This window comes from Antechinus flavipes, chromosome 2 (assembly GCF_016432865.1).
Source record: "Antechinus flavipes isolate AdamAnt ecotype Samford, QLD, Australia chromosome 2, AdamAnt_v2, whole genome shotgun sequence".
In the NCBI taxonomy this organism is placed as follows: Eukaryota; Metazoa; Chordata; class Mammalia; order Dasyuromorphia; family Dasyuridae; genus Antechinus; species Antechinus flavipes.
The window spans coordinates 274,361,338-274,433,426 of record NC_067399.1 but is presented as its reverse complement, the minus strand read 5'-3'; the positions used below and the strand labels follow the sequence as shown (position 1 = coordinate 274,433,426).

The 72,089-nt window shown below is 34.8% G+C and overlaps 2 long non-coding RNA genes across 2 annotated transcripts; one reads left to right on the top strand and one right to left on the bottom strand.

Moving 5' to 3' along the window:
• Positions 1-21,244: 21,244 nt before the first annotated feature.
• Positions 21,245-66,610, top strand: LOC127549267 (uncharacterized). Its single transcript, XR_007950546.1, has 2 exons — positions 21,245-21,287; positions 66,428-66,610. It is a non-coding gene; the product is annotated as an uncharacterized LOC127549267 (long non-coding RNA).
• Positions 29,990-47,849, bottom strand: LOC127549266 (uncharacterized). Its single transcript, XR_007950545.1, has 3 exons — positions 47,755-47,849; positions 33,461-33,523; positions 29,990-31,052 (listed from the first exon to the last, which is right to left on the bottom strand). It is a non-coding gene; the product is annotated as an uncharacterized LOC127549266 (long non-coding RNA).
• Positions 66,611-72,089: the final 5,479 nt, after the last annotated feature.

The following is a 72,089-nucleotide window of genomic DNA, read 5'->3' as shown; positions in this document are numbered from 1 at the left end:
TTATTTCTTAGTTTTTTTACTTGGTCTTTTAGTGGCTAATATCAGTGCAGACAGTGTTAAGGATGTCAACATTAACTTTCTACCTTCTCTAGGTAGCAAAAAAAAAAAAAAAAAATCTGTGTCCTGCAGATTGTAGGAATTGAAGCCAGAAAGCAGTTATGTTCTGAGCTTTTTCCAATTCACTCCTCTTAGTTCAGAAACTAATGGCATGGCATAGGTATGAAAAAAGAGAAAAGATCCACATAGCTAGGATGACTGAATTTTTGTGCTACAAGTTAAAATTATGCCAGCAAATATTTCAAACTTCTAATAAAATTTACCAAAAACGTGAAATCTCATGTTCCTCTTCCTCCCTAAATGTACATATCTTTAAAAAGCTAAGGAGAGAATCTATGCTGAAACAGAACCATGTGTTATAACTCTAGGACTCAAAGTTTAATGTTGGTTTTGTTTCCAACATACTGATGCAACGCTGCAAAACACTCAGATTCTCTGAATTTATGTTCTAACATATAAAAGATGAGTCACATTAACCTTCACTGGAGTTTAGAATGGCAGATTTGGAGTCAAAAGACCTGGACTCAGATGCTATCTCCAACATTTATTATTATGTGTGATGCTAAGCAAGCCACTTAAGTTTTTTAGGCTTTAGTTTCCTCAAAATGAAGGTTTTGTAGGTACATAGCCTCTGAGGGCTCTTTAAGATACAATCCTTTGATTACATTGGCCTCTGAAGCCCCTTCTAGTTCTATGTTTAATAAGCTTTTAATTCAGCAAATATTTGCAAATTTCAGCAAAACTATTTGCCAAAAAAAAAAAAAAGTCTATGCCACAATTTTATTATCTGGTGGGAGTGTCAGTATGTTTTAATGGGGAAAAGGAAATGAAATAATACATGTTAACAAATGATGATAATACAAAATAAAAATTTGTAAATGTACAGGAAATGTCCAAGAGAAGCTTCAAAGTTCAAGAATAATAGGATTACTTCCAGCTGAGAGTGATTAGAAAGATTTCATACAAAATGTGTGACCTGAATTGAGAAGAAAGGAAAGGAGAGAGGTTAATCAATGAAAATTAGGAGAAAGTTATAAGAAATAGCAGGCATAAACGTAAAGAGGTAGAAGAGAGAATGATGACACGAAGGGAAAATGTGTAGGCCAGTTTGACTATTATACAGAGCAAAGTTTCTTAAAGCTTTTTCCACTCACAATTCCTTTTTCCCCAGGAAATTTTTATAGGACTCTATTTCAAATCTGAGCCAAGGTTTCTGGCACTGTTCACTCATAAGCAGTGCAAAGTGCAGAACCAAGGCTGCAGTGAAATCACATGATGCAATATAGCAAAGTGCTGCCAGAAACATCTCAGATTCATTACAATTAATTTTTGGTCCTTGCATTCAGAAACCTTTTACTATTATCAAATTTTTCGCAAGCTCCATTTACTGACCATAGTTTAAGATGCTTTAGTATAAAGAAACAAATATAGTGGAGAAAGAATTGTAGAAAACTTTGAAGGTCAAGCTAAGGAGACTACATTTTCATATGATGGATAATAAGGAGCCACTATAGGTTTCTAAGCAGAGAGTGATACAGTCAAACTGTGTATTATGAAAAAGACTATTTTATCAACAGTGTGAGCAAAAGATTAAAGACAAGCCACAAGAAGACTTCCCAGAACTCTTTTGCAAATAGTCCAGAAGAGAGGTGATAGATAAGTACCTGATAGTAATAAAGAGCACCTTGAAGAAAGGAGATACAATCCAGTGATGAGAATGGAAGTCTAAGTGCAAAAGGTTGAAATATGAGTAGATATATGAGATGTGGCAACACATGCAAATCTAGCTGTTCTAGAAGCTGAAAGGACTCTGAAAGGAAAGAAAAAAAGGTACTTTAAAAATATAATAGATTCAAATAAAGCTTTTTTTTTTAAAGAATTAAATACAACAGAGTTCAGCCCTAACATAAGTTTAACATCAGGAAGCCAGCTGGAAGAATGAGCAAAGAAAAAGAGAACTCCACTTCAATGAGTTATTATGGTGGTAGGAACAACTAAGACTCAAAAGCAAGAGATAAATATGACTCCAAAACATCTACAAGCACTGCCTTAAAGAAAAACATAACTTGAGCAAAAATTTCACTAGATTTCCTAAAAGAGATGAAGCAAAAGTTTAAAAAAAAAAAAGTTTAATAAGTTTCCATAAGTGAAGTGAGAATTTTTGAGGAAAAAAAGGCATGAAATCTACAGAAGAAAAAAAATGAAAAGGGAATTAACATCTTGGTACAAGAGATTCAAAATCTTGTCCAAGCAACAAATTCACTGAAAATTAGATTGGACCAAATATAAGTCAATGATTTCAGGAGACAAAAATTAAAATCAAGTTTTTAAAAAAGAGGAAAAAAAAAACAGAAGAAAATGTGACATGTGTCATAACAAAAGCAACTGACCTAGAAGAGAAAATTATCTCACATATAATTACACTGAAGAGATATCAATACAAATGAGGACATGGTAGAGGGATGTGGCTGAACCTCAATCTTGTGACCTGGTCAAAAGAAGTCCCAATTTACACATATAATCAAACACAAACATACACAGAGAATTGGTACAAAAATCCATTTCACTCAATAGGATGATGGGGAAAAAAAAAGAATGGAGGTGGGAAGGGGAATTATAAGTAAAGCAGATTATGAGAAGGAGTAGTCCTAAGCAAACTAATTCCAAGGATGTACAAAAAAAATACAGCCCTTTTTGAGGGGGCAAAGAACATAAATCTGGGAAAGTGCATATGAATTGGGAGATGAATAAGTTAGAGTAAATAAATATGATATAATACTTTTGTACTGAATCTTATTGGCAAATGACCAGATTCCACCTTGGAAGATTTCTCTTCCAAGGGAAAGGATTTATTTTAATGCAGAATGAGACAAAAATTTTTTTTGAAAGGGAATTTGCTTTTATTGATGATGTAATGAGCCCTTGCTGGATGATAAACATAGTGATATACTGCCTATCTGTAGACTTAGGGAAGGCAACTTAGGAGTCACTTTGTCTTATTAACCCTGAGGGAGTCAAATGCAGTTAAACAAATGTCACAAATACATAAATACACATAAGGAATAACAGGGAAAAACAGATGTTTTAGAATGGGAGAAGAGGGAAGTCAAGAAGGCCAGATAAGTTATTATAATAGTCAAGGTGATTACATAGCTAATATTAGCTTGGGTAGATCTGAATGTAGGTTTTCCTGACTTGAAGGCTAGCATTCTTTCTACCAAACCATGCTGCCTCTTATCTATTCTTCATATTGGGAATATAATTATAATAATAATACCAAGAATTATTTTTGTCTTAATCTTGGATACTATTGTTAGCTTGTACTACCTCTCTTAAGAATAAAGAATTAGTGACTCATGGAGAAAAAACAACATGGTGAAAGCTAATAAAGACCTATGGAAGGTAGCAGCAGTGAGAATTTAGAGAAGAGAATGGATATGAGAGATAATGCAGAGGGAGAAAGATGTAATAACAAAATAGACATATGATATGAGATAACAAAAGTCAAAGATAACATTAAAGATTTTTAACATACTGGATAAATGATGACACCTCTGACAAAAATCATGGTGTCAGAAATAAAGGCTTTTTCTTTTAAGAAAAGATATTAAATTCAGTTTGGGGTATTTGAACTTGAAGTGCCTAGAGGGCCCAGTGAATAGAGGAGGAAGAGCATCAATTCTGAAGTCAGGAAGACCTATAGCTGGGACTACAGTGAGGAAGACAAATCCAACCTTACTTATTAGCTGTGTGACCCTGGGTAAGTCACTTAACCCTGTTTTCCTCAGTTTTTTAATATATAAAAAGAACTGAAGAAAATGGTAAATCTCTCCAGTATCTTTACCAAGAAAATTCCAAATGGGATCACAAAGAGTAGGACATGACTAAACCAACTGAAAAATTTTAAGCTTTAAGGTACTATTGAACAAAAAAGGTAAAAATGTGCTGTTTGTACCAAGTTAGAGATGTAGGACTGAAATTCATAAAAAGTGGCAAGGCTGGAGATACAGATTTCAGAATCACCTAAATAAAAGTGATAGTTTTAAGTCATGGGAGTTGATGAAATTGCTAAAGCAAAGAGTACTGACTGAGAAAAGGGCTTAAGACAGAGCTATTGGGAACACCCACTTTATGAGGTCAAGAAGAGGACAAGTGAAAGATGGACCCAGGCAAAATGCCCAACATATATTGGAGAACTGTGGCTGTGGTTGTCTGGGTGACCATGGGTATTTTCTTCTCGTGTGTACTGCATGTGTTTCAGTGGTATGTTGACCTTCTGGGAAGACAGCCAGAAGAGCTAACTGCCATGTGTGTTTCCCACTCCCTATGATGACACATGAACTGTAGCTATATCTTTTAGATTGGCAGTGAAGTAAAAAAAATCAAACAAACAAAAAGAATGAATCGTTGATGAGTCTATAATTCACTGTCCAGGGCCTGGATATGAATCTGATTAAACCTTCTGAGTTTCCTCCTCTTTCCTAAGGGCATGCCTTGAAGAGCTTCAAACATAAAAATTGAGTTTTCTGTTATACTGTATTGACTTGATTTAAAAAGTCCTATTAAAAAAGGCATCATTATACTATAAAAATTTATTAAATAAAGGCCTCTATTTACACATATATAAAAAACACAAAATTTTATCATTTGTATCAATATATTAGGATCATGAATTTAAATTAAGTCATTGTGCCACTCATGACAATCCAGAACAAGATGCCTCTTTGGTTTTCTAAGTCTAATCTTTTTTTAAGTCAGTCCCCTACTTTAGTAATACCTTTCCTTGCCCCCACTTATGCCAGAGACATTCCCTTCTAGACACTTCTAGTTTCCCACCCTTCAGGTGAGATCTCAGCAGTGATCACTCTCCGACCTCAATTGCCCTAATGTATATAGTGATGGTGGAATCAGAAGACCTACTCTGCAGAGGGGACTCAACAACAAACGAATGGCATGTGGCATACCAGGAACATGGAGAAGCCCCCACTGGAATCACCCCAGCTTTCTCCTTCACCATGCACAACTTGACAACTAAGGCAGCTGAGCAACAACTTTCTTGTCTTGCTTTGGAGCTACCAGGTACTGCATTGGTAGGTGGTAGGAGTTACCTTTGAGTCAGCAAGTCTCCCTCATTGCTCCCAACCTTGGTAAAATCACACTAAACCTAAGTAAACCTCTCTTATATGAGGTCAAACACCAAAATAAGGCATGCTGCTCTCATCAATAAATGTGAAACTTCCTAAACCATCTTTTCTTTCTTTTTAAAATTAAGCATTTAATCATTTCATTAATAAATTACAAATCCAATGCCCAATTTTGATGTAGAAATAACTCTGGGTTCTTGAAGACTATTCTAATTGAATTTAAAAGCTAAGAGGTCCTACCAAGGAAAGACTGTGACTTAAGATTGTTGAACTGCATATATCACATTAAGAATAGCCTATTAAAATTAAGGGAGATATATTGGTAGAAATTTGACCATGAAGTTATTTTTCAGTCATAGCAAATGACAAATTATGTACTGAGCCATAAAGGTATGAAGGCCAGAATGAAAAGGAGTGTCCAGATCTTGAAAAAACTGAAATATAATATGAATGGGAAATGAACAGCTAATTAAAAGGGTGATTCTGAAGAGTAAGATTTTGCACTGATTGGAAGAGTGTAAAGATGGCTAGGAAAAGGAAAGTAAATTACATGCCTTTAGCTAAGGATAGGCATCCAAAAAAAATGATAAATAGAAACAATGGCAAAAAACTATGTGGAAACTATGTGGAAATTGAAATGATCAGGCTGAATTATATATATAAGTACAGCTAACAGATACTGATGTAGTGAGAATATAAGGATAAGAAAGAAGAGACTAGACAAAATGCTGAAATGGTCTTCAAAGATGTTTCAAATATATTAATACTTTAAGGACATCTTTTTTGACAATGAGAATTTGTTTCTTACTACTGAGTTTATATTTGAGTCTCATACATTCTTATTTAGTTATAATTTATAAAGTATTTAATTTTCTTAATAAACATAACAATTAATATATTTATTCAAAATGGATTTGTGAAACTTCTAGCCAAGATAGTTGCTGGATCAGAGACACAGCTCCCATATACATACTCCAAAAAAACCTAATTATAGTACAGAATGAGTAATGATGAGAAATCCAGTAAAAAGCTACATAGTTACTTCATAACAGAACTGCAAAAAAAAAAAAAAGTCAGAAACCTATAAAGAAGAGGAAAGAGCTCGCCAAAAAAATTCAAAATCAGCATGAATAAACAAAAGAGCAGATTCCCAGGATGACTAGAAATTGTTACAGACACCAGTAAGGTTCTATATTATCCAAAGGCAGCAAGAGTGGACATATCCCATGAGAAAGCCTCAGGACAATCATAAGATTGGACCTTAAAAATGACTGAAAGTAGCAAGTGACCAATCTGAGCAAGGCAACCCTCAAAACAAGACAGCATAATTCCAGGAATCCAGATCTGAAGTATGCTGAGATTCCATAAAGAACTCTGAAGACCCAGCATTCTGAACCTCAAAAATGCAAGGGAGTCTAAACTCTAACCAGGGCTTTTAGCATAGACCCTTTTAGCATAGACCCACTCTGGGATGTGAGCATCAATGTAATTACCCAGATGACCTAGGGTAGGATTCTATCCAGAACTGAAGCAGGAGTACAATGACTACATAAATACCTGGAAGAAATGAAACAAGACATGAAAAACAAAAGTTCTGAAAAAATAAGTAGAAGGAGAATAGTTTTGAATTGAAAGTGGCAAATCCTACTCAAACAGAAAACTTCCTAAACAGAATAGATAAAATATAAATCAACGATTCCAAGAGGCAGCAAAAATTATTAGGATAAAACTGAATTTTTTTTTAAAAGAAGAGGAAAATTTAGAATATCTGCTAATCAAAAACAAGTCAAGGAAAATTATCTAAGAATTATTGGATTCCCTAAACACCATGATCAGTAATTTCTTTCTGAATACTTAGACACTATATTTTAAGAAACCATAAATAAAAATGGCACTCAACTATTAGAAACAGGTCAGTAAAACAGAGAGGAAAAAATCAGCAATCACTTCCTGAAAGAATTCCCAAAAGGAAAAATCCTAGGAATGTCTTAGCCAGACATCCAAAATCCAAGAAAATACTGCAAGTGGCCAAAAAAGAAAGAGCTCAAGTACTAAAAAACCAGAATCAGGATCACACAAGAACTGACACTATCTCTCCAAACAGAAATCTTGGTATAAAATAATCCAAAAGGCATAATAAATCTTTGTAAAGCTTAGTATAACCCTAGGAAAAATGTAAAAATGCACAACTTTTAATGGAACAGATAATTTTCAAGCTTTTCTGATAAAACCAGAAGTAGGAACTATGAAAAGCAAATACAAGAGATAATTTACCTAAAAAGGTAAATTAATTTGAGCCATTGGAAGGGATTAAAGGATGATGATATGTTAATATTCTAAAAGATAAGAGGAAAAAAACAAGTGTCCCTGCAGAAACTTAATGTCTTTACAATAAGAAAATATGGAAACGAACTAATATTGTTGAGGATTTTAACAAAATCAAAGAACAGGAAACTAAAGGAGTGCCCTTTGATTGGGGAGAAGTTTGAACAACTTATGGAACATGAATGTAATGATATTACTGTTAGGAAAGATGATTAAAAATAATTTCAGAGAATCCTAGAAAGGCTTAAGTGAAGAGATTTATAATGAAGTGAGCAAAACCAGGAAAAAAATTTTAAAATAACAAAATATTGCCAAGAAAATAAGTTGGAATGATGTAAGAACTATAATCAAAGCAATAACCAAACCTATCTCCAGAAGATCAATTATGGTGTACATTGCCTATATCCTAACACAGAAGTAATGATTTCTAAGTACAGAAAAGAGCTAAATTTTCTGGACATGGCCACTGGGATGTCTATTCTATTTGTTGCCAAAGGGATTTCCCCCCATTAGTTGAATGCATGGAGCACCTGAGAAAAAGAAAAATACTACTAATAACGATGCCAAAAAAAAGAAAAGGAAAAAAAAGGCTATTGAACCATTTGAAATTTATAGAAGGAAACAGAATTTCAAAAAAAAGCAAAGATGAACAGCTTTGAAAGTAATATGTTGAATTATGTACTTTCAAAAACACAAATTGCACAGAACAGGGATATGTTTTTATATATTATTCTCTTTTTTGTTTAAATTTGTACATGAAAGGAACTCATATTTGTTTTGATGTTTGCTAAATACAAATTTTTTTTCTTTTTTTTTAACCCTGAGGCAATTGAGATTAAGTGACTTGCCCAGGATCACACAGCTATAAAGTATTAAGTGTATGAGGCTGGATTTGAATTCAAGTCCTCCTGACTTCGGGGCCAGTGCTCTATCCACTGTGCCATCTAGCTGCCCCTTTTTCATTTTTTTAATGTTGGTATTTACCAGCAAGTGAACTAACCTGAATAACCTAAAAGTAAACTAAAACAAGACAATTATGATTTTTTAAAGAAGATACCTGGATAGTAGCATAGGTCTTGATACTCTTATTGATAAATCAAAAAGACTAAAGCTGAGTCAGTATAAAGAGTTGGCTTCCTATAATTCTGGACCAGAGGTTATTGTACTGGAAAGAGTTCATTTTCCTATCACTAAATACTGGATTTACTTTACTTTGTTATTATAAGCAATGTAACTTATCATTTCTCTCATACATATACATTATGTTTTTCTGAATGGTGGGTCCTATTTAATCAAAAGGCATAATTATTTTCATAGCTACCAGGCTGCTTTCCCAAAAACTGTCCATTATTTTACGATGCTACTCAGGTTCATTCTTGATTTGTCTCTCTCCCTCTCTTTTAAAATCCAAACACATTCCATATCATGTCACTTCTAACTCCAAAATATCTCTTCCATCTGTCTCTTTTCCATTTCCACTGCAAGCACCCTACATTAGGAAAATTGCAAGAAATATTCCAAAGAACACTAGATTTAGAGCCAAGTGGCCCAGATTTAAAGCTCTGTTCAGCTACTTATTAGACTGGGAGATGGACAAATTATTACACTTTTCTGGACTTCCATTGCAGTAAAATGACTGTATTTCACTAAATGATTTTTAAGGTGCTTTCCATATCAAAATTCCATGATGATCCATAAAAAGCATAAAAACTCTCTAAATGGCTTCTTTGTTTCCAATCTCTCCTCTCTCCGATTTGTACTTCATGGTATTGTCAAAGTAATCTTCTTAAGGGACCATTCTGATCACATCATATCTCTACCTAGAAACTTTCTTTTTCTTTTTCTTTTTTTAAATTATACATTTTTATTGATAGAACATATGCATGGGTAATTTTTACAACACTGACTCTTGTACTCACTTCTGTTCCAATTTTTCCCTTCCCTCCTTCTACCCCCTACCTTAGGTGGCAAGCAGTCTCATACATGTTAAACATGTTAAAGTATATTTTAGATACAATATATGTATGTAGAACCGTAAAGTTCTCTTCTTGCACAAGAAAAATTGAATTCAGAAGGTAAAAATAACCTGGGAAGAAAAACAAAAATACAAATAGTCCACCTTCATTTCTCAGTGTTCCCTCTCTGGGTGTAGCTGATTCTGTCCCTCAGTGATCAACTGGAATTGAATTGGATCTTTTCTTTGTCGAAGATATCCACTTCGGTCAGATCCTTATACAGTATTATTGTTGAAGTATATAATGATCTCCTGCTTCTGCTTATTTCATCATCAGTTCATGTAAGTCTCTCCAACCCTCTGTGTATTCATCCTGCTGGTCATTTCTTACAGAACAATAATATTTCATAACAAATGAATGTGGACTGTTGGAACAGAAGTGAGTGCAAGGGATAATGTTGTAAAAAAAATTACCCAGGCATATGTTCTGAAAATAAAAAGTTGTAATAAAAAATATTTAAAAAAAAATAAAAAATAAATATACCACAATTTACCCAATCATTCTCCAATTGATGGATATCCACTCAGTTTCCAGTTTGGGGCCACTACAAACAGGACTGCCACAAACATTTTTGCACACATAGGTCCCTTTCCCTTCTTTAGTATCTCTTTGGGATATAAGCCCAGTAGTAACACTGTTGGATCAAAGTGTATGCATAGTTTGATAACTTTTTGAGCATAGTTCCAAACTGCTCTCCAGAATGCTGGATCCGTTCACAACTCCACCAACAATGCATCAATGTCCCAGTTTTCCCATATTCCCTCCAACATTTGTTACTATCTTTTCCTCTCATCTTAGCCAATCTGACAAGTGTGTAGTGGTATCTTAAGAGTTGTCTTAATTTGCATTTCTCTGATCAATAGTGATTTGGAACACCTTTTCATATGAGTAAAAATAGTTTCAATTTCATCATCTGAAAATTGTTCATACTCTTTGACCATTTATCAATTGGAGAATGGCTTGATTTCTTTTTTCTTTCTTTCTTTTTTTTAATAACTTTTTATTGATAGAAGTCATGCCAGGGTAATTTTTTACAGCATTATCCCTTGCATTCACTTCTGTTCTGATTCTTCCCCTCCCTCCCTCCACCCCCTCCCCCAGATGGCAAGCAATCTTTTACATGTTGAATAGGTTACAGTATATGCTGGATACAATATATGTGTGCAGAACCGAACAGTTTTCTTGTTGCACAGGGAGAATTGAATTCAGAAGGTATAAATAATCCGGGAAGAAAAACAAAAATGCAAACAGTTTATATTCATCTCCCAGTGTTCTTTCAATGGGTGTAGCTGCTTCTGCCCATCTTTGATCAATTGAAACTGAATTAGCTCTCTTTATCGAAGAGATCCACTTCCATCAGAATACATCCTCAAACAGTATCATTGTTGAGGTATATAATGATCTCCTGGTTCTGCTCATTTCACTTAGCATCAGTTCATGTAAGTCTCGTCAGTCCTCTCTGTATTCATCCTGCTGGTCATTCCTTACAGAACAATAATATTCCATAACGTTCATGTACCACAATTTACTCAACCATTCTCCAGTTGATGGGCATCCATTCATTTTCCAGCTTCTAGCCACTACAAACAGGGCTGCCACAAACATTTTGGCACATACAGGTCCCTTTCCCTTCTTTAGTATCTCTTTGGGGTATAAGCCCAGTAGAGACACTGCTGGATCAAAGGATATGCACAGTTTGATAACTTTTTGAGCATAGTTCCAAATTGCTCTCCAGAATGGCTGGATGTGTTCACAATTCCACCAACAATGTATCAGTGTCCCTGTTTTCCCACATCCCCTCCAACATTCCACATTATCCTTCCCTGTCACTCTAGCCAATCTGACAGGTGTGTAGTGGTATCTCAGAGTTGTCTTAATTTGCATTTCTCTGATTAATAATGATTTGGAGCATATTTTCATATGTCTATAAATAGTTTCAATTTCTTCATCTGAGAATTGTCCGTTCATATCCTTTGTCCAATTATCAATTGGAGAATGGTTTGATTTCTTATAAATTAGAGTCAATTCTCTATATATTTTGGAAATGAGGCCTTTATCAGAACCTTTGACTGTAAAAATGTTTTCCCAGTTTATTGTTTCCCTTCTAATCTTGTCTGCATTTGTTTTGTTTGTATACAAAAACTTTTCAATTTGATATAATCAAAATTTTCTATTTTGTGGTCAATAGTGATCTCTAGTTCTTCTTTGGTCATAAATTCCTCCCTCTTCCACAGGTCTGAGAGGTAAACTATCCTATGCTCTTCCAATTTATTTATAATCTCATTCTTTATGCCTAGGTCATGAACCCATTTTGACCTTATCTTGGTGTACGGTGTTAAGTGTAGGTCAATGCCTAGTTTCAATGGCTTGATTTCTTATAAATTAGAGTCAATTCTCTATATATTTTGGAAATGAGGCCTTTATCAGAACCTTTGACTGTAAAAATGTTTTCCCAGTTTATTGCTTCCCTTCTAATCTTGTCTGCATTAGTTTTATTTGTACAAAAATTTTTAACTTAAGATAATCAAAATTTTCTATTTTGTGATCAATAATGATCTCTAGTTCATCTTTGGTCACAAATTCCTTCGTCCTCCACAAGTCTGAGAGGTAAACTATCCTATGTTCCTCTAATTTATTTATAATCTCATTCTTTATGCCTAAATCATGAACCCATTTTGATCTTATCTTGGTGTACAGTGTTAAGTGTGAGTCCATGCCTAGTTTCTGCCATACTAATTTCCAGTTTCCCCAGCAGTTTTTGTCAAATAGTGAATTCTTATCCCAAAAGTTGGGATCTTTGGGTTTGTCAAACATTAGATTGCTTTAGTTATTGACTATTTTGTCCAGTGAATCTAACCTATTCCACTGATCAACTAGTCTATTTCTTAGCCAGTACCAAATGATTTTGTCCACCCAGAAACTTTCAATGCCTTCTGTTTAATGCTAAAGCAAATACAGACTCCTTGGCTTTTAATTCAAGCTTTGTAACCAACTGCCTACAACCTACCTGTGTTTTATTTCACTACTTCCCTCATTATGTTTCAGTCATATTGTTCCACTCTATACCATAATGACTCTGACACCATAATGCCCTTTTCTATTTCTACATCCAAGTCTAGAACAAGAAACATTCCAGGAGAGGGGACCAAGGGAGGTCCTGAAACCAACTGAAACTAGGTAAAACTGGACATAACTAGTTATGTAGTTAAAAAAAAAAAAAAAGCTGAAAGTAGGACAAAGGTTATATATTTCAGTTACCATACTCATCTTAATTACTTTATAATAAAGATTAACTTCTCTCCAGAAGAAGTTAAGGTTCATTTTAATGGTCACACAATGTATATAAAAGGGGAGGGACATATGAAATGGTGCATGCTGCAGGAAGACAGGGAAAGAATATTAACTTCATCGCCCCAGCCATTAGGAGATGGAGGAGGGACTTTGTGGCCAGGAGAAAAGGTAGTGTGTGAGCTCATTTTCTTTTTTTTCTTTCTTTCTTTCTTTTCTTTTTCTTTTTTTTTTTTACAGATAGCTTAATTTTGTTATATATTTTTTTAAAAATAAGACATTTCACAAACCTTTCATAAACATATTTTATAAAGTCATTTAATAGAATCAAGGAGGGTACAGCACATTTCTTTCTTCTTTTTTTAAAAAAAAATTTTTATTGACAGAACCCATGCCAGGGTAATTTTTTACAATATTATCCCTTGCACTTACTTCTGTTCCAATTTTTCCCCTCCCCCAGATGGCAAGCAGTCCTATTCATGTTAAATATGTGTGAGCTCATTTTCAATTTTATACACACTTCCTGCAGGAACAAATTAAAAGTTTAAACTAATTCTCCCATTCTGAGTTTAGTTATTTACTGTGCCCTTATTTGGGGTTCAAAATTTTGTTCCAATAAGTTTGACTGAAGCACAGAGAATAAGTAAACAGAAATAAACGTCAAAAGATGAGCTGAAGATTGTGAAAGGTTTTGTATTCTAGATTGAAGAATTTGTATTTTATTTAACAAACAATGGGAAGTCACTAAAAGTTAGAAGAATGATATGAAAAACAAAACGAAACAGTGCATTAGAAGAAATTCAAAGGTACTACTAAAAATGAACACATTTTGAAAAGATCTAAATTTTCATAAGAAATTAATGCTATTTCTACTCAAATGAAAAAAAATGCTCCAAACTAACTTCTGATTAGAGAAATGTAAATTTTAAAACCCCTGAGGCACCACTTCACAAATTGGCTAAGATGACAGGAAAAGTTAATGATGAATGTTGGAGAGAATGTGGGAAAATTGGGTCACTAGTGCATTGTTGATAGAGTTGTGAACTGATTCAATATCGAGAGCAATTTGGAACTAAGCTCAAAGAGCTTCAAACTGGGAACACATACCCTTTGACCCAGCAGTGCCATTACTGGGTCTATATTCCAAGGAAATCATAAAGGAGAAAAAGGGACCCACATGTGCAAAAATATTTATAGCAGGTCTTTTCGTAGTGGCAAGGAACTAGAAATTGAGTAGATGCCCCTTAGGTAGCGAATGGCTGGATAAGTTATGGTATATAAAAGTAATGGAATATTACTGTTCTCTAAGAAATGATGAGCAGGTTGATTTTAGAAAAGCCTGGTAAGATTTACAAGAACTGATGTTAACTGATGTTAGCAAGATTCAAAAAAACACTGTAGGACATTAACAAGATTATGAGATGATCAACTTTCAACAATGAGGTGATTCAAGATAATTCCAATAGATTTGTGATACAAAGTGCCATCTACATCCAGAAAAGAAGTATGAAGACTGAATGTGGATCAAAACATAGTTTCACCTTTTTTCAGCTGTTGTTTATTCCCCCCCCCCTTTTTTTTTGCTCAGCATTATGAAAATGGAAATATGTTCAGAAGAATTGCACATATTTAACACATATGAGAATGCCTGCTGAGGGAGAAAAATCTGAAACACAAGGTTTTGCAAAGGTAAATGTTGAAAACTATCTTTGCACATATGTGGAAAAATATAATACCATTTAAAATAAAATAAATATCTCTAAAAATAAGAAAACCACGAATGGGCCTTGTATATTATGCCCACTTCCTCTTCTTGGACACTAACCCACTACTCTGGACTTAATCACATAACCCAGACTGGGTTCAGTCCTAGGGAGTTTTCTTCTAATCAAGAGAAAAAACAAAGCTTCCTTTTCTCACACTCTTCATCTCATAAAAATTTATGACACATAGCCAAAGCAGTACTCAGAGGCAAATTTCTGTCTTTGCTGAACACAAGAATGAATAAGACAGAAAAGTAAAAATGAACTCAACAAGCTGAGCCAGCATTTAAAGAAATTAGAAAGGGAACAAAATAATACATTGAAATAAGGGGGAAAAGTGAATCATAGTAAAGGAAAATATATTTATAAAATCAGCAGTGTATAGTAGCACTTAATAAATATTTGTTGCTCATTGGTATCACACTTGACTATTTCCTATAGCATCAGCCTCTGCAGTACCTGTTTCAAGAAATGAAGGTATTATAAAAGCAATATAGGGAGGGTATAAAGAATCTGTTCATTCAAGAATGGGGAGAGAGTAACAACAACAAACTTGAGTATTAAGAAATTTAAATTTTCTGTTTGTCTTGTATATCCAGACTGTACTTGAGAATAAGAATAATATCTGGTTATCTATATGTTACTCCCAGATCCTATTTCAAGGGTTTTACAAAATAGATATTCAATTAATATTTGTTCCATGAACAAACATAGGGGCATTTCATCATCTAACCAATCACTTGTGTCTTCTGAAAAAAAATTCAGGGTAAGATATGTAAAGGCTCTTTATGTATATAGCTATATTGAGAGGCTAGAATTAATGTAATTCTTCCCCTTGGCACCAGGTGGGTTTTCTAATATATTACCATTAGAGAATGACAACAGAGCATCAGAGAAAAGAATGTTATCAGAGATATATAACACCCCCCCCAAAAAAAAAGACCCAATCATGTAGGAAAAATAACACAGCCTATATACTTCATGGGTATTCAGAACAACATCAAGAGACTTATACAATGGTGGAATTGTGAAATGATCCAATAATTCTGGAACTATGCTCAAAGGGCTATAAAATTATGCATACTCTTTGATCCAGTAGTACTATTACTAGATCTGTCCAAAGAAGATTTTAAAGGGAAAAGGACTCACATGTGCAAAAGTGTTTGTGGCAGCCCTTTTTGTGGTGGCAAAGAATTGGAAAATGAGCAGACACCCATCAATTGGAGAACGGCTAAACAAGTTGTGGTACGTGAAGGTAATGGAATATTATTGTTCTATAAAAAATGATGAACAAGCTGATTTTAGAAAAGCTTGGCAAGATTAACAGGAATTGATGCTGAATGCAACAAACAGAATCAAGAATATATTATACACAATAATAGCAAGAACATGCAATGATCAACTATGAAAGAGTTGGTTCTTCTCAGTAGTTCAGTGATCCAAAGCAATCCCAATCGACTTTGGACAGAAAATGCCATCTGCATCCAGAAAAAGAACTATGGAAACTGAATGTAAATCAACACATGCTATGATCATTTTTTTTTTTAATCTCTACACATGCTATGATCATTTTTTTTTTTAATCTCTACCATGGTTTTTCCCTTTTACTCTGATTTTTCTCTCCCAACATGATTCACAAGGTAATGTCTATTAAAAATAAATAAATTTACTAGGAAAAAAAAAGAGATTCATACAAATTGTCTAGAACCCAAGGTGGTCCTTCTCTGGAAGCTTTATAGAAGACAAGGCAAGGCAAGGCAAGACAGCAAGGCTTCCATAGGATAAACGGACATGGATTTGTTGTGACATTGCATTCCTAAAGAAGGATCTGACAAGAACAGATCCATTAAAACAACATCAGGGCACTTCTTTTCAAAAAAGTAATTATTTTTATTAGTAATAGTGAGAAGAGTAAGTAATAGTAGCTTTTTATTCAAAATACATACAAAAACAGTTTTCAACAACATTCAAAGATCACAAAATTAAAGAAGTCAAAGATTTGCAGAATATTCAGAATAGAATATTCATACCTATGTTAAATGATTACGGATACAGAAGTTATTTTATGCTCTGTTAGAGGGCAGCTAGGTGGTACATTAAATTGCTGGGCCTGGAGTCAGGAAGTCTCATCTTTTTTTTTAATTTATTTATTTATTTACAAAGCATATGCATGGGTAATTTTTCCAACATTGACTCTTGCAAAACCTTTTGTTGCAAATTTTCCCCACTTTCCCCCATCCCTTCCCCTAGCTGGCAGGTAGTCCAATACATGTTAAATATGTTGAAATATATGTTAAATTCAATATATGTACACATAATTATACAGTTATCTTCCTGCACAAGAAAAATCAGATTAAGAAGGAAGGAAAAGAAAAACTGAGAAAAAAAACAAAATGAGAGAGAGAACTATGGAAAATGAAAGCAGATCAAAGCAGAATATTTTCACATTTTTTTGTTTGCTTTTTTTCCCCTCATGGTTTTTCCCTTTTGTTCTGATTTTTCTTTTACAAGACAATTAACATGGAAATATGTTTAAGATGATTGCACATCTATAATCTATATGAGTTGGCTTGCTGTCTTGGGTAGGAAGCAAGTGAGAGAGAAGAGAGAGAAAATTAGAGCTCAAAATCTTACAAAGATGAATGTTGAAAATAATCTTTATGTGTATTTGGAAAAATGAAATACTTCTGAAAATGAAGAAAAAAATTCGAAGTTAATTATTGCCCACCTTTTAAAAAAATGATATCATTTGTTTTTGTATCATATTCATTTCTGAATCTTTCCATCCCTATCCAATTAGTTTTACCTAATAAATATTGAAAAATTTTAAAAAAAGAATTCAGTAAAACAAAGTAATACATTAGCTACATCTGATAGGATATACAATATTACAAACTCAATCTTCCAACTTTGCAATAAAAGGAGCATATTTTCAACTCTTTTCTGGATCCAAGTTTGGCAATTAAAAATACACAGGATTCAATTTCATCTTAATGTAATTTTTGCCTATATGGTTGTAGTTAACTATTCTATGTCAATTCATATAAGTTTTACTACTATGTTTCTCTTAATGCTCTGTACTTTTTTAAAAGATGCAGTGATATTGCATTACATTCATATACCATAATCTGGCCATTACTCAATTGATGGATACCTACCCAAAAATCCTTTTAATTTTAAGTAAACTTTACAAAAAATAAAAACAAATGTGAAAATTGCAAAGCTTTTTTTTAATGTGACAAATTAAATATTTTATTTTCAAAGCAGTTCTGTTTTACTGTTTCCTTCTGATTTTCCTTTTTATTCTCTTCAGTGCATTTTTGAAAAAATGCTTCAATGATTTTCTTTTCTTGCTTTTTTTTTTGCAACACCATAGATAGCTATCTTGTTTCTAGCAATTAAAAAAAAAACCTACCATAATCCTTGTAGCAAATATAATCAAGCAAAACAAATTCATATGCTGCCATATATATCTAATTCCGCACCTTGATTCCATCCCTTCTTTCAGAAAGTTGCCAACATGCTGAAGCACTAGTCTTCTAGAGTAAGTCACTGCATTAATCAGAATTATTTGAAATTAAATATCGAAAAGTTTTAAAGTAAGTAACCTGAAGTTTAATGGAAATATTCAAGATGGGCAAAAGTAGGTTACAGAGGCAGAGTCAAAAAAACAGAAGGAGAAGAAGCATTTCTGCCAAATCACCCACAGTGCCTTCTCCAAAACAATGTAGAAAAGGTGTCAGACCAAACTCTGACAGAGAAAGCCTAGAAAAAGTCACCAGTCAGTTATTTGTCCAGCTAATAGCAGTGTAGAGAGACAGAGAGAGGAAAAAATGAAGAAACTGGGGCTAAGGATGGCTAGGAATATAAGCAGAAGCAGCAGCAGCAGCAGAGAACATTCCAAAATGGAAGAATGGGAAAAAATAAAAAAGCAGACACAGAGTGCAAGGTCAGAAAGCATGGGGGCAGAAAAAGCATCAAAAGGGATCCTTACCTTCGTTCTATCCTTTAGCCCCACAAATAAGCATGCTGTGAAATAACAGGGCAGTAAGACCAAGACCAAAAGAAAGTCAGCAATTTAATAGCTCTGAACCTGCAAAAACTCCCAGCAGGCTAACAGTGATTGAGTTTAGCAACAGAATATTGAAATTCAATTTTACACAAGCCAACAGACCCAAACCTCAGTCAGAAACTTAAAAGTCAGACTAAAAAGTGAGTAAATAAACCTCTCCGCAAACCATATCACTTTGGGAACACTGAATTCATATTGGGAGCAGGCCTCCAGAATGAGTAGTGAAAGCAGCCGAAAGACATTAAGGAACAGAAACTCAAACAAGAATCCCCCCCAAGTAATGCCCTAAACCCAACAATAACATAAAATCCCAAATTAAGAAATAAATTAGAAGAATGAGCAAAAATGGAATAATAAATATAATAAAGATATACTATGACAGAGAAGCTCAAAACAGCAACTCAGAAGACCTAATCTGAAAATATCACTAAGCAAAGCCTCAGAGAAAAATGCAAATTTGGCACAAGCTAAACAATAATTCCTAGGAGTTTTTAAAAATCATTTTTAAAACCAAATAAGAACAGTAGAGGAAAAAAGGGAAAAGAAATGAGCATTATACAAGAAAGATATGGAAATAGAATTAAAAGTTTGGTAAAAGAGTTAACTTTAATGAAGAAAATAACTCCTTGAAAATTATAAACGTCCAAATGAAAGCTAATGACTCCATGAGACATCAAGGAATAATAAAAACAAATTCTAATGACTAAAAAAAAAAAAAAATGTAAAACCTCAAAGTTAAAACAATCTGGAAAACAAAAAGGAGCAATGACTTAAGAATCACAGCCTCACTTGAAAGCAATGAACAAAAAATAATTCTAGACATCACATTTCAATTAAAAAAATCAAAGAAAATGGCCCACATATGTTAGAAACAGAGGTAAAGAAATTAAAAGAATTTACCAATCACTTCTTGAAAGAAATCCCCAAATGAAAACTCCTAGGAATATTATAACCAAAATTCAGAGTTCAGAGTTTGACTCTTAGGTCAAAGAAAAAACATTTCAAGCTGCCAAAAAAAAGAATTCAAGGAGTCACTTGGGAACAACAGTCGGAGAACAGTCAAAATTATGCAAGATTTTGAAGTCATCACTAAAAAAGAGACATTAGAATATGACATTCCAGAAAATAGAGGATCCATGATTACAACCATTACCTACTGATTAAAACATACGGAGGAAAAAGAAAAAAATGCATTTTTAGAAAAAAGGACTTTCAAATATTCCTGATGAAGGAATGATGAAGACTAGAGATAAAAAAATCTGACACTCAAATACAAGACTTAAAGAAAGCATAAAAAATTAAAAATGAATAAGGAATTACTACATACTATATAAAGTTAAACTGTTTACATTCTTTTATGAGGATATGCAACCCATTAAAATTTTAGCAGCACCAGAGGTCTTACAGGAACTTTAATTAGAGGGGGTCTAAATGTGATTCTGTTATGTTTGAATGATCTCAAAAGAAGAATGAAAAGGTAAAGAAGAAGAATGAAGGGGAAAGGAAAAGAAAAAATGAGGAAAATTCTCTCACATAAATGAGACACAAGGAAGAGTATATATGGCAGAAGGAAGAGTGAGTAGGAGGGGCAACATACACATTATTGTCAAGTGAACCAGTTAAAGAAGGGGAAACTATATATATGCACAGAACTAAGTATAGAAATTCAAAAGGTTAAAGGAAAATAGGGGAAATAAAAAAGGCAGATTAAATGAGGAAGTGATTAGAAGTTTAAAAAGACTTACAGACAAGGAGAAAAAGAAAAAGAAAAATGTAAGAGAATAAGATGGAAATAACTTAACATTTGTGCATTTAACTTTTGTGACTTATAGCATTCAAATAATTTTATTGGTAACCTCATTTTCACTTTTACTGTGGTAACCATACATTGTGGTAGCTATGCATTGGAGAGGAGAAAAATGACAGGTATAATGCATGCAAATTTGTAGTGACACTACTATTCTACTAGGTGCTTTACTTATCTAGTTCCCACAGGCATTGTAGAATAAAGGACATCTGCACATTAGTACATATTTTCATTATTTGCCTTTAAAACTGAAATTTTTTGCTACAATTATGCCCCCAAAGCTTATTACAAGTCCTTTGCGATCTAAGTCTAAATGTGCAATGACAGTCAGTGATGAAGCTTAGTGAAAAAATTAAAATATTAGATAAACTTTGTGCAGAAATGTCTGCAGATTCTATCAGCAATGAATTTAGTATTAACAAATCAAAAATTCATTACATTCACAAAAAGGAAGAAAGTATGGTACTGTAAATTGCACATGTTATTAAAAAGTGAATATTATCTGAAATCAGTGTTGTTGTTTTTTATTGAGGTGGTAGCACAAAAGGTCACAGAATTCTAGGGAACTACTAGCAAAAAAGTTTTGCATATTACCAATTTTATTCTGTGTACAGCATTTTATGGATTAATCCAAGGTTCCTATGTTAAGAAAAGTACATATATCAGAATTGTTTTCTTACAAAAAATAATTTGCAATAAAGTATATTTTCAACATTCTCTAATGAAAGATTACAGTTTTTAGTGGTCATGGAAACCTATCTCCTATTTCCCACAGGTTCACTATATCAGCATTCAACTTTTTTAGCAGTTTTCTAGGTAAGTGAAAGCTAAGAACTGACTATATATTTAGCAGTCATAAATGTGAACCTGAAAGAAATGAACTCAGTAATAAAACAGAATAGTAAAATGGAGTAGAAAACAGAAACCAACAATATGTTGTTTAGAAGAAATACAATTATAGATATACATAGAATACACAAAAGAAGGGGATAGTGGAGAATCTATTACACTTCTCAGTGTTAAGAGAAATAATATACACTATTACAAATGCTAGTTATAAGCCAAGATTTTTTAAAAAGTGGGATAGTAATCATCATCTCTGACAAAACAAAAACAGACCTATTTAAAAGAGGTAAACAGAGAAACTACATTTTGATAAAAGGTGCCATAGACAGTGAATGCAACTCAACACTGAATATTGCATCAAATGCAAAGCATCTAATTTCTTTTTGACTGAGGCAATTGGGGTTAAGTGACTTGCCTAGGATCACACAGCCAGGAAGTATCAAGTATCTGAGACCACATTTGAATCAGTTCCTCCTGACTTCAGGGCTGGTGCTCTATCCACTGTGCCATCTAGCTGCCCTAAGCATCTAAATTTTTAAAGAAAAAGTTGAATGAATTATAGGAGAAAATAATTAAACTATAATGGGGGGGGGGAGGGACTTCATTTTATTCCTCAGACCCAGATTAACCTAACAATAAAATAAAATAGAAAGAAGGTAAGGAGATGAACAGAATTTTTGAAAAGTTATAAACAACAGACATTTGGAGAATACTAAATAGCAACAGAAAGGAAAGAAAGAAATTTTTCTCAGCTATGAATAGCACCTTCACAAAAACTAGGCGTGGATATAGCCCAAGAAGATCTGAAAAAAGTTCTCAGGCAGGAGAAACAAGTGTGAAGTGCAAACACCTGTGGCCCAGCTGGAGCCACAATTAAAAGTGTACAGCATTTAGCAGCAGCCACAATAAAAAAAAAAAAAAAAAAAAAAAAAAACAGAGATTTTAGGATCATATCTACTAACAATCAAAAGAATTAAGCCTGCAGCCAAAAATACCATATCCAGCAATATTTTTGAACTTTCTTTAACTAGTAATTTGTTGTTACAGATTTTGAATCCTCTCTGATATTCTGCTGGACACATGACAATTTTCTTTCTTGTTTTGTTTTGATATTCCTTTTCTATTTTTCTGTTATCTTATTTTTTTAATAAACTAAAATTTTAAAAAGCAAGATCACATCATAAAAATCTAAACTGCACTAGATTTGTAAAAAAAATTTTTTTTATTTTGTGTAATCAAAATTGTCTGTGTTATTTTCTATGATTATTTTAATAATTCATATGATAATGAAAGCTTGCCCACTTCAAAGCTTTGAAAGGTAATTTCTTCCATTTTTCCCCTCTAATTTGTTTTGGATTTGGATTTGAATTGGATTTGAGCTTAATCTTTAAGGAAGCTAGAGAAACTAAGAGATGGAATTTGAAGATGCATAGAGTATGGGATCTAGCAGTACTAAATCAGGGAGCCCAGAGAAGGTCTGTCATGTGCAAAGAACAGCAGGTAAGTCAAGTTGGCTGAAGTATACAATGTATGAAAGAAAGTCAAGTTTAGGAAAACTGGAAAGACAGGAAAAGCTCAAGTTGTGAAAAGCTTTAAATGACCAAAAAAGAATTTTATATTTTATTCTGGAAGAGAAAGAATATTGAGCTTATTGAATAGAAGAGTGACAAGGGACTGATCTCTGTTTTAGATAAATCACTTAGGAAGTAGATTGGAATAGAGATATGAAATCAGGGAGATCAACTAGAAGGCTACTACAAAGTCCAGATAAGTTGCGATAAGGGTTTAACTCGGGTTACACCTCTAAATAAAAAGAATGGCATAGGTGAAATATGTTGTTAAGGGAGAAGTAACAAGATTTAGCAAGGATATGTGGAGATGTGGGGAGACTGGATATGTGGAGAGAATGAGAGTGAATAGTTGAGGATGACTCTTTAAGGTTGCAACTCTGGCTGACTGGGAAAATAGTGATGCCCTTAACAGGTATAGGAAAATATAGAGAAGAAGGTATGGAAGGAAAAAAACCAGCAAGTTCTGTTTATATATACTGAGTTTGAGATTTCTATAGGATATCAACTTTAAGGTATTCAAAAGGCAATTGGTGAAACAGGACTGGAGCTCAAGAAATTAGAGATCGATTATTGTATAGATAGGTATACATATGTATATGAATGTACATATATGTATATGCATAAATATATACTTATACACAGATATAGATATGTAGATATCTTCTGAGCTCTAATAATATTATATGTGTATATCTCTGTGTATACACAAATATGAGAGATTCATTTGTATAGAGCTGATAACTGAACTCAAGGAAGCTAATAAGGTCGCCAACTGAGATACTATGGAGGAAAAAAGAAAAATAGGACAAAGTTTTCGGGGACTTCTACAGGTAGTAGACATGACATGGAAGAAGATCTAGAAGTCTGAGGAGAGATCACAGAGTTAAAAGAACCAAGAAAGAGTAGTATAATGAAAACCTAGGGAGAAAAAAATATACAGATGGTCATCAACAGTATCAAAAAGTGTAAGGACTGAGAAAAAGCAATTAGATTTGTCTAATAAAAAATCATCACTGCACTTTCTTACACATTCTTTCTTGCTATGACAAGAAAATAAAGTTCAAAATAAAATTCACAGTTCAACCATTCCATAAATTGAAATAGGAGATGGAAGGGATATATTTCTCCTCTCTTCTTGTACATCCCTGGCTGGCGGTGTTTTCCTAGTTCTGTTCCATTTTGTCCTCCTCCTTTATGGGAGCCAGCAGTAATTCCCACTAGACCTGGGAGTTTGAGCCCTGAGTCTACTTTAGACCCAAGATGGAGGGCAGGATGGTACAACCAGCTGGGATCCCTGACACTCAAGCTGGAGGCAGGTTTTGGATTGAAACTGGGATTGTTCATATCTGTTTTATATCTCTGAAGTAAATATTTCTTTGTAAAAGGAATTTGGCTATCAGAATTTTAAAAGAACTAGGTTACATGGGAGTTTCTCACTATACTTAAGAGAATACTTCAAGTTAGTACCACAGGTATAATTTTGCAAACTTTTCATTTGGTAACTGATTATTTAAGTACTGATATGTAGAGAACCAGAACTCTGGAGAAGTATACTTTAAAGAAGTATACTTGAAACAAGGTGTTAACTCAGAGGAATTGATAAGACAATGATTATGTAGTTTACATATACTTAGAACTTGGCATGGTGATGTAATAGTTCTCTAATTCACAAATCCAGTATGCTGCAATGATGTAATTGGAATAGGGTATATAAGAACTGGGGACAGGAAGTCAGAGAGAAGTCAGACTGGCAGACTGCTGAGGGAGACTGGCTCAGACTATGATAGATGCAGACAATAAAGACTTTGGTCTCTATCTTTGATGTCTATCCTGCTGAGACCAAGGCCCTTCTGAAGTACCTCCAGAAAGCTAGCCCGGATATTACACTGATAGTTCTGTATTACTTAATTCTGCATAGAGATATTGATATAAAAAATCTGTACTGATATATCAGTACTGATACATTTTGTTTTATTGCGTTCCATATTAGTATTGTTATTAAGTGTAATGTGAGAAGTCTAGAATGACTTGATTGTGGCTAATAGAAATGTTTATATTGTTCCTTGATATTTAAAATCAGACTATTTGCCTTTTTTGAAAGCAAAACACACCTTCTTAGGTTAAGATGCCTGTGTCTAATATACACAAGTAGCTAACATTCTTCACAAATTTTCTACCTGATCCTACTAGTATTCTTGCTCTAATGATTTCGTCTACATTTCCATTTTGTTTATTTTGACAGTAGCATAAATAAATAAGGGAAATTTCCAATGCTTTGTAGAATAAAGAAAGATCCAGAGGAAACTCCTCAGACTTCCAGGAGGAAAACTCCTATAATACAGAGGTATCCCTAGAGAATTTTGGTGTGCATTTCTAGTCATATGAAAAGGTGCTCTAAATCACTATTGATCAGAGAAATGCTAATTAAGACAACTCTTGAGATACCACAACATACCTGTCAGATTGGCTAAGATGACAGGAAAAGATAATGATTAATGTTGGAGGGAATATGGGAAAACTGAGACACTGATACATTGTTGGTGGAATTGTGAACGGATCCAATCATTCTGGAGAGCAATTTGGAATTATGCTCAAAAAGTTATCAAACTGTGCATACCCTTTGACCCAGCAGTGCTATTACTGGGCTTATATCCCAAAGAGATCTTAAAGGAGGGAAAGGGCCCTACATGTGCCAAAATGTTTGTGGCAGCCCTCTTTGTAGTGTCTAGAAACTAGAAACTGAGTGGATGCCCATCAGCTGGAAAATGGCTGAATAAATTATGGTACATGAATATTATGGAATGTTATTGTTTTGTAAGAAATGACCAACAGGATGATTTTAGAGAGGCCTGGAGAAACCTACAGGAACTGATGCTGAGTGAAATGAGCAGAACCAGGAGATCATTGTACGCAGCAACAGTAAGATTATGTGATGATCAATTCTGATGAACGTGACTCTTTCCAACAAAGAGATGACTGATGCCAGTTCTAATGATCTTGTGATAAAAGAGAGGCATCTATACCCAGAGAGAGGACTGTGGGAACCGAGTATGGATCACAACATAACATTCTCACTCTTTTTGTTGTTGTTCGCTTGTATTTTTTTTCTTACTCACTTTCTTTCTTTTTTGATCTGATTTTTCTTATGCAGCAACAAAATTGTACAAACATATTTACATATATTGGATTTTAACATGTATAACATATATTTGATTGCTTGCCATCTGGGAGGGAGGGGAAGAAGAGGAAAATTTGGAACACAAGGCAATGAAAGGGTCAATATTGAAAAATTATTCATCCATATTTTGAAAATAAAAAGCTTTAATTAAAAATTTTTTTTAAAAAAAGAAAATTTTGGTGTCCCTTGCATAAAAAGGGATACCTTTTGTCCAGACCTCAGTAGGATGAATGCATTATTCACTAAGAGAAACAGGAATTTCCACTGCAGACACTTTTCTCATCTGAGAAAGGAGTGATCTCCTAATAAATTCCAGGTCTAAAATTTCTCTGAGAAGAGCTCCATGTAGCTGGTTCAATAATAGGAAAACTATTAGCATAATTGATTATATCAATAACCAAATTAACAAAAACCATATGATCACCTCAATAGATGCAGAAAAAGCATTTGATAAAATCCAACATCCATTCCTAATAAAAACATTTGAGAGGATAGGAATAAATGGACTTTTCCTTAAAATAGTCAAGAGCATATATTTAAAACTGTCAGTAAGCATCATATGCAATGGGGAAAAACTGGAACCTTTCCCAGTAAGATCTGGAGTGAAGCAAGGTTGCCCACTATCACCATTATTATTCAATATTGTATACGCTAGACCTCGGCAATAAGAGTCAAGAAAGAAATTAAAGGAATTAGAATAGGCAATGAGGAAACCAAACTATCACTCTTTGCAGATGATATGATGGCATACTTAGAGAACCCCAGAGATTCTACTAAAAAGCTATTAGAAATAATTCATAATTTTAGCAAAATTGCAGGATACAAAATAAATCCACATATATCCTCAGCATTTTTATACATCACTAACAAAATCCAACAGCAAGATATACAAAGATAAATTTCATTGAAAATAACTGTCGATAGCATAAAATATTTGGGAATCTATCTACCAAAGGAAAGTCACGAATTATATGAGCAAAATTACAAAAAACTTTCCACAAAAATAAAAGTCAGACTTAAATAATTGGACAAATATTAAATGCTCTTGGATAGGCCGAGCAAATATAATAAAGATGACAATACTCCCTAAACTAATATTATTTATTTAGTGCTATACCAATCAGACTCCCAAGAAAATATTTTAATGATCTAGAAAAAATAACAACAAAATTCCTATGGAAGAACAAAAGGTCAAGAATCTCAAGGGAATTAATGAAAAAAAAAATCAAATGAAGGTGGCCTAGCTGTACCTGATCTAAACTATATTATAAAGCAGCAGTCACCAAAACTATTTGGTATTGGCTAAGAAATAGATTAGTTGATCAGTGGAATAGGTTAGGTTCACAAGACAAAATAGTCAATTATAGCAATCTAGTGTTTGACAAACCCAAAGATCCTAACTTTTGGGATAAGAATTTATTATTTGACAAAAACTTCTGGGAAAACTGTAAATTAGTATGGCAGAAATTAGGCATGGACCCACACTTAACACTATATACCAGATAAGATCAAAATAGGTCCATGATTTAGGCATAAAGAACGAGATTATAAATAAATTAGAGGAACATAGGATAGTTTACCTCTCAGACTTTTGGAGGAGGAAGAAATTTGTGACCAAAGATAAACTAGAGATCATTATTGATCAAAAAATTGAAAATTTTGATTATATCAAATTTAAAAGCCTTTGTAAAAACAAAACTAATGCAAACAAGATTAGAAGGGAAGCAACAAACTGGGAAAACATCTTCACAGTTAAAGGTTCTGATAAAGGCCTCATTTCCAAAATGTATAGAGAAATGACTCTAATTTATAAGAAATCAAGCCCTTCTCCAATTAATAAATGGTCAAAGGATATGAACAATTTTCAGATGATGAAATTGAAACTATTTCCACTCTAAAGGGACCTGTATGTGCCAAAATGTTTGTGGCAGCCCTGTTTGTAGTGGCTAGAAGCTGGAAAATGAAAGGATGTCCATCAATTGGAGAATGGTTGAATAAACTGTGGTATATGAATGTTATGGAATATTATTGTTCTGTAAGGAATGATCAGCAGGATGAATACAGAGAGGACTGGCGAGACTTACATGAACTGATGCTAAGTGAAATGAGCAGAACCAGGAGATCATTATATACCTCAACAACGATACTGTTTGAGGATGTATTCTGATGGAAGTGGATCTCTTCGATAAAGAGAGCTTTAATTGATCAAAGATGGACAGAAGCAGCTACACCCAAAGAAAGAACACTGGGAGATGAATACAAACTGCTTGCATTTTTGTTTTTCTTCCCGGGTTATTTATACCTTCTGAATTCAATTCTCCCTGTGCAACAAGAAAACTGTTCGGTTGTGCACACATATATTGTATCTAGGATATACTGTAACCCATTCAACATGTAAAGGACTGCTTGCCATCTGGGGGAAGGGGTGGAGGAAGGGGAAAAATCGGAACAGAAGTGAATGCAAGGGATAATGCTGTAAAAAATTACCCTGGCATGCATTCTATAAATAAAAAGTTATTTAAAAAAATAAAATAAAATAAAAAATAAATAAGAAACTATTTCCACTCATATGAAAGAATATTCCAAATCACTACTGATCAGAAAAATGCAAATTAAGACAACTCTGAGATACCACTACATACCGGTCAGATTGGCTATGATGACAGGAAAAAATAATGATGAATGTTGGAGGGGATGCAGGAAAACTGGGACACTGATACTTTGTTGGTGGAGTTGTGAACAAATCCAACCATTCTGGAGAGCAATCTGGAATTATGCCCAAAAAGTTATCAAACTGTGCATACCCTTTGATCCAGCAGTGATACTACTGGGCTTATACCCCAAAGAGATACTAAAGAAGGGAAAAGGACCTGCCAAAATGTTTGTGGCAGCCCTGTTTGTAGTGGCTAGAAACTGGAAAATGAATGGATGCCCATCAATTGGAGAATGGTTGGGTAAATTGTGGTATATGACTACCACATGAGTATTCATGAAATATTATTGTTCTGTAAGAAATGACCATCAGGATGAATACAGAGAGGCTTGGAGAGACTTACATGAACTGATGCTAAATGAAATGAACAGAACCAGGAGATCATTATATACTTCAACAACGATACTATATGAGGATGTATTCTGATGGTAGTGGATTTCTTCAACAAAGAGAAGATCTAACTCAGTTTCAATTGATCAGTGATGGACAAAAGCAGCTACCCCCCAAAAAAAGAACACTGGGAAATGAATGTAAACTGTTTGCATTTTTGTTTTTCTTCCTGGGTTATTTTTGCCTTCTGAATCCAATTCTTCCTGTGCAACAAGAGAAGTGTTCAGTTCTGCACACATATATTGTATCTAGGATATACTGAGACATATTTAACATGTATAGGACTGCTTGCCATCTAGGGGAGAAGGTCGAGGGAGGGAGGGAAAAAGTCAGAACAGAAGTGAGTGCAAGGGATAATGCTGTAAAGAAATTTTTTTCAAAATAAAAATAAATAAATAAATAAAATAACTAAAAAAAATTTAAAAAAAAAAAAAAAGAGAAGAGCTCCATGTAATTTGTTAAGTTCAGTGTAAGAAAGGTTTTATCTGAGACAAGAAGTTAATTTTTTTGACCTCTTTTTGCTCTTTCTTTCAATTGTGGATTAAGATTCAAAGCTAAGGCTAAGAAATATTTGGCAATACAACATCCAGGGGGGAGGGGAATGCATTCCAGACTTGAACTGGAACTATGCTTTACTTTATAGCAGGACTTCTTAAAACTTTTTCCACTAAAAACCCTTTTCACCTGAGAAACGTTTACATGACCTAAGTATGTAGATATATAAAAATAACTTAAACATTTACTAATAATAAATCATAATTTTATGACCCCACAATTCAGTGACAAGACTCCATGAGGACATGACCCACAATTTAAGAAACTTTACTTTAAAATGGATATTTTTGATTACATTAAATTAAAAAGCATTTACACAAACAAAACAAACGATTCCAAGATTAGAAGGGAAGCAGAAAGCTGAGAAATAATTTTTTAAATCAGTGTTTCTAACAAAGGCCTCATTTCCAAAATATATAGAGAACTCAAATTTATGAGAATACAAGTCATTCCCCAACTGATTAATGGTCAAAGGACAAGAAAAGGCAATTTTCAGATAAAGAAATTAAAGCCATCTATGATCATATTTAAAAAATGCTCTATACAATTATTGATTAGAGAAATGCAAATTAAAACCACTAGGACACATCACCTTACAACTAAAATGACCAAAAAAGATAATGATGAATGTTAGAGGGAATATGGGAAAATAGGGACCCAAATGCATTGTTAGTAGAATTGTGAAATGATCCAGACATTCTGAAGAGCAATTTGGAATTATGCCCAAAGGACTATAAAATTGTGCATATCCTTTGATCCAGAAGTGCCACTACTGGATTTGTATCCCAAAAAATCATGAAAAAATGAAGAAGACCTACATATACAAAAATGTTTGTAGCAGCAATTTCTGTAGTGGCAAGGAATTAGAAATTGAGTGGATATTCATCAACTGGGGAATGCTAAAATAAGTTATGGCTTAAGAATGTAATAGAATATCATTATTCTATAAAATATGATGACCAGACTGATTTCAGAAAAGTCTAGAAAGACTTATATGAACTGATGCTGAGTGAAGTGAGCAGAACCAGGAAAACATAGTACACAATAACAGCAAGGTATCAACTATGATAGACTAAGCTCTTCTTAATAATAATAGTGATGCAAGACAATTCCAATAGACATTGGATGAAAAATGCCATCCACATCCAGAGAAAGAATTAGGGAGACTGAATGGAGATCGAAGCATACTATTTTCACCTTTTTTGCTGAGTTGTTTTGTTTTTTTTTCATGATTTTTCCCTTTTGTTCTGATTCTTCTTTCCCACCATGATTCACATGAAAAAATGTTAAAAAGTGATAGTCCATGTACAACCTATATCAGTTTGCATCTGTCTTGGAGAAGGGGGAGACAAGAGTGGAGGGGAAAAAAAAATTAGAACTCAAAATCCTACAAAAATCAATACTGAAAACATCTTTACTTGTAACTGGAAAAATACTATACCATTAAAATAAAAAAATTTTTCTTAAAAAGCAGCAGCAGCTTTGCTTTATAGGAACCACACTAAACTTATTTGTAAATTGTTTTATACTTTTGAAGAAAAGATTGTTCTCTAAAGCAGATGAGAGGTAAAATATAACATATCTGGTAATAAGGGCCAGAGTGGCTAGTTTTAGATATGAGATCTTATCTAAGATAAAATTGAGCCACCTGCTTTTTAGAAGTACCACTGGAGAAATTTTCAAGCCAAGATTTTTTATTTTAGATATTCCTATATTATAAGATACTAGAGAAATTTAGCTATATGTTTAAACAGTAAATATACAGTCAAATTTTGACGGGAAAAAGATGTGAGTTTCCATTGATATTATCTGACAAATTTCATGTGTTGGTTATTTGATCATTTTTGTACTTTTGAATTCTACATTTAAGTCCTGATGTACTGATATGTTCTATTATAACTGAATACTGGATGAGTACTGTTTTATTGCGATAAATTTATAATCATTAGATGACTATTGTCTAGTATAAATGTTCTTATTGTTTTCTGGCATTTAAATCAATCTAGACTGCCTACCTATAGGAACTAAACTAAGCTTTACAACTGTGAAATAAATATTTTTTTGTAAAAGCTAAAAATACATATTTTTTAAAGAACACTGTTTTGGAGAAAACTATCTCAGCTGAATTATGACCTTAGAAGTCAGAGAAGAGAGTAGGTAAAGCCAATGAGCATATATGGCTTTATCAAGGATTTTACCCAAGAAAGGGAAGAGAGATGTAGAATGTGGAATGATTGGTTGAGGTGAGGGCTTTTAGGTTGGGGAGAGCACAAGTATGTTTTTTGACTATAGGGGAAAGAGCTGATAGAGAAGGGGTGATTGAAGGCTAAAGAGAGAGGAGAGATCTGAAAGCTAAGGAGATGCCTATCAAAGGGATAATGGCTGAATAAATTATGGCACAGAAATACAATGGAATATTACTGTGCCTAATGAAATGATGAAAGGTATGTTTCCAGGGAAACATGCAAAGACTTATAAGAACTTATATATAGTGACATGGACAGAATCAAAACTTTTCATATAATAACAACATTGTTTAAAAAAAAAAAAAAAGACCCAACTCTGAAAGACTTAAGAAATTAGAACAATGAAATGATCAATCCCATTTCCAGAGCAAGAAGTATGCTACCCACCTTTTCACAGAAATATGATGTTCTCAAGCAGCAGTACCAAATATAAATTTTTAGACAAAGTGAATACGGAGATTTATTCTGCTTCATCATTCATATATTTTATAAGGGTTTTAGTTTTTTTTTTTTTTTAATTGAGAATTTACAAGGGAAAACAGCAATAGAATTGTCAAAAAAAAGAAAAAAAGAAGAAGACAAACTGTATTCCAAAGAGATTATTAAAAAAAGGGGAAAAGAACCACATGTACAAAAATGTTTATAGCAGTCATTTTTGTAGTGGCAAAGAAAGTGAATAGATCTGCCCATCAGCTGGGGAATGGATGAATAAGTTGTGGTGTATGAATGCTATGGAATATTATTATTCTATAAGAAATGATTAACAGGATGATTTCAGAAAGGCCTCAAGAGCCTTACATGAACTGATGCTAAGTGAAGTAAGTAGACCCAAGAGAATATTGTACATAGCAAGAACAAGGTTATGTGATGATCAATTGTGATGGACTTGTCTCTTCTCAACAATGAAGTTATTCAGGCCAGTTCCAATAGATTTGTGAAGGAGAGAGCCATCTGCATCCAATAGGGATTAAATGTGATATTTTCACTTTTTTTTTTGTTGGTAGTGTTTGCTTGGTTTGTAAAAATTTCTCATTTTTTCTTTTTTGACCTGATTATTCTTGGGCAGCATGATAATTGTGGAAATATGTATAAAAGAATTGCACATGTTTAACATATAATGACTTACTTGCTGTCTACAGCAAGTAGAATAGGGAGAAGGGAGAAAAATTTAGAACACAAGGTTTTACAAGGATGAATGTTGAAAATTATTTATGCAATAGATAACAGCTCAGGCAATATATGGGCAAGTCACTTAACTCCAACTGCCTCAAGCCAAAAATAAATAAATGAGAGAGAAAACAAAAGAAAAATATATGCATAATCAAGGGCAACTTTTATGACAGTATTAGTAAGTAATAGGACAACTTTCAAAAATGAGAGATCAACTATTTCTCATTCTACAACTGATAAAAGTAGTAAATGCAAAATCTCACTGTGCTTATTATTTGTTGACTATAAAAAGCTTTTGATTAAGTATAGCAAAATATTACCTTGAGTTCTCTTCCAACAAGCTATCTCTCTTGCACATATGCATCAAAATAATGAAAGTTTCCCTAAAAGATAAAACAGAGATATCCTTGTTTGATTATCCTGTAATTAATATCAAGGGAGGCATATAAGACATTTGATTCTTTTTTTTTTTAATTGTAGCTTTTTATTTAAAAGTTATATGCATGGATAATTTTACAGCATTGACAACTGCCAAACCTTTTGTTCCAATTTTTCCCCTCCTTTCCCCCATTCCCTCCCCCAGATGGCAGGTTGACCAATACATGTTAAATATGTTAAAGTATAAATTAAATACAATATAAGTATACAAGGACATTTGATTCTTAAGGGTCTAGCATGGTATCTGTCATGGAATAGATCAAATGGAAGCAGGATTGCCTATGGCAAGGTCCTCTGAACTCTCATGTTTACCGGTGACACTCTATTGATTACATCAGGCCCTAAAATACTTCAGAGCTTCTTGGGCAAGATTAATAAATACTGAAAACAATTTGGTCCAAGTACCCAATAGAATAATTTAAATGCATGTAGAATGCCTTTTGTCCAGAGTTAGCATGTAATCAGATGTGTTACCTATATGCAATTCATCCAGTATCGGTATTGGACAAACACTGAAAATGGATCAAGCAGGTCTATAATTAAATAGGAAGAGGCCAACAAGATGGATAGTCATTAGGAAATAAAGTTCCGAGTACAAACTTCTTCCTGAAATAATGACATCTTTTTAATGTCAATATTCTACCAGTGTTGTTATATGATTATTATTTCATGAAACAGTAGTCTCCTAAGAATTAAAAATAAGTATTACTGAGGCAAGATAGCCGCGTACACAGCGCATACACACACACACACACACACACACACACACACACACACACAACTTCCTCTACCACAAAAATTTAAAAAATGTACAGTCCAAATTATGATTGAAAAATCTAAGGAAAAGATCACAGTGAATCATTTTTATCAGTTCAGGTTAGCAGCATAAGGAGATGGATGGAGAGCTCTGCAAATATGAGGACAGATATGACTGTACATTCTAGTGCTTTGGGACTGAGAGAATTTAGATATAAGCTGCGTACCAAATAGAAAGCACTAAGGCAGAAAAAGATCCCACGGGACTCTAAAAGAATGAAAAGCTACCATCTGACAAGTTTGTTGCTTACTACCTAGTCAGGTCATAAATCCAGAGCAAACTGAGGAAAAGATCTGGGCTTTAAAAAGAACCATTTCTGAAGCAAACAGTAGCACTGTGGATCTGCTCCCAGGAAAAGAGCAGGGACTCATTTGATGCTGTCAACCCAGACCAAATCAGCAATGGAACAACTAGGGCAAGAAGGCCAGACCAAAAGCGATCCCTTAGTTTGGTTACTTTGAACCTGCTGATCTTCCAAGGGGGGTAAGATGACAACGGCTAAGTCTAATAGAACTGTGCACCTATTTTTTTGTGAAGACAAATATGAAACCCCAAACCTGGAGGAATTTGGAGAACTCAGAACATGAAAAAAGTAGGACAACTTTACCAAAGATCACGTCACTGTGGGATTGCCGAAAGTTTTCAGATCTCCAGCCAGAATTATCCAAGAGATACTAGAATAATGTAACACTCAATACTGAAGAAAGACCCAAGATGACAAAACCTCAGCCCAGACATCATTTGTAAAGTGTGCCCATTTAAAACAAAGTCCAGAGTCAAGAAGTAGGTTAGAAGAATCAATGTGGGGGGGGGGGGGGAAGGAAGGAAGGAAGGAAAAAGGGAAGGAGGAGGGGAAGGAGAGAAGGTAAGGAAAGAAAAGAACACTATTATAAAGAATTACTATGTAACAGAGAAGCTCACAACACATTAGCCCCATTTTACAGTTGAGAAAATAGAGGTAGACAAAAGACAAAAGAATTGTCCAGGAGCACACAACTATTAAGTATCTGAGGCCACATCTGAACTCGTCTTCTCTGATTCTAAATACAGATTTCTATCTACTGTGTCTTCTACAAAAAAGGAGTGAAGATATAATATAATATAATATCATATCATATAATATAATATCATATAATATAATAGCAAAATATCTAACTTTGCAGTTAAGAATAGTTTACTCAAGAAAAAACAAAACAAATAATCCTAAGGGAGAAAAAATGAACTTTTAATGAAAAAGAGGATAAAGCATTCTTGAGGAAAAAAGAACAGCAGTATATAATAACTCTAATAAACAAACAGAGGAGTCAAGAGAATCATAAAAAAGTAAAAGTAAATGAGCAAAATATGAGTCTAAAAAAGTATGAAATGTTCACATTCTTATATAAAGAAAAAATATATGTATCTGCTCAGAACACTAATCGTCACAGACCACAGAAAGAATCTTACTAAACAGACCTCAAAGTGTGTAGGTCTTGATTTTGTGATTTTTAAAAGGAAACTGGAAATGGGGAAAAGAAAAATACAATGGGGAGGGAAAAGGAAAGGAAGAATAGGGAATATTATCTCAAATAACTATGAAAGGGACAAAAGCAAAAATCAAAATAGGAAAGAGGGAGGTGGCAGGGAATGAGCAACATATGAATTTCATTCTTATGTGAATTAGTCAAAGGAAGGAAAACTACATATAAAACATATATATACACATAGAGTTAATATAGAATACATGTCATTCTGCGGAAAAAGAGAAGAAAAAGGGGTTAGCGAAAAAGGGAGAAAACAAAAGGGAAGGAAAATTAAGGGAGAAAGTCAAAAGAAACTTTTTTTAAAAGAAGGAAGGGACCAAAGAAAAAGAAAGTATAAGAGATTAGATGGAAAGAAACAGTCACAACTGAATATGAGGAGATGGCTTCACTCAAAATGGAAGAGAACAGCAAAACAGACTGGAAACCACACTTATTATGTTGTTTACAAAAAATAGTCTTGAACAGAAAGATATACATTATTGTTAAATAAGAGGCAACAGAAGAATTCTTTATACCTCAATTAAACTTTAAAAAGTAAAGAATAATCATAATTTCAAACAAAGTAAAAGCAAAACCAAATCTAATTAAAAGTGATAAATAGGAAAACTATATTTACTAAAAGGTACCTTAGAAATGGATTAATATTGATATTATATATGCACTAAATGGTATAGCATCTAAATTTTTTTAAAATAATAGCTTTTTATTTCTCAAGATACATGCAAAGATAGTTTTCAACATTCACCCTTGCAAAACCTTGTATTCCAAATTTTTCTCCCTCCTTCCCCATCTTCCCCTTCACCTAGACAGCAAGTAATGCAACATAGGTTAAACATGTAGCATCTAAATTCTTTTTTTGAAAAATTTTCTATTTTATTAAAGCTTTTTATTTTCAAAACATATGCATGGATAATTTTTCAAGACTGATCTTTGCAAAACCTTGTGTTCGAAAATTTCCCCCCTTTACTCCCTTTCCCCATTTCCTCCCTTAAATGGCAAGTAATCCAATATATGTTGAACATGTGCAATTCTTCTATACATATTTCTACAAATATTGTAGCATCTAAATTCTTAAAGAAAAAGTTAAATAAGTTACAAAGGGAAATGGACAATAAAACTATAATAATGGGAAACTCAATTCACCCCTTTCAGACCTGAATAACAAAATAAACCAAAACAAAAAAGAAAGAAAGAAATCAAAGACCTGAATAGAATTTAACAAAAATTATAACCCTCTACAGCTATTTAATGAAAACAGGAAAGAGTATACATATATCTCATCAGTACATGATCACTCCTCTTTCCAAAAATAAATCTTATCTTGTGATAAAAACTTTACAAAGACACAAAAGTAGAAATGTTAAATGCAACTTTTTCAGACCATAATGCAATAAAAATTATATTCAATAAAAGGTCTTAGAAAAGGTTTTCTCGGGGGTGGAGCCAAGATGGCAGCAAAGACACATGCATCATTCTAAGCTCCTCTCCTACCCTCACTACTAATTACCAAATTCAGGCTCAGAAATAATGCTTGACTGGTAAAATTCACGAATATTGGGAATATAAAAATTACCAGCCAAAGATAATGGAAGATCACCAGAAAAGGTTTGTCCTGATCAGCAGGAGCAGGCCAGCATAGGGAAGGAGGTAGAATTCAGAGGCTAGCATACTGAATGGATGAAGGTGGGGGCAGTGTCCACAAGTGGAGAATATGCAAGGAGGACTCTAGCACAGGTTGGCTGCTCTGCTATGGTTGCAAAACAGTAGATCAGCAGAGAAGTTACACAAATGCCAAAGGTAGAGTGTACTCCAAAAAACACCAGAATCTAACAGGACCTGGCCACACCCACCCATCACCAAAAGTGACTCAGCACAGACCACAGAATAGCTGTGCAGCCCCATTCTGCAGCATGGGGCTTTTGCCCAGGGCAGTCACATTTCTGCACAGCGGGGGGCTCTGCCTGGGGCAGCCACAAATCTGCAGGGGGGTGCCTCTGCCCTAGGCAATAGAACTTCCGCAGCACAGTGCTTCCCAGCTCAGAAACACTTCCTATACAGGGTTCTTCCCAGGGCAGCTGCTGATTCAGCAGCGGGGCTCTTCCCAGGGAAGTAGTACTTCCACTGTGTGGGGCTCTTCCGAGGAGACTTCCACAGCTCGGCTGCTCTTTGCAGCCTGATTGCAGGACAGCTACTGTCCATATATCTATCCCTCCCCTGCAGAGGAAGCTGGTAACTTCCTTGTCTTGAAGGCAGATCCCAAGGGCTTTAAAAAAAAACAAAAACAAAAACAAAAACAAAACAAAACAAAAAAACAAGTAAAAAAGCCAAGTATATGCTAATGATCAATAGCTTCTATACCAAAAGAAAGCAGGTTTTCAACCCCAGGAGACTAATAGCAGACAGTCTCCAGACAAAACCCCAAAGAGGGATGTAATCTGGTCCCCATCACATAAGGCTCTCCTGGAAGAAATTATAAAAGATCTTAAAAGAGAGCTAGAAGAAAAATGGGGAAAGAAAAGAGAAGCTCTGCAAGAGAATATGGGAAAGGCATATAATTCACTTAAAGAAAGATTTAATAAATTGGAAAAAGAAAACAACTTTCTGAAATGTGAATTAGAAAAGATAAAGAACTCCAAAGAAAGTAGGATTTGTGAATTGGAAAAAGAAAATAATTCAGTAAAAAAAAAAAAAAAAAAAAAAAATTAGTGAAATGGAAAAAAATTCCATAGAGCAAAACAATTCACTTAAAAATTCAATTGGGCATATGCAAAAAGAAGTAAAAAAAAAAAAAAAACTAATGAAGAAAATAACTCATTAAAAATCAGAACTGAACAAATAAAAATGAATGATTCATTGAGCCATCAAGAATCAGTCAAGCAAAACCAAAAAAATGAAGAAATGTTAAATATCTACTTGGAAAAACAGTAGACCTGGAAAAGAGATCTAGGAGAGATAATCTGAGGATTATTGGACTTTCTGAAAATTATGATGATAAAAAGAGCCTAGACACTATTTTACAGGAAATCAAAGAGAACTGCCCAGATGTAATAGAATCGGAAGGTAAAATAGGCATGGAAAGAATTCATCAAACACCTTCTGAAAAAGACCCTAAAATAAAAACTCCAAGGAATATTGTAGCTAAATTTCAGAACTACCAGATTAAGGAAAAAATATTACAAGCAGTCAGAAAAAAAACAATTCAAATACTGAAGAGATACAATAAGGATCATTCAGGATCTAGCTGCTTCCACATTAAAGGATCGAAGGGCCTGGAATCTGATATTCCAAAAGGCAAAAGAACTTGGAATGTAGCCAAGAATAAACTACCCAGCTAAGCTGAGTATTTTCTTCCAGGGAAGAAAATGGACATTTAATGAAACAGATAAATTCCATTTGTTTCTAATGAAAAAACCAGAACTAAACAAAAAATTTGACCTCCAAGTATAGGACTCAAGAGAAGCAGAAAAAGGTAAAAAGAACTCTTGAGAACTGTATTTCTCTTATGGACATACATAAAGAATGCATGTATAGTTTGATTTTACTGATATAATATAAAAAAGGAAGTAGAAATAAAAAGGGGATAGTAAAAGAAAAAGGGAAAAGGGGCGATAAAGAGGGAAACTACATCCCACAAAGAGGCAAAGGAAACCTATCATATCTGAGGGAATTTAGGGAGGGGGAAGAACATTGTGTGAATCTTACTCTCATCAGTTTTGGCTCAAAGAGAAAATAATTGACATATCTGATTTATAGAGAAACTTCTCTCATCTCATTAAAAAGAGGAAGAGGAAAAGGGAAAAGGAAAAGAGTAATAAGGGAAAGATATAAGAAAAGGGAAGGGATTCAAAGAGGGTAAGAGAATCGGATTCTAAAGAGGGAGAGCTGCACGAAGCAAATGGTGCCCATAAGTTTAATACTGTGGAGGGGAGCTAAGGAGGGTAAGAAAAAGAAAAGCATAATCTGGGGATAATAAAATGACAGGATATACAGAATTAGTCATTTTAACCATAAATGTGAATGGGATAAACTCTCCCATAAAACAGAATCCTATAGCAAACTTGATCAAAAGCCAGAATCCTACAATTTGTTGTTTACAGGAAACACATTTAAAACAGGGTGATACATACAGAGTAAAGGTAAAAGGCTGGAACAAAATCTATTATGTTTCAGATAAATTCAAAAAAGCAGGGGTAGCCATCCTTACCTCAGATCAAACAAAAGCAAAAATTGATCTAATTAAAAGAGATAAGGAAGAAAACTTTATCTTGCTAAAAGGCAGCATAGACAATGAAGCAATATCAATACTAAATATATATGCACCAAGTAGCATAGTATCTAACTTCCTAAAAGAGAAGTTAAGAGAATTGCAAAAAGAAATAGCAAACTATAATAGTGGGAGATCTCAACCTTGCACTCTCAGAATTAGATAAAACAAACCACAAAACAAATAAGAAAGAAGTTAAAGAGGTAAACAGAATATTTTTTAAAAGTTAGGTATGATAGATCACTGGAGAAAACTGAATGGAGACAAAAAGCACTACACTTTCTTCTCAGTAGTTCATGGAACCTATAAAAAAACTGACCATATATTAGGACATAAAGACCTCAAAATTAAATGCAGAAAGGCAGAAATAGCAAATGCATTCTTTTCATCTCATGATGCAATAAAAACTACATTCAACAAAAAGCTAGGGGTAAATAGACCAAAAAGTAATTGGAAATTAAATAATCTCATCCTAAAGAATGATTGGGTGAAACAGCAAATCACAGACACAATAATTACTTCACCCAAGAGAATAACAACAATGAGACAACATTTGTGGGATGAAGCCAAAGCAGTAATAAGAAGAATTTTATATCTTTAGAGGCTTACTTGAATAAAATAGAAAAAGAAAAGATCAATGAATTGGGCTTGGAACTTAAAAAGCTAGAAAAAGACCAAATTAAAAACTTCCAATCAAATACTAAACTTGAAATTCTAAAATTAAAAGGAGAAATTGATAAAATTGAAAGTAAAAAAACTATTGAATTAATAAAACTAAGAATTGGTTTTATGAAAAAAATCAATAAAATAGATAAACATTTGGCAAATCTGATTAGAAAAAGGAAAGAGGAAAATCAAATTGTTAATCTTAAAAATGAAAAGGGAGAACTTTCCACCAATGAAGAGGAAATTAGAGCAATAATTAGGAATTACTTTGCCCAACTTTATGCTAATATATTTGATAAGCTAAGTGAAATGAATGACTACTTTCAAAAATATAGGCTTCCCAGGTTAACAGAGGAGGAAATAAATTGCTTAAATAGTCTCATTTTAGAAAAAGAAATAGGACAAGCTATTAATCAACTCCCTAAGAAAAAATCCCCAGAACCAGATGGATTTACATGTGAATTCTACCAAACATTTAAAGAACAAACAACTCCATTGTTATATAAACTATTTGAAAAAATAGGGAATGAAGGAGTCCTACCAAATTCTTTTTATGACAGAGACATGGCACTGATCCCTAAACCAGGTAGGACAAAAGCAGAGAAAGAAAATTATAGACCAATCTCCCTAATGAATATTGATGCTAAAATCTTAAATAAAGTATTAGCAAAAAGATTACAGAAAAGCATCCCCAGGATAATACAGCATGACCAAGTAGGATTTATACCAGGAATGCAGGGCTGGTTCAATACTAGAAAAACTATTAGCATAATTGACTATAGCAATAACCAAATTAACAAAAACCATATGATCATCTCAATAGATGCAGAAAAAGCATTTGATAAAATCCAACATCCATTCCTAATAAAAACACTTGAGAGCATAGGAATAAATGGACTTTTCCTTAAAATAGTCAGGAGCATATATTTGAAACCATCAGTAAGCATCATATGCAATGGGGAAAAACTGGAACCTCTCCCAGTAAGATCTGGAGTGAAGCAAGGTTGCCCACTATCACCATTATTATTCAACATTGTATTAGAAATGCTAGCCTCGGCAGTAAGAGTTGAGAGATTAAAGGAATTAGAGTAGGTAATGAGGAAACCAAATTATCACTCTTTGCAGATGATATGATGGTATACTTAGAGAACCCCAGAGATTCTACTAAAAAGCTATTAGAAATAATCCACACCTTTAACAAAGTTGCAGGATACAAAATAAACCCACATAAGTCATCAGCATTCTTATATATCACTAACAAAATCCAAAAGAATTACAAAGAAAAATTCCATTTAAAGTAACTGACTATAATATAAAATACTTGGGAATCTATCTACCAAGAGAAAGTCAGGAACTATATGAGCAAAACTACAAAACATTTTCCACACACAAAAAAATCAGATCCAAACAATTGGAAAAATATTAATTGCTCTTAGATAGGTTGAGCAAATGTAATAAAGATAACACTATTACTTAAACTAATCTATTTATTTGGTGCTATGCCAATCAGACTCCCAAAAAACTATTTTAATGACCTAGGAAAAATAACAACAAAATTCATCTGGAACAACAAAAGGTCAAGATTTTGAAGGGAACTAATGAAAAAAAATCAAATGAAGATGGCCTAGCTGTACGAGATCTAAAACTATATTATAAAGCAGTGGTTACCAAAACCATTTGGTATTGGCTAAGAAATAGACTAGTTGATCAGTGAAATAGGTTAGGTTCAAAGGACAAAATAGTCAATAACTTTAATAATCTAGTGTTTGGCAAACCCAAAGACCCCAGCTTTTGGGATAAGAATTCACTATTTGGCAAAAACTGCTGGAAAAACTGGAAATTGGTATGGCAGAAACTAGGCATTGACCCACTCTTAATACCATACACCAAGATAAAATCAAAATGAGTTCATGATCTAGGCATAAAGAATGAGATCATAAATAAATCAGAACAACATAGGATCGTTTACCTTTCAGACCTGTGGAGGAGGAAGGAATTTGTGGACAAAGAAGAACTAGAGATCATTATTAATCACAAAGTAGAAAATGTTGATTATATCAAATTGAAAAGCTTTTGTACAAACAAAACTAATGCAGACAAGATTAGAAGGGAAACAATAAACTGGGAAAACATTTTTACAGTCAAAGATTCTGATAAAGGCCTCATTTCCAAAATATATAGAAAATTGACTCTAATTTATAAGAAATCAAGCCATTCTCCAAATGACAAATGGTCAAAGGATATAAACAGACAATTTTTAGATGAAGAAATTGAAACTATTTCTAGCTATATGAAAAGATGCTCCAAGTCATTATTAATCAGAGAAATGCAAATTAAGACAACTCTGAGATACCACTACACACCTGTTAGATTGGGGGAGGGGGGGAGAGATTGACGGGGAAAGATAATGCAGAATGTTGGAGGGGATGTGGGAAAACTGGGACACTGATACATTGCAGGTGGAATTATGAATACATCCAGTCATTCTGGAGAGCAATTTGGAACTATGCTCAAAAACTTATCAAACTGTGCATATCTTTGATCCAGCAGTGTTACTACTGGGCTTATATCCCAAAGAGATCTTAAAGAAGGGAAAGGGACCTGTTATGTGCCAAAATGTTTGTGGCAGCCCTCTTTCTAGTGATCAGAAACTGAAACTGAGTGGATGCCCATCAATTGGAGAATGGCTAAATAAATTGTGGTATATGAATATTATGGGAAATTTATAGCTCTAAACAATTTTCAATAATAAAATGGAAAACAAGCATATCAATAAAGTATAAAACTAAAAAAATTAGAAAACCAATGAATTAAAACAAAATTAAAAAGCAAAATATAATCTATTATTGTTCTATACTTCAACTGATGGGCATCCACTGAGTTTCCAGTTCCTTGCCCCTACAAAAAGGGCTGCAACAAATATTTTGGCACATGTGGGTCCTTTTCCCTTTTTTATGATCTCTTTTGGAAAGAGACCCAGTAGAAACACTGCTGGATCAAAAGGTATGCAGTTTGATAGCCCTTTGGGCATAGTTCCAGATTGCTCTCCACAATGGTTGGATCAGTTCACAATTCCACCAACGATGTATTAGTATCCCAGTTTTTCCACATGCCCTCCAATATTTATTGTTATCTTTTCCTACAAGCACTGTTTTAAAAAAAAAAATTAGCTAATTTGATTAAAAAGAAAAAAGAAATGAGTAACAAAACTAAAAAATGTGAATTTAAAACCAACGAAGGTTTTAATAGGAACTATTTTACCCAAGTAGATGTCAATAAAACTGACAAGCTAAAATAAATGGATGGATGTTTACAAAAATATAAACTGCCCAGATTAAGAGAACAGGAGATAGAAGAGAGGGGAAAAGTATTTATTAAGTACCTAGAATGTGATAGGCATCATAATAAATGCTTGTCATGTCACATTTGACCCTTACAACAGCTCTGAGAGGTAGGTGCTATTATATTATTCCCATCTTACAGTTGAGACTGAGGTAACAAAATGTTAAATTACTTATCACATAGCTTGTTAAGTGACTGAGCCTGAAACTGAACTTAGGTCTTTCTTACTCCAGACCAAGCATCACTGTACTACCTTCCTTCCTGAAGAATTTAAGTAATCCTATATTGAAAAAAGTAATTGAATAAGCCATAAATGAACTACCAAAGAGAGAAGGGGATCAGAGAATAGGACCAGATGGATTTACAAGTGAATTCTCCCAAACATTAAAGAACCATTAGTTCTTTCTGGAGAACAATTTGGAAATAAAGTTATGAAGTGGTTCATACTCTATGATCCAGCAATAATATCATTAGGTCTATGTCCAAAGAGATCAAAGAGAAGAGGACCATTTGTACAAAAATGTTTATACTAGCTCTTTTTGTAGTAGTAATCAAGGGGTTGCCCATCAAATAAGGAATAGCTAAACAGGTTATGGTATATGATTGTGATGGAATACGTTTGCTTTAAGAAATAATGAGTAGAAGTGAAGTGAGTAGAACCAAGAGAACACTACCCAGCAATAAGATTATACAATGATCAATTCTGATGTATGTGGCTCTTCTCAAGAATGAGATGATTCAGGCCAGTTCCAATAGACTAGTGGTGGAGAGAGCCACCTGCATCTAAAAACAAATATGTCAGGACTGAATGTGGATCACAACATAGTACTTTCACCTCTTTTTATTTATTTTTTTTTAATTTAATTTTATTTAATAATAACTTTGTATTGACAGAATCCATGCCAGGATAATTTTTACACAGCATTATCCCTTGCAATCACTTATGTTTCGTTTTTTCCCCTCCCTCCCTCCTCCCCCCCGCCCAAGATGGCAAGCAGTCCTATATATGTTAAATATGTTGCAGTATATCCTAGATACAATACACATTTGCAGAACCGAACAGTTCTCCCTTTCACCTCTTTTTATTGCTGCTTGCTTGCTTTTTGTTTTCTTTCTCATTTTTTTCTCCTTTTTGATCTAACTTTTCTTGTATATCACAATAAATGTGGAAATATGTATAGAAGAACTGTACATGTTTAACATATATTGGATTCTTGCTCTCTAAGAGAGGGGTGGAAGAAAGGGAGAAAAAATTGAAAGTTTTCAAGGGTGAATACTGAAAAATATCCTTGCATGTATTTTGAAAATAAAAATCTATTATTAAAAAAAATTAATGAGCAGGATGGTTTCAGAAAAACATGGCAAAATTTACATGAACTCATGCAAAGTGAAGTGAGCAGAATCAGGAGAACATTATATATAGTATTACAAAAATGATCAACTGTGAAGGATAGCTATTTTGATCAAGACAGTGACCTAAGATAATTCCAAAAAACCATAATGAAAAATGTGATCAACCTCCAGAGAAAGAATAAATGAACTCTAGATACTAACTAAAGCATATATTTTTTAACTTTATTTTTCTTTTGTACATGTAAATATATATGTATATATGTAAATACATATACACACACATATATATGTATATGTATACACACATATATGTATATTTATATATATGCTTTCTTCTGCAACACGGTTAATATGGAAATATGTGTTATATGACTTCACATATATAAATAATTTTATTGTTTGACTTGTTTTTTTATTTTTTTTATTTTGAAAAAAATTTCTTTCCAACATTATCCCTTGCACTCACTTCTGTTCCGATTTTATCCCTCCTTCTTCCCTCCCTCTACCCCCTTCCCCAGATGGCAAGCAGTCCTATAACATGTTGAATATGTCATATTGTTTGACTTCTCAAGGAATAAAGGGAAGGTAGAAAATTTGTAACTCAAATTTTCAAAAAATGAATATTAAAAATTTTCACATGTAACTAGGAAATATTTAAAGAAACAAAAAACATTTTTGAAAAGAAAATTAATTCCAAGAATACATAAACATTTTGAAAAAAAAATACAAGTTCTCACCAAACTCCTTCTATGATACAAATATGGCTTAGATACCTAAACCAGAGAGAATCAGGCCAAGAAAAAGTATCTTTACTGAATAGTAATACAAAATTTGAAAATAAAATATTAGCAAAGAGATTACAATAATATTACAATGAGTAATACTAGAACAAGGTTGGATTTATAATAAGAATGCAAAGCTGGCTTAATATTAGAAAAATAATAAACATATTTGATCATACTAATAATAAAAATACAACCATGTCACAAAATCATATCAATAGATTCAGAAAAGACTTTTGCCAAGCTCCAATACACACTCCTATTAAAAACACCAGAGAGCATAGAAATGAATAGTTTTCCTTAATATATAAATTCTATTTAATTAAATTAAGAAAAGGCTTTGTAGTTTCTTTTTTAAACATGGAGAATATGAGTAGGTAATAATTTACATAATAAGGAAAACCAGAATAACAAATATTGAGGAAATAAATAATTTTTAAAATTTTGAGAGCTAGTAACAAAATGAGAGTAACAAACAAATGAAATATACGTGTCCAATGCTATCTTCTCAATGACAATGAGAAATGAAGAAGGCTAAATATCATATGATAAAATCATTAGAAAGACATGACTAAGAGATGCATAAGACCCACAAAAATAAGGGGATTATATTCAACTTAAATAGAGGGAGGAGCCACAATGATCAGACCAAAATCATATGAATATGTGGTTCTAGGCCCTGGGAAGTTATCCCCAAAGGAAATACAAAAAAATACCAAATAAGAGGGGGAAAAGAAATGGTTAACACTAACATTGAATCAAAGAGTATTTGTGTTACTTATTACTAGAAAAATCTTTAAAACCCACAAGATTTCTTCCCCCAAATGCTATAATTAATAAATAAAAAGGATATATCTATTTTCCTTTTCAAAAAAAAAAAAAAAGCCTTCACTGAACACAATAAAAGAAATTAAGTCCCTATCAAATTGTTACAAGATAAATTAATTATTCTGATTTAAGTACTTTTAAAAATACAAGAAATTAAAACAAAGATAATTGTTTGGTTTGTACATGAGAGGCAAACTTGGTCAAATTAATTATGAACTTGTCTACAGTAAATAATGCAATAAAATATTTCTAACCTTCCTCTTCCATCTTTATGAAAAAAATTGTTTAAATAAGAGTCAAAAAAACCCACACAAAACAAAAAACCTTTTCTCAACAAAAATTTACTACAACTCCTCCCCCCCCAAAAAAAAAGAAACAAAAAAAACCTTTTCTCAATAAAAATTTAATTTAAAAAACAAAAAACCATAAAGGAGTCTTTTCCCATTTCCTTTCAACAGGTTTAAAAAATATGTATTTACATCTTTTTTTTTAATCAACAAGCTGTGATCTAATAAGGAAATATTTTTATATGTTTAGACATTCATAGGTCACACGTGAAAAATACATTAATTCACTGAACAAATATTTATTGATTACCTACAGGAATTTGATGTGCTTCCTTTAATTCTTTTCATATCCTTCTCTTTATTCAGATTTGAGCCAAAATATTGCTACTTCTACAAAGTAAACCAAAAGAGAAAATTAAAGGTAATTAGAATTGAAAAATTACAACTTTTACATTATCTAGACATAAAGCAGGAATCCTTAACGAAGAGTAGTCGCAATAAATATGCTCAAGGATTTTCATATAGTACCAATTGCCATCTTACAATCTTTAAAAAGCAGTATTCCCAGGCAGCAGCAAGTGGCGCAGTGGATAAAGCACTAGCCCTGAAGTTCCGAGATCCTGAGTTCAAATCTGTTCTTAGATACTTAACACTTCCTAGCTGTGTGACCCTGGGCAAGTCACTTAATCCCAATTGCCTTGGGGGGGAAAAAACCAAAAATAGTATTCTCAAGAATATATGTTCCAGTGAAGTTTTAGTATGTCAAAAATTTGGATGCTTCAATTTGATCCAAGTAGTACTTATCAACCTGTCTGTAGTAGTGTGGTACATCAAAAATTCTAGACCTGAAATAAAGTGACTGGGTTTAAATCTCACTTCTAATATGCTAACTGCATTGTAGAACCATGGACAAGTGTTATAACACCCTTAAACCTCTTTACAATAGAGAATCACAGTACCTACTTCAGCTATTATCATCATTATTAAATTTATAAGAAGGTAGGCCCTCCTAAATTAATATTTGGAAATATTTTGTAATCTAACCCTAAACAAGAGTTTGTGCATTACAATGTAGAGATCTGTGCAATTCCATTCCCTTGCTATATTAGGGTATGAAAAACTTCTCAAGCCCCATTCTGTGTTAGAGATAAAAGACTTCCACCATCATCCTTACCCTGAGTTCAGATAATACCAAGGATCTTGCCTACAAATTAGACCATCTATCTCAAAAATGTTACATGTTATGTATGCATGTATTTATATTTATATTATATGTATACATACACATATTTGCATGTGTGTTACATATGTATAATACACATGACTATTAATACTCATGATGATCCAAAAGCACCTAATATTAATCAAACCCCTCGGCCCACTGTTTAAAGTCTTCTCTCTTGATTTACTTATTACCAACCTAACTTTTCTTTTTCTAACTTTCACCTCAATACTCTTAATTATGACATTCCTGATTACAATGAACAATGCCTACCCTTTCTGTATTTGCCTTTTTAATCCCTTCCAGAAACAAGCAATAATAAACTGGGAACCATCTGCAACATTAATGTGGTCTATTTGAATACAAAGAAATATTTATTAAGTACCTACTGTGTACAAAGTTTTTGCTAGACTCTTGAGATAAAAGGATAAAGAATTTTAAAATATCTACTCTCAAGGAGCTTACACTCCAATATGGAGAAGTGTACATGTAAACATATCAGCATAAATGAATACATATATAAAAATCATAAGGGAAATACAAAATAGTTTGGGGGAGAAGATATTAACAGGGGGAAGGATAAAGAAAGGCTTCAAGAAGAAAATGGAACTTGAGTTTTATCTTAAAGGAGGATGAGCAATGGATGGTACTGTGTGAGAAATAATAGAAAAAAAATCAATTTGGCTAGATCACGAATGCAGGAAGGAGATCAACGTCTATTAAGACTGACAGGTTACACCCTAATTTGTGTAGAATTTTAAAAGCTAAACACAGGATTTTATACTTCATTCTAGCAGCAATAAGAAGCCACTAAAGTTGTCTGAGGAGTGAAATAGCTTGGTCAGATCTAAGGACTAAGAAGGATGGACTAGAGAAGAGAGAGATTTGAGGCAAAAGCAAAGAAGAAGCTGTAAGAGAATGAGGGCCTGAACTAAAGCAGTAGTTGAATGAGTGAATGGAGAGAAGTGGTCAGATGGAAGAGAAGTGAAAGTGGAAAAAGATTTATAGCAACTGGATGGATATATGGAGGGCTTCTTTTTAGACTACTGCTAAATGCAGGGGGCCTTTTAGAATTTGTTAATTTAAGATATATAGTATTGCAATCAGGTATAGAAAATAAGTCTTGAAAACCAAAAAACCATTGGGCAGCAATTATCATCTGGGTATACATGTATCACACTTAACAATTAAAACCATGATTCAGTACCTTCTAGAATATATTCTCCCCCTCACCCCCTTCCCATAAAATAGAAAAGCCAGGCATGCAGAAGCATAATTGGAATTAAAATACAAATGAATGAAAATACAAACTTCATTTGTTTAGGAAGCTTATTCAAACCATTAAATGCTGAAATAATAGGTTCGATACTCTGTCAATCTTCTCAAAAACTAAGGTTTAGGAGACTTCACACAGTCTTCATGGTTTTCTTAAAGATTGCTGGCATTCTTCGAAAACAATAAATGATCAACAATTACATAGCATGTCACATGCACCTCAAAGTCTGAAAAACATTTTACAAATATTTTTTCAAGAGAATATCTACTAATTCACTATAGTAACTCAATAATTAAAAGTACTATCCCTCTTTGAGTTTTATATTTCAGAAGGCAGTTGACAAGGCCAAAAAATTGTACATTTCCAAACTACAGAGAACTTCATGTTTCTTTTGGAGTCACCTGAAATATTTAGCATTTATATATTCCTTAAAGTGCTTTACATATTATCTGCAACGACTGCAGGTAGATGCTGTTAATATTGCCATTTTACAGATCAGGTAACAGAGGCCCTAAATAGACTTGAGTCATAAGCTCCTACATGTCTGTGGAAGAATGCAAATCCATATCATTCTGACTCCCAAGTCCAACAGGACTTTTTTTTTTAACGCCTGGTCATAACATAATAGATACCTGCTTTGTCACCAATCATTTCCCTTTCTGTTAATTTCATCTTCATTTAATTGTGACAAGAACTTCTATCATGGTGGTTCTTTCAAAGGAGGATGTGGGCCAAGAATTTCTTCAACTGGAGTCAAAAGGTAGTTGAAACCATCACAAAAAATGTACTGTTCCTATCAAGAAGCAATGGCCCAATTAATGTAGCAATTACCTCCTACTGGGCTCTTTACCAAATCTCAAAGGAAGAGAAAGGAAAATAAAAGAACTTTGAGAAGAGGAGGAACAGCTTCAAAGAGACATTCTGCCAAGTTTGTTTGGGAGAGGAGATGGAGGGAAAAAGGCATTTTTTGGAAAGGGAATGGGAGGGAATGGTCTGATGGCTGATTTCCTGTAATAGTAATACTTATTATGTTCGAAGTGCCAGATTTTTATTTTTGATATGAATAAGATTTATTCCTCTCTCATTTGGGCTTATGGAAAGACGAAAAAATAAAAGTTAATAGTGCCTCACATTTATAAACAAGCTTTAGGATTTGTTCTGCAAACCTTACCTCATTGATCCTCTGAAACAAGCCTGTGAGATGTTATTATCTCCTTTGGCTTAGAAATATTGACTTTAACAAGAATCACACAGTTAAGTTTCTGAGATGGGCTTTTAAATCCAGTTCTACCTGATTCCAAACTCAGTAGACTATCCCCGCTACACCACGCTTCCCACACATGCCTTCTTTCGTCCCCCAAGGGAGCTCAGTCAAAGCTCTAAACAACCACCTGGCTAAGACCGCCCTCCTGCGGTGGAGAAGAGGCCACGTGATCGAAAGGCCCTTTCGGCCCCACCCCCAGCCCTCGCCCGCAGCACGCGCTGCCAGCCTCCTCACGTGACACCACAACTCCCCAGCCTCCCCGGCTTCTCGAGCAGCCATTTTGTGGGAGCTCTCCATGCGTGATTTCAGGGAGCGCTCTCCACCCACTAGGTCTAAGCTCTCTCAGGGCCCACAGACGGCACACACGTCTGAAACCAAGCCCTTGGGTCACCCTAGTTAGATCCAACCGCATTGAAACATTTCGCACCCCGATACACATCGAACCCCCGGGCTCCGGGAATGCGATGCCACCTCCTCAGTCTGTGACTGGCCCGCCGTTGTCACGTGGCTCCAAACCCCCCTCCCACCCCCCCTTAAAAAATTCACCTACATATACACTCAACACCTCGAGCTCGGAGCAGTCTTTAACAAGCGCGCGTGGGGGCCCGACGTAACGTATGGGGAACACAGCGCGCCTGCGCATACCTGTCACGGAACAGAAATCGTTAGCCAGACCCACGCGCCACTCCCGCTCACAGGTCCTGGAAACATCGCGCAGCCTAGGCTACCGCATCCGTCATTGGTGGCCAGGAATGGTCACGTGTCCCTCCCGAGCCTGCCAACCCCTCCTCCCAACTCCCCCCTTCACCCCATCACCGCGGCTCATCACCTCCATTGTAGCGCGAAGCAGCACTTAGAGTTGGGGCTTCGTGCAAAAAAAGGAAAGTCATTTAGGCCGTTTCTGCTCTGCTTTTGCGCTGAAGAAAGACCTAAGAAAAAGGAACGGATTCTCGAAACGGCAGACGTTCACACTTAGCGGTCCAATTCCTTTCTCCTCTCTCACGAAGGTGGAAGCTGGGGCGTGAGGGGGGAAGGGGGGTCGTCACCCGATTGCATGTTGGGAAGGTCACTCCGCCCTGGGGTGGCCGCAGGGCATGCTGGGAGAGTGGTCTTCCTCCGTGTCTCCAGGCTTCTAGATAAGTCGACTTCCCTAGAATCTTAGTCTTGGGCTGCGTTTGCTATTTTGAAACAACGTGGTCCTATGGAAAGAGCGCTTGTCAGGGTGTTGGGAAACCTAGGTTAGCTGTGGATACCACCCTGAATAACTTGCTTAATCTTGGGCACCTCAACCTCTCGGCCTTTCACATCCATTCTGTGAGCAGGAATGTTCTGCGTGCCTGCTGCATGCCCTGAGGATACGAAAAGTGGAAAATGCTTTCTTTGTCCATTCATCCTTTGTAAAAGCCCTTTCGGAGTTGGAAAAATGAAACAAAAAGCCACTTGGATGTTAAGGGGGGGAAAAAAGGGAAAAACCTCAGGTTATGACATTCCTCACTTGTTAGTGTGGGAAATCCCAGATTATGTCTTCTGTCTTATCTCTCTTAAAAATAATGAGTAACTAATGTTTATATATATTTAAGATTTACAAAGCCATTTATATCTGTTATCCCATACAGACTGCCAGCGTCTCCGCCTTGTAAAGCCATGTGCCTTCTACTTAGATTGTGACTAGGTCCTAATTTCTCCATTCTTCGGGGTCCGGGTTAATTTGTATATCCCCAGCACATAGCATAGGGATCTTAACATCGTATATACTTAATGAATATTCTTTGACGTTGTGGACTTTAAGCTTCACAACGGATTAGCAAATTGGGACTAGTGATCTTCAAAACAGAATTTTTTTTTTTTACTCCCTCTAGACCTGAGTTTTCATTGATGTAGGGAATTCCTTTTGTCAATTGCTTGCCTTAAAGAATTTCCCTGAGGACTGAGAAGTGGGGAGGCGAACAGGAGAGGGCAGCCACAAAACCCCGTATGTGTCAGGATTGAAAGTTGAACCTTGATCTTCCTGACCTCAAGGTAGACTCGCTATTCATTATGCCAGACTGCCTCCCAAATTACAAATATAGAACTGAAATTCAGTCATTCCGGGCCTTGAGAGTGTGTCCGGAAAGCACAAACAAGCAACTAATCTCTGATTAGGTAGAAAAGAGAAATCATTTAGAGTATGATAGAGATTTGGTCCTAATCTACTTGCTGATTTCAATTTATAATGAATATGGATTAATGAACCTGTATTAAAGTTCACCTGCTCTCAGTGAGTTCATCTTTTTCACTTTCAAAATAACTTTTACTATCTAGCATCCGCTTATTCTTCCCATATTATTTCAAATCCATCTCCACATGTTAGTGTCTTATTTCAAAATTCCCTGAATTTTTCATTACCTGAGTTCATAGCGTTTTTGTTTTTAGTCAGTCATACCTAAATTTGTGTTAATTGCATCTACCTGTCATACCTAGTATTTTTCAATTACCTTAAGAGTAGGGACCAATTCTACATAGTTAAAGCACTTAATAGAGCAATAATGAATGAATTTCACATTACACACCACAAAATTTATATATCTGTTCTACTTGTCATCCTTCAAATATATACAATGTTTTCTTGCCACTATTCCTTTTAGCAAACTATGCAATATACCTAAGATGTTCTCCCCCACAATTCTTTATTTTGAAATTATATTCATCCTTAAAAGCACTGCTCAAATTTTACCACTTCCAAGATGTCTTCCCTGATTCCACTAGCCAGAAGTCATCTATTCTTTTTTTGAACTCTTTGTACCTTGTTCATATTCATTTTATTTTCCTGTTCTATTTTGTTTTATCTTTTCTGATCTGCTTTCCTCATCCTAAAAAAAAAAAATTAACCATATTAGATCTCTCAAGATATAATACCATCTCTAGTTTTCATCACATTTATGGAAAAATTGGTCTGTACTTCTTGCCTCTTTTGCCTTACCAGCTTCTCACTACTTAGCACTTTATCTGACTTCTGTCCCCAGTTTATTCAGTGATTTTGAATTATTACCTTTTTATTAGAAAGTCTTTAAGTTATAGAAGTCTGTTAAGTAATTCAGACCTTGTGACATTATACTTTCATGCTTCTCCAACATCTGTCTGCTACTTTGATCACACTCCTATCCCTCAAATGTCATTTTCTCCCAATGATCTGTTCTTGATCTTCTCTTCTTTCTCTGTATTTTCTCCTTTGGCAATCTCATTTATTTTTATTGATCTCTATATAGACGAATCTCAAATCTGTATTTCTTTCTCCCAAACTTCCCTTAGAACTTCAGGCCTTTATTTTTAACTATCTGCTGGAGATCTCTACCTAAATATTCTACTGATGCCTTTAAGGTTAGCATGTTCTAAACTGAATCTTCCCCTATAAATTTTCTAATTACTTTTCTAAAAGTAACACATCCTCTAAATGTTCCAAGCTCCTAACTTTACAGTCCTCTTTCACTTTTCTCTCTTTTACTCTGCATATCCAGTCAGTTGCCATGCCTTGTAATTTTTACTTCCCCACTGTCTGGAATTTGATTTTTCCAGGTATGATAAAATCACTCTAGTTCAGGCTCTGACCTGGACTATTATAATAGACTCCTAATTGATCTTATAATTAGATTATTACCTCTTCAGTTACTCCTCCACATGTACTGCCAATGTATTGTCACTGTAGTTAGTTTACAATTCAAAGCCTTCCAGGTTTCATAGGTTCATTTATGTCCAACTCTTTGTGACCCCTATTTGGGGTTATCTTGGCAAAGATACTGGAGTGATTTGCCATTTCCTTCAGCTTATTTTACAAATGAGGAGACCAAGGCAAACAGGATTAAGTGACTTACCCAGGGTCACACAGCTAGTTAAGTGTGTGAAGCTGGATTTGACTCCAGGTCTGACGCTCTTATCTACTGTGCCACCTAACTTCCTTTTGACACTCTCTAAGTTCCTGCCAAGATACATTCTCTCCTTCTGGTGTTCCCCATTTCTGTGCCTTTGTTCACATTCTCTCCTTTACCTGAAATTGACTTTATACACTCTCCCCTCTCTTTTCAAGTCCTTTCATTTCAGGCACAACTCAAATGTTTTTATCTTCCACAAAGATTTCCCTGAGTGTATCTTCACATACTTTACCATTTACCACTCCTGACCATTTATCAATTCTTCCTAATATTATTATTATTCATTTATATATCTAATCCAAGATACTCCTATGAAAGTAAAATCTATATTGTATCTCTTTGTATCCCCAACAACTTGCACAGTGCTTCAGTACCCACATCATGAGTACTGAAACATTTTTAGAAATTGAAATTTGTGTGTCTCTCTCTCCTATTTGGTTTGAACTCCTTGAGGATAGGAATCTTCCACAGCACAGCATCTTGCATTTTTTGTTTGACTAGATGTGTGATATCATCAGCATAAGGAATTTCTAGTGTGGAAACTTTGCTTTGCATATGTAGATTGGTTACCCTCTCAAACCCATCTTTCTGAGTTCAAATCTAGCCTCAGATACCTATAGTGTGACCCTGCTTGCCTCAGTTCTTCATTTGCAAAATGAGATGGAGAAGGAAATGGCAAACTACTTCAATATCTTTGGCAAGAATATCCCATATGGGGTGAGGAAAAGTCAACAACCGCTGAAATGACTGAATAACAACAAAACACCTATAAGTGGGAGGTATCAGGTAGCACTTGAAGCTTGAGGTATGCCAATGGACTCACTAAGCTTTGGCAAATGCAAATTCAAATCCCACAGTTTCAACTTTGAATTACAAGCTCATTATCACCTCACCATAAATTTTATATCCTTTCCAAGATGTAAAATAATCTGCTCACATCTAAAAGGGACTCCACCACATACAAAGGCATTGAGTAAGAAGAACCTTTACAATTCAATTGTCCCTATAACTTAGGTGAAAACTTACTGAAGTTGCAAAGGAGCAAAAGTTTACACTTGAAAAAGAAACAGCAGCTAGGTAGTATAGTGGATGGAGTGCTGGACTTGGATTTAGGAAGACCTACATGCGAATCATACTTTGGATACTAGTTGTCTAACTCTGGGCAAATCATTTAACTTCTTTTATATTCAGTTTCCTTATTTTAAAATGGGAATAAATATAACACCTACTAAACATAGAGTTGTTATGAGGATCAAATAGCATAATGTTAAAGTCACTGTATAAATGCTATTAATATTATTGGTGAAGAAAACTGGCGCTGCCAAGTTCCAGAGGAAGTAGAAGGGGTTGGAATCAAACAAAAGTGGAAGTATTTGGTTTAAAAAAAGGAAAAGATACTTTCTCTGGTTCACATGGAAAGGGGAAAACCTAAAGGATATGTATGTATTATGTTCCTTGTGTTGTCAAGGAGATAAGGATACTGAAGATAGATTCCTGCTGATCAAGAAGGAAACACCCAGCATTTCCCTCCTTAAACCTTCAGGGAATTGAATGAGTTCTGCCCCCAGACCAACTAGATTGACAAGCCCACTCTAAGTGGGAAAAGAAGAAACAGCATTGGGGGAAAATATTGATCTGGCAGGAAAATCAAATATATATAAGAGCTCATTAGATAAATAGTCAAAAAACACAAATAGGCAGCTTTTCAAAGAAGAAATGAATCAACCGTTTCAAAAAATAGATTACTAATAAGAAAAATAAAACTTCATACAAATCAGATTAGCAAAGATAATAAAAAGAAAAATTGCAGTTATTAGAGAAGCTATGGGAAAACCAATACATTCAGGCGTCAACAGTACAATGGGAGTTGAAGGGGTCAGAAGAAGACATTCAGCAAGTCAGTACTGAGTTTCTGGCAGTATGTGGAATCGCAGATGAAAAATTGTCAACACAAAGTTATAGAATCCCTATTAGCTGCTCACCCTTTCCCCATGTCATTCTTCCCTAACTTTTTCAAAGAATGGTTTTCTAGTCAATGTCCTTCCCTCCTGGAACAGGGGTATATTTCCCAATAAGAACAGTGGAAATAGGCTTTAGTGAGAAAGCATTAATGTCCACTGCACAACCCCCACCAAATTGCTAGCTGTCATTTTAAGTATATTAGTCCTGATTCATGTGATATCTCTATTTTGGGAAAGCTATAAAAGTATCAAATATTTTGTATTGCTCTGAGAGCCAAAATTTTTTTGCCAGGAAATGTCTTTCCTCATTAATAGCATTATCCTTTTTCCTTTGGAGCTCTCTTGACTGTATTTTACCCTTAGCATGATATAAAAATTATTTCAAAGAATAATCACTTTGTCGTAGAAAGTAATCAAGGATTGGAAAGAGAGGGGAAAAAAAAAAAAACGGGTTGGCAGTCTCCTGGGAGAGCTCATGTCATAGTAATGCAAGGAATAGGCAAGTAGGAAGTCACTAGTTCTGTTCTCAGCAGCAGAAATGGCTCTAGCCACCCTGTATCTGTTCCCTGGGGCTTCCAAATAGTTCTTTATCTTAGTCTTTATCTTAGCACCTTGGCATTCTGTCTCTTGCCAGTTTGCATGAAGTTGCAAAGCAGCTCAAGGCAACTTTGCTTCCTTTTTCTAGTCTTCTTCCACAAAGGCTGATGGAGACTCCTTTTCACTTCAGCTGTTTGACTCTTCCCTTCCCCCTCTTCCCTTAGGAATGTCACTAAGCTTTCTGTCACAATCATATAGCTATAACAGAAGTCAAAGGAGATAAACAGTGAGGAATTTATATTCACTAGGGAACAAGAGTTTCTAATATTCCCCTATATGCTATGAGGCATATAGCCTAAAGGCATATAGTATTGGGACGAATACAGAGGGAAAAAATGCACACACAAAATTGTTTTTAACAATACTTATTGTAGCAAAGAATTGGAAACAATGGGTGTCCCCGTCAGGTAATGGGTAAACAAATTATGGCATACCAATAAATATTATATGATTAAGAAATAACAAAGGAACAATCTTAAAAAAAAAAACTTGGAAGACTAATGAAAAATAGTGGATAATGCCAAGAAAACAATTTATATAATGACCACATTATTATAAAGGAAAACAATTTTGAAAGACAACTGATAAATGCAATGACTAATAATTTCAAAAGACTTGAGGGTGAAGAATACTTCCTACCTCTTGGCAAAGAGGATGGGCAAGGAGGCATAAAATGAGACATATATTCACAAACAAAGCCAACATATGAACTTGCTTTCATTCAACATGCTTTTTTAGCATGGGTGGAAAGAGTGAAGATTTGGTGCCTATTGATAGTGAACAAAAAAAAGGCATTAACGAAATATTTAAATACCCAAAAGAAAACTCAGAGGCACAGATAAGGAGAGAGTTATTACTATCATGTTAAATATGACATACACTTTAAGAAATTATCACAAAAGTTCAACTTCATACACAAACTTTTTATGTTCTTTATATATTGAAATACTTTTGGTTTTGATCAAGTTCATAACAAAAAAAATTTAAATTAAAAATAAAGGGGAATTATTCAAAATTAGTCTAGAAAGCTATGTGGGAGCCAGATTGTGGAGGACTTTAAATGCCAAACTGAGCAGTTTGTATTTTTTCATAAAGGCAATAGGAAGCTACTGACTGGTTTTAAGCTGGGAGTAACATCATTCAGCCTATGCCTTAGCCTATTTTGGTGCAGTATGAAAAATAGATTGGTGAGGGAAACACATTTAGGAATTTATTTACAATAGTATAGATAAGTAATAGAGCCTAGACTAAAGTAGTTACTATGTGAATATAGAGAAATGGGCATTTGGAAGAAATCTAAGAAGAATCCACAAAACTTGGGAACTGATTAGAAATGAAGAATGAGACAAAAATATAATATGGATATTTTTGATTGCATTAAACTGAAAACCGTCTTCTACACAAGGAAAATTAATGTACGAAAGACAAAAAGGAAAGCAGTCGAACGGGAGGGGGGGGATCCAATTTCTTAGATAAGGAATTGGTTTTGAAGCTATATAAACAATAGACTCACTCCATACATATGTGTGTGTATATATATATATATGTGTGTGTGTGTGTGTGTGTGTGTGTGTGTGTGTGTATGTGTGTGTGTGTATATGTATATTAGAGAAATACTCATTACTTATGGGTAGATCAAGTATATATAATAAAAATAATACTACCTAAATTGACTTTTCAATGCCTTACAAATTAAATTAGTATTTTCAGTTTAATGCAATAAAAAATATCCATATTATATTTTTGTCTCATTCTTCATTTCTAATCAGTTTCCAAGTTTTGTGGATTCTTCTTAGATTTCTTCCAAATGCCCATTTCTCTATATTCACATAGTAACTACTTTAGTCTAGGCTCTATTACTTATCTATACTATTGTAAATAAATTCCTAAATGTGTTTCCCTCACCTGGAGCCTGGAGAAACAAAAGGTCAAGAATATCAAGGGAATTAATTGGGGGAAGGGGGAGATAAATGGGAAGGAAAGAAGCCACTAGTAGTGGCTCTCAAACTATAACAAAATCATAATCATCTAAACAGCTTGGTATTGAGTGAAAAATAGATATGGAAGCATACAAGCATGATAACATAGTGTTTGATTAACTTCAAAATCCCAATTGAAAGCAGGCTGACAAATTAAGTGTAGACAAACATCTCACATAGTATATCAATATAAACTCAAAATTATTTAGACATAAAGGGTAACAAAAAAAATTAGAGGAGCAAGGAAAAAATTACCTGTCAGATTTAGAGATAGGTGATAAGTTTATCACCAGACAGATTCACAGGAGGTTAAATGAACAAATTTTGATTATATAAAATTTAAATTTGAAAAAAAAAAAAAAAGCAAAACAGCTAAAATTAAAAGCAGAATTTTGAAGGATAATCTTTGCAGCAAGTTTATTTCAAAAAGGTCTTGTTTCTAAGATATAAAGGGAACCACTTAAACTTACAAGAATAAGCTTTTCCTTGGGTTGACAAATGGTCAAGGAATATGAAAAAAATAGTATTCAGAAAAATCAGTAGCTATATGTGAAAAAATTCTCTAAATCACTATTAGAGAAATGCAAATTATATAACTCTGAAGTACCACCTCATACCTATAAGACTGTCAAAGCTGACAAAAAAGGAAAAATGACAAATACCAGAGGGACTGGACAAATGAGTATATTAAAGTACATATAGATATACATCTATATATACACGCACACATGTGTATGTGATATATATTCATACAATGACCTGTATATAGGACACACATTGTATAATTTATGTAGTATATGTGTACATATATACATACATGCATGCATATATATGTATATACATGTTTATATCCCTTTCTCTGTCAAATTCCTTTAAAAAGGTGTCTATGCCTACTGCTTCTCCTTCTCACAGTCCTCATTCCTGTGTAGTCAGGCTGTCAACCTTATCACTCAGCTAAAAGCCGCCAAATCTGATGGTCCTTTCTCAGTCCTAATTCTTCGTAATTTATCTGCTATATTTGATACTGTTGACCACACACATCACCTGGATATTCTTTCCTTTTTGGGTTTTTAATGGCACTACTTCTTGGTATGCCTCTTACCTACCTAACTATTTCTCAATCTCCTTTGCTGATTCACTATCATCTACATAATGTCTCCTAACTTTGGTTGTTTCCCAAGATGCCCTCCTAGTCCTCTTCTTTTCTCCCTCTATGCCCTCCCTTATAGTAACTTTATTAGTTCCCATGAGTTTAGCTATTATCTATATGCAGATGATCCCCAGGTTTACTCATGGCAGACCTAGTCTCTCCCCTGCACTTATTGCCTCTGATACCTTTCATCCTGGATATCGCAGAGATATTTAAAACTCAATGTGTCTAAAACTGAACTCATTTTTCCCTTAAACCTTTTCCTTTTCCTACGTTCCCTATTACTGTCAAAAGCACTCCAATCCTTCCAGGATTTCAAGTTAATAATCTCACATTATTCTAAATTTACTCTCTCTTACATCATATATCCCATCAGTTGCCAAATCTTGCTGCTTCTCCTTTCCTGTTATCTCTTCTATCTGACCTTTTCTCTCCACTCATCTGTCCACCACTTCAGTTCAAGCCATCATCTCTCACCTAAATAATTGCAACAGCCTTTTAATTGAGTTTCTTGCCTCTAGCCTATAAGCCATTCTACACATTGTTATTTTCTATAAGCATACATCTTACCATGTGAATCTCATGCTCAATTAACTCCAGTGTCTTCCTATTACCTATAGAATAAAATATAAGTTCTTCTGTTTAGCTTCTAAAGCCCTGTGTAACTTGACTCCAACATACCTATTCAACTTCTTTGGACCTTACTTCATCTCTAACATTCTACAGCCCAATCAAATTAGCTTTGTCACTGTTTCTCAGGCATAACATTCTATCTCCCCATCCCCAATCATTTGCACTGGCTTTTCTCCCTCTTTACATCCACTTTATAGAGTTCCTCATTTCTTTTTTTTTAGATCAGGAAAAATTTTGTTAATTTTATTTTTAATTTATGGAGTAAAACAAGCTTTTCTATAACAATACAATAAAAAAATGGTTGCACACAAAACTGCAAATCTCCTTGGCACAACTTGCTATTCCTTTCAAATAGAAAACAAAATATTATATAAATGTCTTTTTTTCTTCCCCCACCTTAGAGATGGCTACCATTAGACAGAAGTAGGTATATATATACATATTATATGTATATGTAAAATCAGTTATTTATTTTGGAAGAGAGCATCCTCTCTTCCAAACCATGGTGTATTGAACCACTTTGTGTATTAAAAACTTTTTATTTTATGCTGTATATTTTCATATACACTTCTCTCCCCCATAACAATGTCAGTTTTTTGGCAAAACGGATAGTTTCATTTTTTTTTCTACTTATATCCCCAGTCCCTAGCATAGAGCCTGGGAGTAAGCACTCAATAAATAATGATGGGTAGAGAGGAAGACCCAAGCCAGAGACTTGGAAAACACACACCATTAGATGGAGAAAAATGGATGCAAATCTAGCAAATAAGAAAAAAGATTGAAGAATATTCAAAAAGATGGAAGAGGAACAAGAAAGAGAGCACAAAAGCTAAATAAAGGAAGAAAGAATAGTCAGGAGGAGAAGAGTTAAATATAAGAAGCTTCTTGGGGGTCAAATAGAAATAAACCTGAAACAAAACTATTGGAGTTAGCAATTAAGATAGAGATAACTTTGGAGAGAACAGTTTTGGTAGGATGATAAGAAATCAGATAACGAAGTAGTGAAAGTAAGTAGAAGATAAAATAGAATTTAGATATTTATTCCTTTTTTTTTTAAGTTAGCTTTTTTTAGCATAGAAAACAGACATTTTCCCCCAAAGAAGCAAAACAAGCCCTTCTGTGAAGTTATGTTCCCTCTAAAGAGATTGTCCTCAGAAAAAAAAAGTATGCCCTTTGATAATATGATATAATTTTCAGGCATTGTGTTTGACAAGAATTGTGCTTCTTTGATTTATTCCTCATAACCCAGTAATAATTCTATTATGAACATATTCTATATGTTCAGCTTTTCTCAAAGGCTGGGCATGTTGTTTCTATCTTATTGTCATAAGTCATGCTGGTATGTCCATTTTGTGTAGACAGGGGCATTGAAATTTGATCAGCCTCTCAACCAAGAAAGCCCAAAAGATAAGCAATCATAAGGTGATAATGAAGCTTTAACTAATTACAAAGATGCAGCTACATTCTGATTCCTTAATAAAATCTAAGTACCTTTTTCTGAATAAATCAGGAGTAATGATACTGACTGAATGGCTGAGGGATGATGAGTAGAACCCCTGGCTGAAATTTAAAAGACAGTCAGCCAAACACACAAGTGTGCTTTGTGGAAGAGATGCCTAAAGAGAGAAAGGAAGGAATTGCTCCCTCCTACTTCAGCATCAGTCATAGCATTGAGAAATGATGGGCCAGGATGCAGTCCATCCAGCAGTTTGAGAGCTCGGCTCAATCTAATCTCAAAGACAGTTTCCATGTATTTTAAGAAAAACCAAAACAAAAAAGACCTAGCCTAGCCTGTGTAGGAGATACTGCTGCTTTCATATCTCAACTCTTGATGGCAAGGTTTTAAAGGTCTTCTAAAAGATCTTTCACCACTTAATTATATTTAGGGCTGTTACTGGGCAACCCTAATCCTAGGAATTTGAGAAACCTTGTGGGGCAGCAATGATGGAGAAATTTAGTCCTGATAAAAAAAAAAAGATAATAAGAAAAGGCAAGAAACAATGTAACAGTCCCTAAAGGAGTGATAGAATATGGAGAACAAAGATCGGAAACCCTAGATCTTATCTCCTTTTTTCAGAAGAACAAAGTGCCAATATTAGCAATCTAATCTCCCGGTAGGTGATGTTAAATCTCTGACATTCGGTGCTATATTCCCTATGTAATGTTGCCTTGGTGAGCATGAGCACTGACATCAGGCACAGTGTGATGATACTTCTCATCTAACCCTCATCAGGATCAAGGTTATCTACAATAAGGTAACTAAGTGGTCATACCTTATTGCATGCAGCCTGTCCCAATGTCAGAGTTGATACAAAAACCTGCTCTGTAACATTACCCCCTTAGCGCTCCCTAGGCCACCAGCCAGGACATGACCCTCCCTGGAAGCCCCATTGCAGTGTAATATTAAATTTCTGCTCCTTAGAGATCTCTGCTGAGATACTTACTTCTTTTTTCTTGAATGCTGGGTAAAGACTCTGTGACCATATAAGATCTCAGGACTGTCATTAAGTTGGCTGGGGGAATCCTTCCTCTAGGCAAAGCCATATTCACTCTAATTATACAAAGACAGATTTACTTCCCCCATGTTATTAGAAAATCAGTCACTTCCAACAATATCACTTGTGACTCCAGCAAGACCATTCTGAGAAGGAGGTGTCTGAGCTATTCTGAGGGAAGGAATCCTTATAATTAAAGGGAGTTATTTTGGATTTTCCCAGAGGATTTGGAGATCTCTCAGGTGAAAAGGTTCTTAAGACTTGCAAAGAGTCAAATGGAGAAGAGCCAGAAAAAGTCAACTATTACTATGTCAAAAAGAATTTATTTATTTGGTGAGTGGGCTAGATTCAAAAAACTACTAGACAAGAGAGTTCTATCTCTAAGATAGCATTAATTCATCATGGACTTGGATTCTGGGAAGAATTCCCCTGGGGAAAGAGGATTTATTTCCCAGGTGGTATCAGTTTAAGGACCATTCTAGATGAGTGTGTCCTCTGACTGGCATGAAGAGTCCTAGTAGAGAAGTAACTGTTTTGTCCTTAGTTAAGGCAATTATATAGGCTCTTGAAATCCAGGAAATCATGAATGACTCCCAGATGCAGGACCAATTTCCCAATACCTGCAGTTCGAAAACTGTTGTGTATGTATGTGTGCAGGAGGTGGGGGTTAGTTCAGGAGAACACACATCTTTTCTCTAAAAGATGCTGACATACCTCACCAACAGAGTATATACCAAGAGGAGGCATTAGAAAAGTTCCTCTTGGGACAGCTAGGTGGCACAGTGGATAGAACATCAGCCCTGAAGTCAGGAGTGAACCTGAGTTCAAATCTGACCTCAGACATTTAACACTTCCTAGCTGTGTGACCCTGGGCAAGTCATTTAACCCCAATTGCTTGGGGGGAAAAAAAGAAAAATTCCTCTATTGGTCCTTACATCGAAGATAATAAATATCTTGTTTATTGATTTCAGTATAATCCTTTGCATTTTGTTGTGCACTTAAAAACATTTTGAGGATCCTATCCATAGGCTTCCCCAGACTGCTGAAGGGTCTGTGACACAAAAAAGGCTAAAGAACCTCAATTTAGAGGCACAGAAGGCAATCTTATTTAATTTGCAGATGGGGCAGAAAGTTATGACCCTTAATGATAAAGTCAGAATCCAAAAATATCTTGACAGGCTAGAACACTACTGAGCTGAATCTAACAAGATATAATTTACTAATAATAAATGTAAATATGAAATCACACATGGGGGGGGCAAGTAAATTCCTACTATTCCATATGCTTAGGTATCAAAGACAAGATCAAAAGATAGAGGCTCAGAATTGCCACATGGGCAAGTTTCAAGGTTGTACTAGTTTCAAAACTCTAGCAGGGACTTGTAAATGGATATATGCACTCTTTTCTGCCACTCTTTTCACTCTAAGGCATTCGCTGACTGTCCCTTTCAGAGCTTATCTGACCCAAGAGACCCAGAGAGCCAGTCCAGTCAAAGCTGGACAAGGGGAAAAAGAGGGAACCTGGAGGGTTCAGCTAAGCATCCTGTAGAAGTATTGCTCATGGGCAGCTAGGTGGCGCAGCAGATAAGAGTCCTAGGCCTGGAGTCGGGAAGACTGCTCTTCCTAAATTTAATTCTGGCCTCAGACACTTCCTAGCTGGGTGACCCTGAACAAGTCACTTCCCTCTGTTTGCCTCCATTTCCTCTTCTGTAAAATGAGCCAGAGGAAGACCACTCCAACATCTTTGCGAAAAAGAGTCGGACGAATATTGCTCAGATCCAGCGCAGCCCAGCAGCAGATAAGCCTAGTGGACAGGCAGAAATTGAGAACAGTTTCCACCAGATTCCCCAGAGGGACTGATTCAGAAGGGGATGGGATGATGAGACCGGTAATGCTTGGAAAGGTTTTCCCTTTCCTTTCAAGATGAAAGAAGTGCGATACAGAAAAGAGTGAGGAAAAGTTAATTTTTTCAGGAGCTATTGTGTGCAACCTACCTGGAACTTGTTACACTTTATTATTCTCTATGCATTTTAAACTATTTGCCTGCCAAATGAGTGAATGCTTTGGAGCTACTCTGAGGAAGGAAGAGGAGATTGGGATCCAAGTGAATTTTAAGCGAATGATGAATTATTTTTGGAATTTGTTACATGCTCCTGCATGGAAATATAGAATCTAGAAAACTTAAGGAAGGAAAGATTGGGGGAATACTGGCATTAGTAGCTCCTTTCTGCATCTGAAAGAAAGCTGGCATAAAGTTTCAGGTGCCTCCTGGTGGTCTCAACAGGTTTAGCATTTGCTCCAAGTCATATCCTTTTAGGAATGGTAAATGAATCACTGTTGCCATGGAAATCAAATTGTCCCTTCAAGGAAACCAATTTTTCTTCTTGAGTTACAAGATGGAGAAGGTAGGATTGAATGGCAGTTTATCCGGAAATAGATATGAACATTTAGTGGACTACAAAGTCAGTAAGAGTTAACTGTTTTTTTGGTTTTTTTTTTTTAAAGTTAAACTGAGCGATACAATGATCCAAGACAATTACAAAGGACCCATGTTGAGGAATGCTATCCACCTCTAGAAAGGAAACTGATCAACTCTGAGTGCAAATTGAAGCATAATTTTTTTTCACTTTATGTTTTTGTTTTTTATTGTTTGTATCATGGTTAATAAAGAAAATACGTTTTACATGACTTCATGGGTATAATTAATATCATATTAGTTGCCTTCTCAATTGAGAGGGGAGGGAGAGAATTTGAAAATCAAATTTTTTAAATTAATGCTTAAAATAAATTAAAATTTTTACAAAGCTAATGAGACCTTGAGCTGCACTAAGAAAGGGTTAGTTTCCAGCTTTCATCTGTGGCCCAGGCTTTGGGCTTATAAAAGACTGTGGACAATTTGGGGATCTAAAAGAAAAAAAAGTTGTTTTCAATTTATCAGGTTTTTTTGTGCCTGTTATCATCATTATCAAAAAGAAACTGATACCTTCTTCTTTTAGACTCCAAGACTGATCATGATCTTTCTGAGCCCAGAGCCTGAGCCATAGATGAAAGCTAGAAGCTATGCCTTTCTTAATGCAGTCCAGTCTCTTAAGCTTCTCCACACACATTGTTTGGCTTATTACTATTACCACTAGAGTAGCAAGATGGTGCAGTACGTAATTCCAGGCCTGGAGTCACAAAGACTCATCTTCCTGAATTTAAATCCAGCCTCAGACACTTACTAGCTAGCTGTGTGATGCTGTCTGCCTCAGTTTCCTCATCTGTAAAATGAGTTGGAGAAAGAAATGACAAACCACTCTGGTATCTTTGCCAAGAAAACCCCAAATGGGGTCACAGAGAGCCAGGCCGATTAAACAACAAAACCCTTTGCTTTTCAATACTTTGATTGAAAGGTCAGCCTCTTTGGTTTTAATACTTACTAGTAAAGAGACAGTGGTCAGCCAGGTGGCACAGTCCTGGAGTCTAGAAGACTTATTTTGAGTTCAAGGTTGGCCTCAGACATGTCCTAGCCGTATGACCTTGGGCAAGTCACTTCACTCTGCCTCCATTTACATATATATGTAACTTACAAATATATAAATATACATAATACATATATACATTATATATGTATGTGTGTATATGCATATATATATATATATACACAGAATGTGAACCTAAATGCCAGGCCTGGACTCCTCTTCCTGAGTTCAAATCTGGCCTCAGACATTTCCTAGCTATGTGATCCTGGGTAAGTCACTTTTTTTTTTTTTTTTTGCCTTTTTGCCTCAATTTTCTATAAAATGAGCCAGAGAAGGAAATGGCAAATCACCCCAGCATCTCTGCCAAAAAAAAACCCACATGGGGTTTTGACAAGCCTGAAAAATGACTTGAACCACCATCACCATCACCACTATGCCAGTTCCTTCCATAAAATCTCCAAATACAGCTTTTTTATAGTTCAAATCTAGGTTTCCATAAATGTGAGTTACAAAGTCTTCAGCTCCTAAACAACTCCTCAAATGTAAATTGGGTAGTAGACAGACTTTGTTTCACTCCACAGGAAACCTAGAAGGTGTGAAGCATTCCCAGGAGTTTATAAATAGAAAGCACCCATAGCATCCCATAAGCTCTGCTCATAAGGGAACTGGGTTTAGTGTTACCATCCAGGCTTTCCAGTGAAATCCTTCTCGCCCATAAGGTCCTACAAAGTGTCTCCAAGACTGATAGTGCTAAGAAATGGCTTGGACTATTCCTTTAGAAGGTAAATTTGCTGGGGACTGCCTGAAAAAGTAACTCCCTTCCGATGAAACTAGTACTATCTATCTGAATCACTTACATTAGTAGTAAGGATCAAAGCCAAAATCTTTTGCTTCCCTCATGACCTGCTATTGTTCCCATAATACTCCTCCAACTATGGGGTCATTTGGGCTACTCCTTCTATCTTTGAAGTACACAGCTCAGGAATTCCCATTTCTCTAGGACAAGAATTCTATTTTGGGTCATGAACTACTTCTGGATGTCTAATGAAGCTTATGTACTTCTCAAAATAATGGCTTTAAAGGCATAAAATCAAATATGTTACAAAGAAAACCACATTATATTGACACATAGTAATCAAAATATTTCTTAAAACTAATTGATACCTTTTTAATGAGGGGAATGGAGAGGTAGGAAGGGGGAAAGTTTTAAAAAACAAATGCTATAAATTGTTTTTTGGGAAAAATAAAATACTAAATAAAATTTTAAAAATAAATAAAAGTGTACCCCAGATTAAGAATACCTACCTTAAAAGGATCATAATCTGAACTCTTGAATTTGACATTATTTTTGAATCATCTCTAAAACTCAAGCTGACTAGAAAATTTCTGACATCTGATTAGAAAGCTAGGTTTCCAAGTGATACTACCCAGGAAATTTCTTTCCTCTTCTAAGTAGAATGCAGAAATCCAGAAACATTGGCTAACAACTCTTCCATCAACGTTATATGCAAGAAAGCTATTGATAAGTACACGTAATTTCCATGTGCTTCTGACCCAAGATAGTCATTTATAATTGGTAATTCTGAACTGGCATTTTCTGACCCCTCCTTCCATATACACATACATACATACATACACACAGTCCAAGTTTACCTTGCTGTGCTCTAGTGTGTTCTATAAACAGGAAAAAAAAAAAAAAAGGTTTAAAAAATGTTTTTAAAGAAATTAGGGTGATCTGCTGACTCATAAATTAGGGTGATCTGCTGACTCATAAACCAATTTGAAGTTATGGCTCCTCTAACAAGGGTCCAGCCTCCTAAGAATCCCAGCCAATCAAATCATCTAGAGGGCAACTCAAATCATTGAAAACCATTTCTAAGGAGTTACAAAAGGATTGGATCAAAAATAACTATTTGGTCTCTGGCAACCTCGATCTTTAAGAACTATTGTTAGACCCCATTTAGGGTTTTCTGGGCAAAGGCATTGGAGTGGTGTGCCATTTCCTTCTCCAGCCCATTTTATAGATGAGGAAACTGAAGCAAACAGGATGAAGTGACTTGCCCAGGATCACATGGCTAGGAAGTGTCAAGCTGGATTTGAACTCTGGAAGATGAGTCTTCCTGACTCCTGGTCCAGTGAGCTCCCTTTTATGACACCATGCTGTCCTAAAAACTATGAGAAATTGTCTTTGTTTTTATTAAGGAGTCAATGGACATCTCCATATTCTATGAAGAGACTTGCTTTCAGAACTCCCAGGTAAAACCTTCTCACGTCTTGTAACCTCTTTGGATTGATTGTGTAACTCTGCTAATCAAACCCCCTTTCACAGGAAAGGCATCTGGGTGGCCCAGTGAATAGAGCACTGGGTCTGGAGTCAGGAAAATTCAGTTCAAACCTGGCCTTGGATACTCATTGGACATGTTGCCCTGGGTAAGCACTTAATCTTTGCCTCAGTTTCTTGATTATAAAATGGGGACATAATGGAACCTAACTCCCAGGTTTGTTATGAGGATCCAATGATATAGTAAAGTGCCTGACACATTTTGTTCTTATCATTTAGTTATCAGACTCTTCATGACCACAAGGCATTTTCTTAGCAGAAATCCTGGAATAGTTTATCATTTCGTTCTCCAATGCATTAATGCAAACTGAGATGAAGTAGTTTACCCAGGTTAGGAAGTGTCAAGTACTAGATTTGAACTCAGATCTTCCTGATTCCACTCTGTGCACTCCAACACCACCTAGCTGCCTTAATTATAGTTGTCCAAAAGTGAAATGGGCTGCTTAGAATAGTAGTGGTTCCCGGCCACCCCTTCCTCCCCACCCCTAACTGGAGATCTTTATCAAAAGGTTGATGATTACTTATCAAATATGTCATAATGGGGATCTTTTTCAGGTATTACATGGTCCCCAGGATCCTTCTAACTTGGAAATTCTGTGACCTTAGGTTTTTGTCCTTAGGCTTTCATTAGCTTCCTCCTCACCACTCTATGCTACAGTAAGTATACAAGTTAGATAGAGGTGAAGGTTTAATTTATGGAATTGGGAGCTACATGTTTGCAAGACTTAGTGCCAGGCTTAGGAGCTTGAGTCCATGTTCTGGAGCTTTATAGACTACAGATACCATTTCGATGCAAGTTAAATCTTGCAAACAGTAGATACTAAATAAATATTCCTAGGAAAGGCTTCTTGTGAATGGACATTCCAAGCTGGCTCTCCTCAAATGGATCTGTAATCTCATCTATCTGGAAATTCCCTTTAATGAATGCCAGAAGTGAGATTTGAATTAGGATCTCCTGACTCACTTCAGAACCAGAACTTTTTCTATGGTATTAAATCCAGCCCTTTCATGCTTCAGCTGAGGAAAATGAAGGCCAGAGAAACTAAAAGATGTCTTCAAGATCATATAATTAGTAAATAGAGGATCTAGAAACTGAACTCCACTCCTCTAACTCGAAATTCAGCTTCCATTCTTTTCCTATTGTTGGGCAATGGTAGTCTTATCAGATACCTTAGGTGGCTCTAGGAATGAATTTGAAAATATATTTATATTTATTTATTCATTTAACAGACTTAGTATATACATTTTATGGGCTTGAGCCTCCTAAAACTTTTTGAGGTATTTAAGACCCTGCTGTCCAAGAGGTCTTGTTACAAGATAGAATAATAGGACAGGATTCCAACTATGAAACTGAAGAAACTTTTCAGGCAAAGTGGAACCAGCGGAGAGCATACACACACACACATACACACACACACACACACACACACCTGGAAAGATCCTCATTAAACTTCTTATGTCAATCAAATTGAAAATGTCTATTCCACAAGATATTTAGATACAAAATTTTACCAGATCCCCTACCCACGGGTCAGAGTTTCTGATTTCAGGGTAAGATAAAATGGATTCCAATAGATCCTACTCTCCAGGATTGCTCTTGGGACAGTCACCAGAGGTGACAAATCTGATTTTTAAAAATCAACTCTGATTTTGCTAAAAACAAACAAAAAAAAAACACAACAGAAAACCCCCCACTTTACGTTTCATAATTATGTACATCACCAAGGAAACAGACAAATGTACAAGAAGCCAAACTGTCTCTATTCTATTCCTAAAATGTCAGTAGTTTCTTGGCAGGCATTATAAGAGAGGTGAGAAAGAAAAACTGTGAAGCAGCAGGGCTGAAGAGCCAAAAACTTCCGCATACAGAGACATCAATCAGAAGTGCCTGAACATCACAAAATGCAGCCTCACGCAAATGGAAATGAACTGGACTTAGTCACAATTCAGAATCAGGTCTCGGCCAAATTTGCATTCTTGGCATTTTCTCTGGCAGAAATTGTTGGCACTGTTCCACACAAAGTGCTAATGAACATCCTGGTAATTCTCCCAAGGTGTGAACATTCATGCGATCCAGTGTTCTAATTCCTCACGCACAGGTCTCTAAAGCTGAGCCCACTAGGGCTCCAGGAAAGCCAAAGGAAGGGCGACTATACAAAACACATTTAAGAATGAAATAGCTAGCTAGAAAAAAGCCCAGGATAGAAGAATAAGGGGAACCAAAATCAGCTACCAAAAACAAAAAGTAAAGCTTCCTTGTGCCTGATATGTGAACAAGGAGCAAACACAGGCAGACAGCACATAATAGAATCAGGTTTAAGAATGTGTCATGTGAGCACGCCTACAGACAACTCTAGGAGCTGTT